Source organism: Calonectris borealis, chromosome 5 (assembly GCF_964195595.1).
Source record: "Calonectris borealis chromosome 5, bCalBor7.hap1.2, whole genome shotgun sequence".
Taxonomy (NCBI): Eukaryota; Metazoa; Chordata; class Aves; order Procellariiformes; family Procellariidae; genus Calonectris; species Calonectris borealis.
In genome coordinates, this window is record NC_134316.1 from 46666003 (window position 1) to 46735645 (window position 69643).

At 56.4% G+C, this 69643-nt stretch overlaps 6 long non-coding RNA genes across 6 annotated transcripts; all 6 read right to left on the reverse strand.

Moving 5' to 3' along the window:
* Positions 1-379: 379 nt before the first annotated feature.
* Positions 380-3071, reverse strand: LOC142083130 (uncharacterized). The gene is made up of 4 exons (XR_012673972.1): positions 1687-3071; positions 1128-1301; positions 783-1022; positions 380-429 (listed from the first exon to the last, which is right to left on the reverse strand). It is a non-coding gene; the product is annotated as an uncharacterized LOC142083130 (long non-coding RNA).
* A 6760-nt stretch (positions 3072-9831) lies between these two features.
* Positions 9832-12680, reverse strand: LOC142083131 (uncharacterized). The gene is made up of 4 exons (XR_012673973.1): positions 11296-12680; positions 10737-10910; positions 10392-10631; positions 9832-10038 (listed from the first exon to the last, which is right to left on the reverse strand). It is a non-coding gene; the product is annotated as an uncharacterized LOC142083131 (long non-coding RNA).
* Positions 12681-19838: 7158 nt separating this feature from the next.
* LOC142083132 (uncharacterized) lies at positions 19839-22687 on the reverse strand. The gene is made up of 4 exons (XR_012673974.1): positions 21303-22687; positions 20744-20917; positions 20399-20638; positions 19839-20045 (listed from the first exon to the last, which is right to left on the reverse strand). It is a non-coding gene; the product is annotated as an uncharacterized LOC142083132 (long non-coding RNA).
* A 7132-nt stretch (positions 22688-29819) lies between these two features.
* LOC142083133 (uncharacterized) lies at positions 29820-32668 on the reverse strand. Its single transcript, XR_012673975.1, has 4 exons — positions 31284-32668; positions 30725-30898; positions 30380-30619; positions 29820-30026 (listed from the first exon to the last, which is right to left on the reverse strand). It is a non-coding gene; the product is annotated as an uncharacterized LOC142083133 (long non-coding RNA).
* Positions 32669-49942: 17274 nt separating this feature from the next.
* LOC142083134 (uncharacterized) lies at positions 49943-52791 on the reverse strand. The gene is made up of 4 exons (XR_012673976.1): positions 51407-52791; positions 50848-51021; positions 50503-50742; positions 49943-50149 (listed from the first exon to the last, which is right to left on the reverse strand). It is a non-coding gene; the product is annotated as an uncharacterized LOC142083134 (long non-coding RNA).
* A 7288-nt stretch (positions 52792-60079) lies between these two features.
* LOC142083298 (uncharacterized) lies at positions 60080-62908 on the reverse strand. The gene is made up of 3 exons (XR_012674010.1): positions 60985-62908; positions 60640-60879; positions 60080-60286 (listed from the first exon to the last, which is right to left on the reverse strand). It is a non-coding gene; the product is annotated as an uncharacterized LOC142083298 (long non-coding RNA).
* Positions 62909-69643: the final 6735 nt, after the last annotated feature.

Below are 69643 nucleotides of genomic sequence, written 5' to 3' on the forward strand. Positions count from 1 at the left end.
TACGCTCACGGATCCGCCGCCACAGCTCCAGCCCTGGCGCTGCTGCTGCTGCTGCTGCTGCTGCTGCGCATCTCGCTCGCTTGGCCGATAAAGCTGAAAGTGAAGCGTAAAACTTTGAAGAGTAAAATGAAAAAGAAAGAACGAATCTCAGCAATTCATTTTACGTAAACATACGCGCACCTTTTTAGCATACGTACAACGAGAAGGCTTATACCATAAAAAAATTTGATTTTCCTTTTGCGTTAATTGAAATTGCGTAGCTGTGAATTCATGCCGTTAAATTATCTACCTCCAAACTACACAGCTATCGTTTGACCAGGGGTTTTGCGTGCGTTACGTGACTAGGAGCGGCGCCGAGACCGATGCTACCGAACGGCCAGGGAAAGGCGCCGTCGAAAGCGAGACAGAAATAAAGGACTTCAGAGCACTCTGCCAAAAGATCGGGAAAAAAACCCGTAACGTTCAGTTGCCTCTCTTTTGAAACGTTTAGAGCAACTACCCAACTGCTTAAGCACGCCTAATAAATTATACGCTACGGCTATTTGGCAGTTGCAGTTTAAACAACGCAAGTCAGTTTGGAAATCAGACAATTTTAACTTTCTTTTTAAAATCTCATTTACGATAGAAAAATCAGTGAGATAAGAGATCTCCCGTACGGTTTTACTTTTTTTTGAGGGGGGAGGGAGGGGAGGGCAGGCGGTGGGGAATATCAAATCCCCGGTGCTGCAATACATCAGGCTACCAAAAAGGACTGGCAGGTTTGCTAACGCTGTCGGCCGTACCCGAGCGTGCGGAGGAACGCGTCTTTACGATCTCTCGACCGTTACACCCGAGAACCAAAGATCAGCCGTACGTCGACTATCGGAAGACGTGCTGCGCTTGGGTCTGTGCAAGGAAATCGGCTTACCCCCCTTTTTTTTTTTTCCCAGAGAGAGTGAAAAGTCTCCTTGCGGATGACTTCTACTGCCGAGCACGTCATCTCCGAAGATCCATTCTGATGGGAAGTTCGTAAAAGGCGACTCCTTTGAACGAGAAACATTTCCATTCTGGAAAATCTCTTTCCAACCAAAGTCAAAATTACGCGCTGCAGGTTAAGGAAAAAGGACGCGATAGAAGCAGTAACTCACCAAAACCACGTCAGGACTCTCTGTCGCTAGTTACGAGGCTGCTACCGCTTCTCGGGAAAGCCTGGAAAACGCACCGAAGCGACGCCGATTTGTCCCGTGTTGTCCACGCCGCTTCTTTGACCTTGATTGCTTTTAGCACAGGTGCTAGCATCGCAGTAAGCTGTTCGAGTGCTCCTGTAAGGCATTTTAAACACTGACTGACTGACAAAGCATAAAGCTTTTATCGTGAAAACAAAGCCTGTTTCTCCCGAACGTCCCAACTCTTACAAACGGTTCCTTTCCTCTCCTAGTCCAACGTTATTTTCACAGCACCCTTTCCTAGCAAGCGCACAGAAACAGAAGACCGTGCTTGCAGGAAGAGAAAACAGACGGAGGGAAGCAAGCTTTGCATAGGCGTACCACGCTCCAGAACAGACCTCCTTTATTTTTAGTATTTGCGTTAAAATATTTCACGTTAAAAAAATCACATAGAAGGAGAGTTGCCACGTTCTTCGTGTTAACTGTAAAGTCCGTGCTACGAGCACCTTAGGAAAAACGCAGACACATATCACAGGCCTACCTTGTACTTGCAGACCACTACGGATCCTTTCCATCTGTCTCGTACTTTCACGGCAGTTGACGTTCTGCTGAGAGGAAAGGAAAAAAAAAAAACAAACAACGTTTAGCACGAAGCTTCCTTTGCTGCGAAGAGAACAACCGAGTGGAGGAGAAAGTCTTTTGCACCACCTTTGGTGCAGTTGTTGAGACAGGCCACTAGAGCTTCTGCACGTTTGAGACAACCGTGCCTTTTTTTTGGCTCATCGGCAGCTTTAGTTTCGCTAGAACTCACTTTCCTAGAGACGCGCAGGTGACGGGCACAGGTACCTACGTACGTTTTCTCGAGCCTAAGCAGAGCCGCGATTTCCTCACCCGATCCGTCCCAAGGGGAGTATTTTTGTTAAAGAGCACGGCAACCCGTCCGTCCTCGCAAACTCGCTGCGAAAGAGGAATCCTTTTTTCCAGGCCGTTTCTCCAAACAGTCGAGGTCTTTGAAAACCGCAGTTGCTTTCAAACGAGCCACTTGGAGCACGTTGCCAAACAACGCTCGGCAGTAAGACTTTGACGTGCTTGACGCACACAAATCTGGGGTAACTCGCTACTTGCTTCCTGTCGTCGTTGTTCTTCCTTCAGAAATTCTACTCGTAGCCAAGTTATTCGCTACCGGTTCAAGCGTTTACCTTCCAGCTATTACCAGCGCGTTTACACAGGCGAGGAACTAAATCGCTCTTCTAAAACTACCCGAGTGAAAATTACAGCCGCGAAAGAGGAGTGACAGAGAAGGAAAGGAGGGGCCAGGCAGCAAGAGAGCTCTGCAGGCTGCCACCAGTCAACGTCGCGCTCAAAAAAAAAAAAAAACAACCAAAAAAACCCCCCAAAAACCCCCAAAACACACAAACACAAAAAAACCCCACAAAAACCAACAACAAAACAGAACCTTGACGTTGTAGCTTTTTTTTCTTTTGGAGCTCGTCCCTGTCTCAGCTGATCGTCTCGTCAGAGCACGAAGTGCAGATGATCCGTATCCCGATGACATCTGCACGCGATGAACACGTGTTCAGAAATAGTCCAGATCTGTAAGACTGGTGTCATTTGCGTGGTTTTAATAATCGTAACTCCGCTTTATCGACCGATGCATTTGTGAGGAAACTAAGTAGCTTTTAAACGTAGCCTCTCCTTGGGGAGAAAAACGCGTTAGGGAGTGGAAAAAAGGATGATTCAGAGCTCCCAACCGTGACGGAGCAGCGGGGAAATTCACGAAAGCGAAGACCAACAGCAGCAACGTGAAGCGACATTTGGCTTTAATTCTGATCACGTACTTAAGCGGCTCTCCAAGTCTATGCCTCGAGCCTATGAACAACTAGCCCTTTTTTGGAAGGACCAACTTTTGTTGGAAGACTCCACTGAACAGAGCGTGGATTGAGCCACAGGACAACGTGCCGTCAACACTCTCAGGAAAAAAAAATCAAGTAAAAATCAAGTTGAAATATCAGCTTCCGTCGTGTCTCATTCATTACGTTTCTAGTGGTACCTGGGTGCTCCAAAATTCACTCTCCTGACACCACGTAGTACTACAAATTGAGTTACGCCTATAAAAATAAAAGGCTATTTCCAACCTGCCCATAAAATCAGTATGAACAAAGAAACACTTGACCCTAAAGAAGGTCACAGGCAGCTCTTAATTTTTCGTAGATGAAAGCTCATTCTTTTCCCTGAAAGGAAAACGCTCGTAACTACCCAGGGACCGATTCGGGAACGAGGCACGCACGCTCTGTTCACGGCAACTGTTCGTCAGCTTTTCTGCACCGGCAGCAAATTTGCCTTTTCCCTGGGTTTGACGCGGAGCACCTGCAGCGTCCTTGAACGCGCCAATGTTTCTCCCCGCTCCCCCGGCCCCCCACGTGCCATTACCTGAGCAGCAAGCGGCGTCAACCGCGCAGGATTTTCTTCACGTGACGCAGAAGGCGACGCTGGGAAAAGAGGACGCACAAAATGAACCTGTTTGTCACACCCAGCCAACGGTGAAAACCCAGGGAAGGATTCTGCCGTGCGGGGCCGGGCCGTGCACCCCGGGAGCTCCAGCCGGCCGGTTTCGCTCCCCTTTGCCGGGTACCGGGGAGACACCGCCGCCTCGTGCTGCCGCCTGCCCCCCGGGGAGAGCCGGGGGACCCCCACCTCACTTCAGCCCTCGGGAACGGGTCCGGGAGAGACCCTCCACGCAGAGAGAGCGGATCCACGCGTGGCGTGGATTTAATCCCCGAGGGAAGAGGCCGGGCTCCCCGCTGGCAGAAGGACAACTCGCCTCCCTGCCGCTCGGAGCGCCTCGCCGGGGACAGCCCTGCCTGCGCCTGGCTGCTCTTCAGCCGTGCTGGGAGTGCAGTCTGGCCGACGGATGCTCCGGCAAACAGACACTGCAGCGAATCGCAGCTCCCGCTCGTTACAGCTGCCGGTAATTTTGCCTCTGGCTAAGGCATGCCCCAGACAGCGGACACCCCGTCTCGTTCCAGCTCCTGCTTGCTACGGTTCTGGCTAATCGAAGCTCCAGCTCCGCACCGTTGATTTCAGCTCCTTCTCCTCACGAGCTCCAGCTATTTGCAACAGCCTGGGTTTTTGACAAGGTCGTAAACCAATCGCCGTCAAAACTCGACTGTTAGGATTAAATATCATAGTTGGACATTGTACAAACATTAATGAGTTTGTACGACTAACCAGTTAATAACTATTCGAAGCAGTCGACAAGCAAGAGCTGGACTCAAAGAGGGCGTGCGGGGTCTGAAAAGCAGAGACCACCTCTTCCCCCCAGAGACCACCGCAGACGTTGAGTTGGGCCTGATGCGTGCCGGCCTCCCGCACTTCGGGGTCCAGCAGGACCAGACCCCCACCCCCGGGGAGGGTCCACGCACCCTGCCCACCCCCTGCTTTCCCCTGCAGCCCCCAATGCCCGCCCACCCTCCGCACAAACGGCCAAACCGGCTTCTGCTTTGGGCCCCCAAACCAGCTCACTTAGCGCCCATTTCTGAGCCCAAAACCCCAGCTGCTGCGCCTCTTCTCAAGTCCCAAAGGTGCCCCCGGGGAGGGCAAGCGCTTGCGTGATGCTTCGGGCAGAAACGGGGCTGAAAGGTCCGATCCCGGTGCCGGGGGAGCAGAGGCGAGCTGGCTGGGACCAGCTTTTGCTCCTGGAACAACCCCAAGTCCCTGCTCCGAGGTCTTCCCCTTGGGGCCCTGGGGTGGACCTGTCCCTCCCCTTCAAATGCCGCAGGAGTTTCGGGGGCAGAAGGCCGTTTCTAAGCCCTCTCTCCAGCAGCTCCTCCCTCGACTCGGCCCGCGAGGCCCCCAGTCTGCCTGCAAGGAGGGCTGGGGGGTCCCCAGCCCCACGGGGCGACAGCAGGGACTCGCAGGGAGGGTCTGTTTGCACACAGCGCCCCTTCCTTCCTTCCTTCCTTCCTTCCGCCCGCCCGCCCGCCCGCGCCCCCTCCCCGGCCCCACTGCGCGGCCCCCCTAGGGCACGCAGCCGCCCCCCCCCCCCCAACTCCCCACTCCCCAGATGCTCACAGCCCCTCCCCCGCCTAGAGCCCCCCCAGCCCCCGTCCCCGGAGCCTGCCGAACCGCCCCCCCCCCCCCCCGCCACAGCCCCACTCCTCGGCTCCCCGGGCCCGCGGCTCCTCACACTCACGCTGCGCCGCCGCCTCGGTGCAGAGCCCGCCGCGCGCCCCGTTGAAATACGGTCCGCAGCCAATCAGCGCGCGGCTCCGCCGGACCGCCCGCGCGAGGCACGCCGGGAGTTGTAGTCCCCGCCCCGGGACCGCGCATGCGCACCGCGCCCCGGGACCGCGCATGCGCACCGCGCCCCGGGACCGCGCATGCGCACCGCGCCCCGGGACCGCGCATGCGCACCGCGCCCCGGGACCGCGCATGCGCACCGCGCCCCGGGACCGCGCATGCGCACGGCTCGCAGCCCCGTCCGCAGCGTTTGCAAGCACTTCCCAGCCCCAGGACCCCCGGAGCTCACAGCACTCGACCACACCATTTTCCAGCCCCCTGGGAGCCCCACTCTCACGTCCCGCCAGGACCCACAGCCCCACTTCCCAGCTCCTTGGGGGACCTTGATCTCGATGGTCCGGGAGTCCTCCAGGGGTACTCTCTAGGCCGGACTTTGCGCTCTATGGTCCGGCAGTCCTCCAGCGGTACTCTCTAGGCCGGATTTTGCTCTCTATGGTCCGGGAGTCCTCCAGGGGTACTCTCTAGGCCGGACTTTGCTCTCTATGGTCCGGCAGTCCTCCAGGGGTACTCTCTAGGCCGGACTTTGCGCTCTATGGTCCGGCAGTCCTCCAGCGGTACTCTCTAGGCCGGATTTTGCGCTCTATGGTCCGGCAGTCCTCCGGGGTACTCTCTAGGCCAGACTTTGCGCTCTATGGTCCGGGAGTCCTCCAGGGGTACTCTCTAGGCCGGACTTTGCTCTCTATGGTCCAGCAGTCCTCCAGGGGTACTCTCTAGGCCGGACTTTGCGCTCTATGGTCCGGCAGTCCTCCAGCGGTACTCTCTAGGCCGGATTTTGCGCTCTATGGTCCGGCAGTCCTCCGGGGTACTCTCTAGGCCAGACTTTGCGCTCTATGGTCCGGCAGTCCTCCGGGGTACTCTCTAGGCCGGACTTTGCTCTCTATGGTCCGGAAGTTCCCCAGGTGCACTCTCCGGTCCCCACGACCGTCTCGATGGTCCAGAAGTCCTCCAGGGGTACTCTCGAGGCCGGACATTTTCCTCTATGGTGCGGAAGTCTCCCCGGTACATTCTACGCGCCTGGGCCTCCGTCTCTATGGTCCGGAAGTCCTCCAGGTGTACTCTCTGGCCCGGAAGACCGCCATCTCTATGGTCCGGGAGTCCTCCAGCTGTACTCTCTGGCCTGGGCTGCTCTCGTCTCTATGGTCCGGAAGTCCTCCAGCCCCTCTCCCCGCCCCCCTAGGGCTCACAGCCCCCCCCCAGCCCCGCTCCCCGGCCCCCCCGGGATGCACAGCCCCACTCCTCGGCCCCCTCGGGGGTCCGCAGCCCCCCCACTCCCCCTCCCCAGATGCTCACAGGGGGAAAGGAACGGCTCGGCCTCAAGCTCTGCGGGCTGCCTGTGGCCCCTGCAGAGCCCACGATCCTCGGCAGCCCACACGCGGGGCGAAGCTCACAGCCCGAGAAGGAGTCACGGGGGGCCGCCGCTCCTGCCACAACCCTCCTTCCCAGCCTGCTGCTGGAGCACAAGGCACTTGAAAGCAGCAGGAAAGAACAAGGAGGGCCTCGCAAGATGGCAGGAATAACGCGGGGAGCCTAAAGCGTTTAGCCAGGCAGGGCTTGCCACTCACCTTGTGCCGGGGTTGAATCCCAGCCGGCAACTCAGCACCACACAACCGCTCCCTCGCTGCCCCCTCAGCGGGAGGGGGGAGAGAATTGGAAGGGCAAAAGTGAAAAAACTCCACTTGTGAGGGAAAGGGGGGGGGAAAAAACCCCAAACAACAGAGAGAAAAACCCCAGACAGACAAGCGGTACAAACGAAAACAAGGGCTCGCCGCCAACCGCCCGATGCCCAGCCAGCCGCAGCCCAGCAGCGGCCCCCCCGCCAACCGCCCCCCGAGTTTTATTTCCTGACGTCACAGGGCCTGGAACACCCCCTGGGTCCGCCGGGGGCAGCTCTCCCAGCGGTGCCCCCTCCCAGGCCCTCGCGCACCCCCAGCCCGCTCGCCGGCAGGGCGGGGCGAGGAGCAGCACAGCCCCCAGCGCCGCGCAAGCGCTGCGCAGCGGGAACTCACGCAGCCCCGCGTCACCCACGCCGTTCTCAGCACAAACCCAAAACGCAGGAGGAGGGCGAGCGGGGTGGGAGTGGGGGGCGGGGGAGGGGGAGGGGGGTGCCAGAGTTTGGGCGGGGGGCAACGGGCAGGTTGGCGGGGCAGGCAGCACCCCAGGGGTCCGGGCCCCTCAAATGGCCGGTGTTTCACCCCAAAGCTTCCCCAAATCGGGGGGTGTTTTGTTTTTCCATAATATCAAAACCGGGGTTTTTTCCTTTTCCAAAATATTCCGCTTGGAGGTTTTCCAACGCTTTTTCACAACAAAAATTGGCGATTTTTGCTTTTTCGTTTTGTGCATGAAAACGGGGGTTGTTTTGCTTTCCGGCTGCCCAAATCCTGGTGGATTTGGCTTTCCCGGGAGCTCCAAGTTGGGTATTTTTCCCCCCAAATTGCGGGTTTTCTCTTTCCCCACCCCTTGCAGGCCCCGAATCAGGGGGTTTGTGGTGTTTTTAGGCCACGGCGGCAGGTCCCGCTCTGCGTGCGCAGCCCTGCAGGGGAAAGTCCCTGTTGGGGGAACTGGCCCCCAATCAGGATGGGAAAAGGCGGAAAAGGAGAACAGGGAAGAGGCAGCTTTTGAAAGCGCTTTTGGATCTTCAATAGAGAGGGGTTTCGGGGGGGGCGTGGGGGGGTGAAGAGTTTTTAAATCCTTTCTGTAAACAGGGTTTCTTTGCATTTTAAAAACCTTCTCTATCATAGACGTTTACGCTTAACGTATTTACACATACCTCTACACATATATTTAGTGAATATATTTGTTTCACTTATACCCCCCCATTTCCCCCTTATTCTATATCATACCTGCTCAGGCTATACATCTGTCGACTTACCTATTTTGACACTTAAACGTCTTTATAGACTTCTCTATTTACACTTACATCTATTTACACCCATCTCTTTATAGACTTAGATTTTAGACTTAGACATCTATTTACACTTACAGATCATCTCTTAGATTACGTATAATGCCTATTTAGGCTCTCTGCGTAACACGTAGTAAGTGTAGACAGCGGTATCTATTCAGACTTTTTTCTATTTTCAATTCCTTCATACATAAAATATATCATCCTTTTTGCATTTGGAAGTGCTTTCTTTTTTAATTTATATAGACGTGAGTTATTTTTGTATTTTAAAACCCTATATACGTCTTTCGAATTTTTTTCTACTCTAAAATCCTTTATATAATAGGGCAGATATAGGTTCTTATGTTGCAATCCTTTTATACGTATAAAGGAATATTATTTTCCAATATATAGAACGAGGAGAGATTTTTCTCTATTTCGAGGCCTCACAGATAGATTTACAGTTTTTAAAAATTTTTGAACCCCCCCAAGGAATTATCAGGCACTTTTGGGCTGTGACCCCCTTTTTGGGGGGGACCCCCCCCATGACCCCCCATTCCCCACTCACCTGCTCCTCCACGGCATCATCAGCCCGCCGGTGATGTTGCGGTGCCCCAAATGACATCATCACCCCTCCAGGCCCCCAACCCCCCCTTTTTATTCAGCCCCCAAAAAGGCACAACAGGAGGGAAACGGCCCCAACCGGCGGCTCGTTACGTTAATAATGCCATTGACGTACGTACGCACGCGCCCCCGCCAAAAAGGGGGGCTCTGCTAGAAAGATAAAGGAGGGGCGGCCCCCCCAAACGCTTGCAGCCCCCCCCAGGCCCCGTCCCGCAGGCTGGCAGCCGGCCCCTTACCCTCAGCACGCCCAACGACCGGCAGGCAAACCCGGGCCGGGGGTCTCTCCTGAGCACCACGGGACGCTCACAGCGAGGCACCTGAAAAACAAAAATCCCAACGGATATTTCAGCACGTTAAAAAAAACAGCACCGAAGGCAGCAGAGGAATTCGGTCAGGGCAAGGGAGAGGGCAGCAGTCGAGCTAAAGGAGGGTGCCGGGCAAACGGCTCAGCTCGAAATACAACGCGGCCTTTAAAAGCTCGAGCGATCCGAACGCTTAAAATCCGCGTGAGGACTAACTGACGCGATTCTGAACGCGTCCTTCGCAGAGGAGTAAAGGCTCTCGCTGGTGTCGGAAAACGCCTCGTCCCTTCCTTACAGCACCGCTGCCGGGAGATAACCCCGTGAGGCTGCGGGACAAGGGCGCGCCGTAATCGGCATCTACGCTCACGGATCCGCCGCCACAGCTCCAGCCCTGGCGCTGCTGCTGCTGCTGCTGCTGCTGCTGCGCATCTCGCTCGCTTGGCCGATAAAGCTGAAAGTGAAGCGTAAAACTTTGAAGAGTAAAATGAAAAAGAAAGAACGAATCTCAGCAATTCATTTTACGTAAACATACGCGCACCTTTTTAGCATACGTACAACGAGAAGGCTTATACCATAAAAAAATTTGATTTTCCTTTTGCGTTAATTGAAATTGCGTAGCTGTGAATTCATGCCGTTAAATTATCTACCTCCAAACTACACAGCTATCGTTTGACCAGGGGTTTTGCGTGCGTTACGTGACTAGGAGCGGCGCCGAGACCGATGCTACCGAACGGCCGGGGAAAGGCGCCGTCGAAAGCGAGACAGAAATAAAGGACTTCAGAGCACTCTGCCAAAAGATCGGGAAAAAAACCCGTAACGTTCAGTTGCCTCTCTTTTGAAACGTTTAGAGCAACTACCCAACTGCTTAAGCACGCCTAATAAATTATACGCTACGGCTATTTGGCAGTTGCAGTTTAAACAACGCAAGTCAGTTTGGAAATCAGACAATTTTAACTTTCTTTTTAAAATCTCATTTACGATAGAAAAATCAGTGAGATAAGAGATCTCCCGTACGGTTTTACTTTTTTTTGAGGGGGGAGGGAGGGGAGGGCAGGCGGTGGGGAATATCAAATCCCCGGTGCTGCAATACATCAGGCTACCAAAAAGGACTGGCAGGTTTGCTAACGCTGTCGGCCGTACCCGAGCGTGCGGAGGAACGCGTCTTTACGATCTCTCGACCGTTACACCCGAGAACCAAAGATCAGCCGTACGTCGACTATCGGAAGACGTGCTGCGCTTGGGTCTGTGCAAGGAAATCGGCTTACCCCCCTTTTTTTTTTTTCCCAGAGAGAGTGAAAAGTCTCCTTGCGGATGACTTCTACTGCCGAGCACGTCATCTCCGAAGATCCATTCTGATGGGAAGTTCGTAAAAGGCGACTCCTTTGAACGAGAAACATTTCCATTCTGGAAAATCTCTTTCCAACCAAAGTCAAAATTACGCGCTGCAGGTTAAGGAAAAAGGACGCGATAGAAGCAGTAACTCACCAAAACCACGTCAGGACTCTCTGTCGCTAGTTACGAGGCTGCTACCGCTTCTCGGGAAAGCCTGGAAAACGCACCGAAGCGACGCCGATTTGTCCCGTGTTGTCCACGCCGCTTCTTTGACCTTGATTGCTTTTAGCACAGGTGCTAGCATCGCAGTAAGCTGTTCGAGTGCTCCTGTAAGGCATTTTAAACACTGACTGACTGACAAAGCATAAAGCTTTTATCGTGAAAACAAAGCCTGTTTCTCCCGAACGTCCCAACTCTTACAAACGGTTCCTTTCCTCTCCTAGTCCAACGTTATTTTCACAGCACCCTTTCCTAGCAAGCGCACAGAAACAGAAGACCGTGCTTGCAGGAAGAGAAAACAGACGGAGGGAAGCAAGCTTTGCATAGGCGTACCACGCTCCAGAACAGACCTCCTTTATTTTTAGTATTTGCGTTAAAATATTTCACGTTAAAAAAATCACATAGAAGGAGAGTTGCCACGTTCTTCGTGTTAACTGTAAAGTCCGTGCTACGAGCACCTTAGGAAAAACGCAGACACATATCACAGGCCTACCTTGTACTTGCAGACCACTACGGATCCTTTCCATCTGTCTCGTACTTTCACGGCAGTTGACGTTCTGCTGAGAGGAAAGGAAAAAAAAAAAACAAACAACGTTTAGCACGAAGCTTCCTTTGCTGCGAAGAGAACAACCGAGTGGAGGAGAAAGTCTTTTGCACCACCTTTGGTGCAGTTGTTGAGACAGGCCACTAGAGCTTCTGCACGTTTGAGACAACCGTGCCTTTTTTTTGGCTCATCGGCAGCTTTAGTTTCGCTAGAACTCACTTTCCTAGAGACGCGCAGGTGACGGGCACAGGTACCTACGTACGTTTTCTCGAGCCTAAGCAGAGCCGCGATTTCCTCACCCGATCCGTCCCAAGGGGAGTATTTTTGTTAAAGAGCACGGCAACCCGTCCGTCCTCGCAAACTCGCTGCGAAAGAGGAATCCTTTTTTCCAGGCCGTTTCTCCAAACAGTCGAGGTCTTTGAAAACCGCAGTTGCTTTCAAACGAGCCACTTGGAGCACGTTGCCAAACAACGCTCGGCAGTAAGACTTTGACGTGCTTGACGCACACAAATCTGGGGTAACTCGCTACTTGCTTCCTGTCGTCGTTGTTCTTCCTTCAGAAATTCTACTCGTAGCCAAGTTATTCGCTACCGGTTCAAGCGTTTACCTTCCAGCTATTACCAGCGCGTTTACACAGGCGAGGAACTAAATCGCTCTTCTAAAACTACCCGAGTGAAAATTACAGCCGCGAAAGAGGAGTGACAGAGAAGGAAAGGAGGGGCCAGGCAGCAAGAGAGCTCTGCAGGCTGCCACCAGTCAACGTCGCGCTCAAAAAAAAAAAAAAACAACCAAAAAAACCCCCCAAAAACCCCCAAAACACACAAACACAAAAAAACCCCACAAAAACCAACAACAAAACAGAACCTTGACGTTGTAGCTTTTTTTTCTTTTGGAGCTCGTCCCTGTCTCAGCTGATCGTCTCGTCAGAGCACGAAGTGCAGATGATCCGTATCCCGATGACATCTGCACGCGATGAACACGTGTTCAGAAATAGTCCAGATCTGTAAGACTGGTGTCATTTGCGTGGTTTTAATAATCGTAACTCCGCTTTATCGACCGATGCATTTGTGAGGAAACTAAGTAGCTTTTAAACGTAGCCTCTCCTTGGGGAGAAAAACGCGTTAGGGAGTGGAAAAAAGGATGATTCAGAGCTCCCAACCGTGACGGAGCAGCGGGGAAATTCACGAAAGCGAAGACCAACAGCAGCAACGTGAAGCGACATTTGGCTTTAATTCTGATCACGTACTTAAGCGGCTCTCCAAGTCTATGCCTCGAGCCTATGAACAACTAGCCCTTTTTTGGAAGGACCAACTTTTGTTGGAAGACTCCACTGAACAGAGCGTGGATTGAGCCACAGGACAACGTGCCGTCAACACTCTCAGGAAAAAAAAATCAAGTAAAAATCAAGTTGAAATATCAGCTTCCGTCGTGTCTCATTCATTACGTTTCTAGTGGTACCTGGGTGCTCCAAAATTCACTCTCCTGACACCACGTAGTACTACAAATTGAGTTACGCCTATAAAAATAAAAGGCTATTTCCAACCTGCCCATAAAATCAGTATGAACAAAGAAACACTTGACCCTAAAGAAGGTCACAGGCAGCTCTTAATTTTTCGTAGATGAAAGCTCATTCTTTTCCCTGAAAGGAAAACGCTCGTAACTACCCAGGGACCGATTCGGGAACGAGGCACGCACGCTCTGTTCACGGCAACTGTTCGTCAGCTTTTCTGCACCGGCAGCAAATTTGCCTTTTCCCTGGGTTTGACGCGGAGCACCTGCAGCGTCCTTGAACGCGCCAATGTTTCTCCCCGCTCCCCCGGCCCCCCACGTGCCATTACCTGAGCAGCAAGCGGCGTCAACCGCGCAGGATTTTCTTCACGTGACGCAGAAGGCGACGCTGGGAAAAGAGGACGCACAAAATGAACCTGTTTGTCACACCCAGCCAACGGTGAAAACCCAGGGAAGGATTCTGCCGTGCGGGGCCGGGCCGTGCACCCCGGGAGCTCCAGCCGGCCGGTTTCGCTCCCCTTTGCCGGGTACCGGGGAGACACCGCCGCCTCGTGCTGCCGCCTGCCCCCCGGGGAGAGCCGGGGGACCCCCACCTCACTTCAGCCCTCGGGAACGGGTCCGGGAGAGACCCTCCACGCAGAGAGAGCGGATCCACGCGTGGCGTGGATTTAATCCCCGAGGGAAGAGGCCGGGCTCCCCGCTGGCAGAAGGACAACTCGCCTCCCTGCCGCTCGGAGCGCCTCGCCGGGGACAGCCCTGCCTGCGCCTGGCTGCTCTTCAGCCGTGCTGGGAGTGCAGTCTGGCCGACGGATGCTCCGGCAAACAGACACTGCAGCGAATCGCAGCTCCCGCTCGTTACAGCTGCCGGTAATTTTGCCTCTGGCTAAGGCATGCCCCAGACAGCGGACACCCCGTCTCGTTCCAGCTCCTGCTTGCTACGGTTCTGGCTAATCGAAGCTCCAGCTCCGCACCGTTGATTTCAGCTCCTTCTCCTCACGAGCTCCAGCTATTTGCAACAGCCTGGGTTTTTGACAAGGTCGTAAACCAATCGCCGTCAAAACTCGACTGTTAGGATTAAATATCATAGTTGGACATTGTACAAACATTAATGAGTTTGTACGACTAACCAGTTAATAACTATTCGAAGCAGTCGACAAGCAAGAGCTGGACTCAAAGAGGGCGTGCGGGGTCTGAAAAGCAGAGACCACCTCTTCCCCCCAGAGACCACCGCAGACGTTGAGTTGGGCCTGATGCGTGCCGGCCTCCCGCACTTCGGGGTCCAGCAGGACCAGACCCCCACCCCCGGGGAGGGTCCACGCACCCTGCCCACCCCCTGCTTTCCCCTGCAGCCCCCAATGCCCGCCCACCCTCCGCACAAACGGCCAAACCGGCTTCTGCTTTGGGCCCCCAAACCAGCTCACTTAGCGCCCATTTCTGAGCCCAAAAACCCAGCTGCTGCGCCTCTTCTCAAGTCCCAAAGGTGCCCCCGGGGAGGGCAAGCGCTTGCGTGATGCTTCGGGCAGAAACGGGGCTGAAAGGTCCGATCCCGGTGCCGGGGGAGCAGAGGCGAGCTGGCTGGGACCAGCTTTTGCTCCTGGAACAACCCCAAGTCCCTGCTCCGAGGTCTTCCCCTTGGGGCCCTGGGGTGGACCTGTCCCTCCCCTTCAAATGCCGCAGGAGTTTCGGGGGCAGAAGGCCGTTTCTAAGCCCTCTCTCCAGCAGCTCCTCCCTCGACTCGGCCCGCGAGGCCCCCAGTCTGCCTGCAAGGAGGGCTGGGGGGTCCCCAGCCCCACGGGGCGACAGCAGGGACTCGCAGGGAGGGTCTGTTTGCACACAGCGCCCCTTCCTTCCTTCCTTCCTTCCTTCCGCCCGCCCGCCCGCCCGCGCCCCCTCCCCGGCCCCACTGCGCGGCCCCCCTAGGGCACGCAGCCGCCCCCCCCCCCCCAACTCCCCACTCCCCAGATGCTCACAGCCCCTCCCCCGCCTAGAGCCCCCCCAGCCCCCGTCCCCGGAGCCTGCCGAACCGCCCCCCCCCCCCCCGCCACAGCCCCACTCCTCGGCTCCCCGGGCCCGCGGCTCCTCACACTCACGCTGCGCCGCCGCCTCGGTGCAGAGCCCGCCGCGCGCCCCGTTGAAATACGGTCCGCAGCCAATCAGCGCGCGGCTCCGCCGGACCGCCCGCGCGAGGCACGCCGGGAGTTGTAGTCCCCGCCCCGGGACCGCGCATGCGCACCGCGCCCCGGGACCGCGCATGCGCACCGCGCCCCGGGACCGCGCATGCGCACCGCGCCCCGGGACCGCGCATGCGCACCGCGCCCCGGGACCGCGCATGCGCACCGCGCCCCGGGACCGCGCATGCGCACCGCGCCCCGGGACCGCGCATGCGCACCGCGCCCCGGGACCGCGCATGCGCACCGCGCCCCGGGACCGCGCATGCGCACCGCGCCCCGGGACCGCGCATGCGCACCGCGCCCCGGGACCGCGCATGCGCACCGCGCCCCGGGACCGCGCATGCGCACCGCGCCCCGGGACCGCGCATGCGCACCGCGCCCCGGGACCGCGCATGCGCACGGCTCGCAGCCCCGTCCGCAGCGTTTGCAAGCACTTCCCAGCCCCAGGACCCCCGGAGCTCACAGCACTCGACCACACCATTTTCCAGCCCCCTGGGAGCCCCACTCTCACGTCCCGCCAGGACCCACAGCCCCACTTCCCAGCTCCTTGGGGGACCTTGATCTCGATGGTCCGGGAGTCCTCCAGGGGTACTCTCTAGGCCGGACTTTGCGCTCTATGGTCCGGCAGTCCTCCAGGGGTACTCTCTAGGCCGGACTCTGCGCTCTATGGTCCGGGAGTCCTCCAGGGGTACTCTCTAGGCCGGACTTTGCGCTCTATGGTCCGGGAGTCCTCCAGCGGTACTCTCTAGGCCGGATTCTGCGCTCTATGGTCCGGCAGTCCTCCAGGGGTAGTCTCTAGGCCGGACTTTGCGCTCTATGGTCCGGCAGTCCTCCAGCGGTACTCTCTAGGCCGGATTTTGCTCTCTATGGTCCGGGAGTCCTCCAGGGGTACTCTCTAGGCCGGACTTTGCTCTCTATGGTCCGGCAGTCCTCCAGGGGTACTCTCTAGGCCGGACTTTGCGCTCTATGGTCCGGCAGTCCTCCAGCGGTACTCTCTAGGCCGGATTTTGCGCTCTATGGTCCGGCAGTCCTCCGGGGTACTCTCTAGGCCAGACTTTGCGCTCTATGGTCCGGGAGTCCTCCAGGGGTACTCTCTAGGCCGGACTTTGCTCTCTATGGTCCAGCAGTCCTCCAGGGGTACTCTCTAGGCCGGACTTTGCGCTCTATGGTCCGGCAGTCCTCCAGCGGTACTCTCTAGGCCGGATTCTGCGCTCTATGGTCCGGCAGTCCTCCGGGGTACTCTCTAGGCCGGATTTTGCGCTCTATGGTCCGGCAGTCCTCCGGGGTACTCTCTAGGCCGGACTTTGCTCTCTATGGTCCGGAAGTTCCCCAGGTGCACTCTCCGGTCCCCACGACCGTCTCGATGGTCCAGAAGTCCTCCAGGGGTACTCTCGAGGCCGGACATTTTCCTCTATGGTGCGGAAGTCTCCCCGGTACATTCTACGCGCCTGGGCCTCCGTCTCTATGGTCCGGAAGTCCTCCAGGTGTACTCTCTGGCCCGGAAGACCGCCATCTCTATGGTCCGGGAGTCCTCCAGCTGTACTCTCTGGCCTGGGCTGCTCTCGTCTCTATGGTCCGGAAGTCCTCCAGCCCCTCTCCCCGCCCCCCTAGGGCTCACAGCCCCCCCCCAGCCCCGCTCCCCGGCCCCCCCGGGATGCACAGCCCCACTCCTCGGCCCCCTCGGGGGTCCGCAGCCCCCCCACTCCCCCTCCCCAGATGCTCACAGGGGGAAAGGAACGGCTCGGCCTCAAGCTCTGCGGGCTGCCTGTGGCCCCTGCAGAGCCCACGATCCTCGGCAGCCCACACGCGGGGCGAAGCTCACAGCCCGAGAAGGAGTCACGGGGGGCCGCCGCTCCTGCCACAACCCTCCTTCCCAGCCTGCTGCTGGAGCACAAGGCACTTGAAAGCAGCAGGAAAGAACAAGGAGGGCCTCGCAAGATGGCAGGAATAACGCGGGGAGCCTAAAGCGTTTAGCCAGGCAGGGCTTGCCACTCACCTTGTGCCGGGGTTGAATCCCAGCCGGCAACTCAGCACCACACAACCGCTCCCTCGCTGCCCCCTCAGCGGGAGGGGGGAGAGAATTGGAAGGGCAAAAGTGAAAAAACTCCACTTGTGAGGGAAAGGGGGGGGGAAAAAACCCCAAACAACAGAGAGAAAAACCCCAGACAGACAAGCGGTACAAACGAAAACAAGGGCTCGCCGCCAACCGCCCGATGCCCAGCCAGCCGCAGCCCAGCAGCGGCCCCCCCGCCAACCGCCCCCCGAGTTTTATTTCCTGACGTCACAGGGCCTGGAACACCCCCTGGGTCCGCCGGGGGCAGCTCTCCCAGCGGTGCCCCCTCCCAGGCCCTCGCGCACCCCCAGCCCGCTCGCCGGCAGGGCGGGGCGAGGAGCAGCACAGCCCCCAGCGCCGCGCAAGCGCTGCGCAGCGGGAACTCACGCAGCCCCGCGTCACCCACGCCGTTCTCAGCACAAACCCAAAACGCAGGAGGAGGGCGAGCGGGGTGGGAGTGGGGGGCGGGGGAGGGGGAGGGGGGTGCCAGAGTTTGGGCGGGGGGCAACGGGCAGGTTGGCGGGGCAGGCAGCACCCCAGGGGTCCGGGCCCCTCAAATGGCCGGTGTTTCACCCCAAAGCTTCCCCAAATCGGGGGGTGTTTTGTTTTTCCATAATATCAAAACCGGGGTTTTTTCCTTTTCCAAAATATTCCGCTTGGAGGTTTTCCAACGCTTTTTCACAACAAAAATTGGCGATTTTTGCTTTTTCGTTTTGTGCATGAAAACGGGGGTTGTTTTGCTTTCCGGCTGCCCAAATCCTGGTGGATTTGGCTTTCCCGGGAGCTCCAAGTTGGGTATTTTTCCCCCCAAATTGCGGGTTTTCTCTTTCCCCACCCCTTGCAGGCCCCGAATCAGGGGGTTTGTGGTGTTTTTAGGCCACGGCGGCAGGTCCCGCTCTGCGTGCGCAGCCCTGCAGGGGAAAGTCCCTGTTGGGGGAACTGGCCCCCAATCAGGATGGGAAAAGGCGGAAAAGGAGAACAGGGAAGAGGCAGCTTTTGAAAGCGCTTTTGGATCTTCAATAGAGAGGGGTTTCGGGGGGGGCGTGGGGGGGTGAAGAGTTTTTAAATCCTTTCTGTAAACAGGGTTTCTTTGCATTTTAAAAACCTTCTCTATCATAGACGTTTACGCTTAACGTATTTACACATACCTCTACACATATATTTAGTGAATATATTTGTTTCACTTATACCCCCCCATTTCCCCCTTATTCTATATCATACCTGCTCAGGCTATACATCTGTCGACTTACCTATTTTGACACTTAAATGTCTTTATAGACTTCTCTATTTACACTTACATCTATTTACACCCATCTCTTTATAGACTTAGATTTTAGACTTAGACATCTATTTACACTTACAGATCATCTCTTAGATTACGTATAATGCCTATTTAGGCTCTCTGCGTAACACGTAGTAAGTGTAGACAGCGGTATCTATTCAGACTTTTTTCTATTTTCAATTCCTTCATACATAAAATATATCATCCTTTTTGCATTTGGAAGTGCTTTCTTTTTTAATTTATATAGACGTGAGTTATTTTTGTATTTTAAAACCCTATATACGTCTTTCGAATTTTTTTCTACTCTAAAATCCTTTATATAATAGGGCAGATATAGGTTCTTATGTTGCAATCCTTTTATACGTATAAAGGAATATTATTTTCCAATATATAGAACGAGGAGAGATTTTTCTCTATTTCGAGGCCTCACAGATAGATTTACAGTTTTTAAAAATTTTTGAACCCCCCCAAGGAATTATCAGGCACTTTTGGGCTGTGACCCCCTTTTTGGGGGGGACCCCCCCCATGACCCCCCATTCCCCACTCACCTGCTCCTCCACGGCATCATCAGCCCGCCGGTGATGTTGCGGTGCCCCAAATGACATCATCACCCCTCCAGGCCCCCAACCCCCCCTTTTTATTCAGCCCCCAAAAAGGCACAACAGGAGGGAAACGGCCCCAACCGGCGGCTCGTTACGTTAATAATGCCATTGACGTACGTACGCACGCGCCCCCGCCAAAAAGGGGGGCTCTGCTAGAAAGATAAAGGAGGGGCGGCCCCCCCAAACGCTTGCAGCCCCCCCCAGGCCCCGTCCCGCAGGCTGGCAGCCGGCCCCTTACCCTCAGCACGCCCAACGACCGGCAGGCAAACCCGGGCCGGGGGTCTCTCCTGAGCACCACGGGACGCTCACAGCGAGGCACCTGAAAAACAAAAATCCCAACGGATATTTCAGCACGTTAAAAAAAACAGCACCGAAGGCAGCAGAGGAATTCGGTCAGGGCAAGGGAGAGGGCAGCAGTCGAGCTAAAGGAGGGTGCCGGGCAAACGGCTCAGCTCGAAATACAACGCGGCCTTTAAAAGCTCGAGCGATCCGAACGCTTAAAATCCGCGTGAGGACTAACTGACGCGATTCTGAACGCGTCCTTCGCAGAGGAGTAAAGGCTCTCGCTGGTGTCGGAAAACGCCTCGTCCCTTCCTTACAGCACCGCTGCCGGGAGATAACCCCGTGAGGCTGCGGGACAAGGGCGCGCCGTAATCGGCATCTACGCTCACGGATCCGCCGCCACAGCTCCAGCCCTGGCGCTGCTGCTGCTGCTGCTGCGCATCTCGCTCGCTTGGCCGATAAAGCTGAAAGTGAAGCGTAAAACTTTGAAGAGTAAAATGAAAAAGAAAGAACGAATCTCAGCAATTCATTTTACGTAAACATACGCGCACCTTTTTAGCATACGTACAACGAGAAGGCTTATACCATAAAAAAATTTGATTTTCCTTTTGCGTTAATTGAAATTGCGTAGCTGTGAATTCATGCCGTTAAATTATCTACCTCCAAACTACACAGCTATCGTTTGACCAGGGGTTTTGCGTGCGTTACGTGACTAGGAGCGGCGCCGAGACCGATGCTACCGAACGGCCGGGGAAAGGCGCCGTCGAAAGCGAGACAGAAATAAAGGACTTCAGAGCACTCTGCCAAAAGATCGGGAAAAAAACCCGTAACGTTCAGTTGCCTCTCTTTTGAAACGTTTAGAGCAACTACCCAACTGCTTAAGCACGCCTAATAAATTATACGCTACGGCTATTTGGCAGTTGCAGTTTAAACAACGCAAGTCAGTTTGGAAATCAGACAATTTTAACTTTCTTTTTAAAATCTCATTTACGATAGAAAAATCAGTGAGATAAGAGATCTCCCGTACGGTTTTACTTTTTTTTGAGGGGGGAGGGAGGGGAGGGCAGGCGGTGGGGAATATCAAATCCCCGGTGCTGCAATACATCAGGCTACCAAAAAGGACTGGCAGGTTTGCTAACGCTGTCGGCCGTACCCGAGCGTGCGGAGGAACGCGTCTTTACGATCTCTCGACCGTTACACCCGAGAACCAAAGATCAGCCGTACGTCGACTATCGGAAGACGTGCTGCGCTTGGGTCTGTGCAAGGAAATCGGCTTACCCCCCTTTTTTTTTTTTCCCAGAGAGAGTGAAAAGTCTCCTTGCGGATGACTTCTACTGCCGAGCACGTCATCTCCGAAGATCCATTCTGATGGGAAGTTCGTAAAAGGCGACTCCTTTGAACGAGAAACATTTCCATTCTGGAAAATCTCTTTCCAACCAAAGTCAAAATTACGCGCTGCAGGTTAAGGAAAAAGGACGCGATAGAAGCAGTAACTCACCAAAACCACGTCAGGACTCTCTGTCGCTAGTTACGAGGCTGCTACCGCTTCTCGGGAAAGCCTGGAAAACGCACCGAAGCGACGCCGATTTGTCCCGTGTTGTCCACGCCGCTTCTTTGACCTTGATTGCTTTTAGCACAGGTGCTAGCATCGCAGTAAGCTGTTCGAGTGCTCCTGTAAGGCATTTTAAACACTGACTGACTGACAAAGCATAAAGCTTTTATCGTGAAAACAAAGCCTGTTTCTCCCGAACGTCCCAACTCTTACAAACGGTTCCTTTCCTCTCCTAGTCCAACGTTATTTTCACAGCACCCTTTCCTAGCAAGCGCACAGAAACAGAAGACCGTGCTTGCAGGAAGAGAAAACAGACGGAGGGAAGCAAGCTTTGCATAGGCGTACCACGCTCCAGAACAGACCTCCTTTATTTTTAGTATTTGCGTTAAAATATTTCACGTTAAAAAAATCACATAGAAGGAGAGTTGCCACGTTCTTCGTGTTAACTGTAAAGTCCGTGCTACGAGCACCTTAGGAAAAACGCAGACACATATCACAGGCCTACCTTGTACTTGCAGACCACTACGGATCCTTTCCATCTGTCTCGTACTTTCACGGCAGTTGACGTTCTGCTGAGAGGAAAGGAAAAAAAAAAAACAAACAACGTTTAGCACGAAGCTTCCTTTGCTGCGAAGAGAACAACCGAGTGGAGGAGAAAGTCTTTTGCACCACCTTTGGTGCAGTTGTTGAGACAGGCCACTAGAGCTTCTGCACGTTTGAGACAACCGTGCCTTTTTTTTGGCTCATCGGCAGCTTTAGTTTCGCTAGAACTCACTTTCCTAGAGACGCGCAGGTGACGGGCACAGGTACCTACGTACGTTTTCTCGAGCCTAAGCAGAGCCGCGATTTCCTCACCCGATCCGTCCCAAGGGGAGTATTTTTGTTAAAGAGCACGGCAACCCGTCCGTCCTCGCAAACTCGCTGCGAAAGAGGAATCCTTTTTTCCAGGCCGTTTCTCCAAACAGTCGAGGTCTTTGAAAACCGCAGTTGCTTTCAAACGAGCCACTTGGAGCACGTTGCCAAACAACGCTCGGCAGTAAGACTTTGACGTGCTTGACGCACACAAATCTGGGGTAACTCGCTACTTGCTTCCTGTCGTCGTTGTTCTTCCTTCAGAAATTCTACTCGTAGCCAAGTTATTCGCTACCGGTTCAAGCGTTTACCTTCCAGCTATTACCAGCGCGTTTACACAGGCGAGGAACTAAATCGCTCTTCTAAAACTACCCGAGTGAAAATTACAGCCGCGAAAGAGGAGTGACAGAGAAGGAAAGGAGGGGCCAGGCAGCAAGAGAGCTCTGCAGGCTGCCACCAGTCAACGTCGCGCTCAAAAAAAAAAAAAAACAACCAAAAAAACCCCCCAAAAACCCCCAAAACACACAAACACAAAAAAACCCCACAAAAACCAACAACAAAACAGAACCTTGACGTTGTAGCTTTTTTTTCTTTTGGAGCTCGTCCCTGTCTCAGCTGATCGTCTCGTCAGAGCACGAAGTGCAGATGATCCGTATCCCGATGACATCTGCACGCGATGAACACGTGTTCAGAAATAGTCCAGATCTGTAAGACTGGTGTCATTTGCGTGGTTTTAATAATCGTAACTCCGCTTTATCGACCGATGCATTTGTGAGGAAACTAAGTAGCTTTTAAACGTAGCCTCTCCTTGGGGAGAAAAACGCGTTAGGGAGTGGAAAAAAGGATGATTCAGAGCTCCCAACCGTGACGGAGCAGCGGGGAAATTCACGAAAGCGAAGACCAACAGCAGCAACGTGAAGCGACATTTGGCTTTAATTCTGATCACGTACTTAAGCGGCTCTCCAAGTCTATGCCTCGAGCCTATGAACAACTAGCCCTTTTTTGGAAGGACCAACTTTTGTTGGAAGACTCCACTGAACAGAGCGTGGATTGAGCCACAGGACAACGTGCCGTCAACACTCTCAGGAAAAAAAAATCAAGTAAAAATCAAGTTGAAATATCAGCTTCCGTCGTGTCTCATTCATTACGTTTCTAGTGGTACCTGGGTGCTCCAAAATTCACTCTCCTGACACCACGTAGTACTACAAATTGAGTTACGCCTATAAAAATAAAAGGCTATTTCCAACCTGCCCATAAAATCAGTATGAACAAAGAAACACTTGACCCTAAAGAAGGTCACAGGCAGCTCTTAATTTTTCGTAGATGAAAGCTCATTCTTTTCCCTGAAAGGAAAACGCTCGTAACTACCCAGGGACCGATTCGGGAACGAGGCACGCACGCTCTGTTCACGGCAACTGTTCGTCAGCTTTTCTGCACCGGCAGCAAATTTGCCTTTTCCCTGGGTTTGACGCGGAGCACCTGCAGCGTCCTTGAACGCGCCAATGTTTCTCCCCGCTCCCCCGGCCCCCCACGTGCCATTACCTGAGCAGCAAGCGGCGTCAACCGCGCAGGATTTTCTTCACGTGACGCAGAAGGCGACGCTGGGAAAAGAGGACGCACAAAATGAACCTGTTTGTCACACCCAGCCAACGGTGAAAACCCAGGGAAGGATTCTGCCGTGCGGGGCCGGGCCGTGCACCCCGGGAGCTCCAGCCGGCCGGTTTCGCTCCCCTTTGCCGGGTACCGGGGAGACACCGCCGCCTCGTGCTGCCGCCTGCCCCCCGGGGAGAGCCGGGGGACCCCCACCTCACTTCAGCCCTCGGGAACGGGTCCGGGAGAGACCCTCCACGCAGAGAGAGCGGATCCACGCGTGGCGTGGATTTAATCCCCGAGGGAAGAGGCCGGGCTCCCCGCTGGCAGAAGGACAACTCGCCTCCCTGCCGCTCGGAGCGCCTCGCCGGGGACAGCCCTGCCTGCGCCTGGCTGCTCTTCAGCCGTGCTGGGAGTGCAGTCTGGCCGACGGATGCTCCGGCAAACAGACACTGCAGCGAATCGCAGCTCCCGCTCGTTACAGCTGCCGGTAATTTTGCCTCTGGCTAAGGCATGCCCCAGACAGCGGACACCCCGTCTCGTTCCAGCTCCTGCTTGCTACGGTTCTGGCTAATCGAAGCTCCAGCTCCGCACCGTTGATTTCAGCTCCTTCTCCTCACGAGCTCCAGCTATTTGCAACAGCCTGGGTTTTTGACAAGGTCGTAAACCAATCGCCGTCAAAACTCGACTGTTAGGATTAAATATCATAGTTGGACATTGTACAAACATTAATGAGTTTGTACGACTAACCAGTTAATAACTATTCGAAGCAGTCGACAAGCAAGAGCTGGACTCAAAGAGGGCGTGCGGGGTCTGAAAAGCAGAGACCACCTCTTCCCCCCAGAGACCACCGCAGACGTTGAGTTGGGCCTGATGCGTGCCGGCCTCCCGCACTTCGGGGTCCAGCAGGACCAGACCCCCACCCCCGGGGAGGGTCCACGCACCCTGCCCACCCCCTGCTTTCCCCTGCAGCCCCCAATGCCCGCCCACCCTCCGCACAAACGGCCAAACCGGCTTCTGCTTTGGGCCCCCAAACCAGCTCACTTAGCGCCCATTTCTGAGCCCAAAAACCCAGCTGCTGCGCCTCTTCTCAAGTCCCAAAGGTGCCCCCGGGGAGGGCAAGCGCTTGCGTGATGCTTCGGGCAGAAACGGGGCTGAAAGGTCCGATCCCGGTGCCGGGGGAGCAGAGGCGAGCTGGCTGGGACCAGCTTTTGCTCCTGGAACAACCCCAAGTCCCTGCTCCGAGGTCTTCCCCTTGGGGCCCTGGGGTGGACCTGTCCCTCCCCTTCAAATGCCGCAGGAGTTTCGGGGGCAGAAGGCCGTTTCTAAGCCCTCTCTCCAGCAGCTCCTCCCTCGACTCGGCCCGCGAGGCCCCCAGTCTGCCTGCAAGGAGGGCTGGGGGGTCCCCAGCCCCACGGGGCGACAGCAGGGACTCGCAGGGAGGGTCTGTTTGCACACAGCGCCCCTTCCTTCCTTCCTTCCTTCCTTCCGCCCGCCCGCCCGCCCGCGCCCCCTCCCCGGCCCCACTGCGCGGCCCCCCTAGGGCACGCAGCCGCCCCCCCCCCCCCAACTCCCCACTCCCCAGATGCTCACAGCCCCTCCCCCGCCTAGAGCCCCCCCAGCCCCCGTCCCCGGAGCCTGCCGAACCGCCCCCCCCCCCCCCGCCACAGCCCCACTCCTCGGCTCCCCGGGCCCGCGGCTCCTCACACTCACGCTGCGCCGCCGCCTCGGTGCAGAGCCCGCCGCGCGCCCCGTTGAAATACGGTCCGCAGCCAATCAGCGCGCGGCTCCGCCGGACCGCCCGCGCGAGGCACGCCGGGAGTTGTAGTCCCCGCCCCGGGACCGCGCATGCGCACCGCGCCCCGGGACCGCGCATGCGCACCGCGCCCCGGGACCGCGCATGCGCACCGCGCCCCGGGACCGCGCATGCGCACCGCGCCCCGGGACCGCGCATGCGCACCGCGCCCCGGGACCGCGCATGCGCACCGCGCCCCGGGACCGCGCATGCGCACCGCGCCCCGGGACCGCGCATGCGCACCGCGCCCCGGGACCGCGCATGCGCACCGCGCCCCGGGACCGCGCATGCGCACCGCGCCCCGGGACCGCGCATGCGCACCGCGCCCCGGGACCGCGCATGCGCACCGCGCCCCGGGACCGCGCATGCGCACGGCTCGCAGCCCCGTCCGCAGCGTTTGCAAGCACTTCCCAGCCCCAGGACCCCCGGAGCTCACAGCACTCGACCACACCATTTTCCAGCCCCCTGGGAGCCCCACTCTCACGTCCCGCCAGGACCCACAGCCCCACTTCCCAGCTCCTTGGGGGACCTTGATCTCGATGGTCCGGGAGTCCTCCAGGGGTACTCTCTAGGCCGGACTTTGCGCTCTATGGTCCGGCAGTCCTCCAGGGGTACTCTCTAGGCCGGACTCTGCGCTCTATGGTCCGGGAGTCCTCCAGGGGTACTCTCTAGGCCGGACTTTGCGCTCTATGGTCCGGGAGTCCTCCAGCGGTACTCTCTAGGCCGGATTCTGCGCTCTATGGTCCGGCAGTCCTCCAGGGGTAGTCTCTAGGCCGGACTTTGCGCTCTATGGTCCGGCAGTCCTCCAGCGGTACTCTCTAGGCCGGATTTTGCTCTCTATGGTCCGGGAGTCCTCCAGGGGTACTCTCTAGGCCGGACTTTGCTCTCTATGGTCCGGCAGTCCTCCAGGGGTACTCTCTAGGCCGGACTTTGCGCTCTATGGTCCGGCAGTCCTCCAGCGGTACTCTCTAGGCCGGATTTTGCGCTCTATGGTCCGGCAGTCCTCCGGGGTACTCTCTAGGCCAGACTTTGCGCTCTATGGTCCGGGAGTCCTCCAGGGGTACTCTCTAGGCCGGACTTTGCTCTCTATGGTCCAGCAGTCCTCCAGGGGTACTCTCTAGGCCGGACTTTGCGCTCTATGGTCCGGCAGTCCTCCAGCGGTACTCTCTAGGCCGGATTCTGCGCTCTATGGTCCGGCAGTCCTCCGGGGTACTCTCTAGGCCGGATTTTGCGCTCTATGGTCCGGCAGTCCTCCGGGGTACTCTCTAGGCCGGACTTTGCTCTCTATGGTCCGGAAGTTCCCCAGGTGCACTCTCCGGTCCCCACGACCGTCTCGATGGTCCAGAAGTCCTCCAGGGGTACTCTCGAGGCCGGACATTTTCCTCTATGGTGCGGAAGTCTCCCCGGTACATTCTACGCGCCTGGGCCTCCGTCTCTATGGTCCGGAAGTCCTCCAGGTGTACTCTCTGGCCCGGAAGACCGCCATCTCTATGGTCCGGGAGTCCTCCAGCTGTACTCTCTGGCCTGGGCTGCTCTCGTCTCTATGGTCCGGAAGTCCTCCAGCCCCTCTCCCCGCCCCCCTAGGGCTCACAGCCCCCCCCCAGCCCCGCTCCCCGGCCCCCCCGGGATGCACAGCCCCACTCCTCGGCCCCCTCGGGGGTCCGCAGCCCCCCCACTCCCCCTCCCCAGATGCTCACAGGGGGAAAGGAACGGCTCGGCCTCAAGCTCTGCGGGCTGCCTGTGGCCCCTGCAGAGCCCACGATCCTCGGCAGCCCACACGCGGGGCGAAGCTCACAGCCCGAGAAGGAGTCACGGGGGGCCGCCGCTCCTGCCACAACCCTCCTTCCCAGCCTGCTGCTGGAGCACAAGGCACTTGAAAGCAGCAGGAAAGAACAAGGAGGGCCTCGCAAGATGGCAGGAATAACGCGGGGAGCCTAAAGCGTTTAGCCAGGCAGGGCTTGCCACTCACCTTGTGCCGGGGTTGAATCCCAGCCGGCAACTCAGCACCACACAACCGCTCCCTCGCTGCCCCCTCAGCGGGAGGGGGGAGAGAATTGGAAGGGCAAAAGTGAAAAAACTCCACTTGTGAGGGAAAGGGGGGGGGAAAAAACCCCAAACAACAGAGAGAAAAACCCCAGACAGACAAGCGGTACAAACGAAAACAAGGGCTCGCCGCCAACCGCCCGATGCCCAGCCAGCCGCAGCCCAGCAGCGGCCCCCCCGCCAACCGCCCCCCGAGTTTTATTTCCTGACGTCACAGGGCCTGGAACACCCCCTGGGTCCGCCGGGGGCAGCTCTCCCAGCGGTGCCCCCTCCCAGGCCCTCGCGCACCCCCAGCCCGCTCGCCGGCAGGGCGGGGCGAGGAGCAGCACAGCCCCCAGCGCCGCGCAAGCGCTGCGCAGCGGGAACTCACGCAGCCCCGCGTCACCCACGCCGTTCTCAGCACAAACCCAAAACGCAGGAGGAGGGCGAGCGGGGTGGGAGTGGGGGGCGGGGGAGGGGGAGGGGGGTGCCAGAGTTTGGGCGGGGGGCAACGGGCAGGTTGGCGGGGCAGGCAGCACCCCAGGGGTCCGGGCCCCTCAAATGGCCGGTGTTTCACCCCAAAGCTTCCCCAAATCGGGGGGTGTTTTGTTTTTCCATAATATCAAAACCGGGGTTTTTTCCTTTTCCAAAATATTCCGCTTGGAGGTTTTCCAACGCTTTTTCACAACAAAAATTGGCGATTTTTGCTTTTTCGTTTTGTGCATGAAAACGGGGGTTGTTTTGCTTTCCGGCTGCCCAAATCCTGGTGGATTTGGCTTTCCCGGGAGCTCCAAGTTGGGTATTTTTCCCCCCAAATTGCGGGTTTTCTCTTTCCCCACCCCTTGCAGGCCCCGAATCAGGGGGTTTGTGGTGTTTTTAGGCCACGGCGGCAGGTCCCGCTCTGCGTGCGCAGCCCTGCAGGGGAAAGTCCCTGTTGGGGGAACTGGCCCCCAATCAGGATGGGAAAAGGCGGAAAAGGAGAACAGGGAAGAGGCAGCTTTTGAAAGCGCTTTTGGATCTTCAATAGAGAGGGGTTTCGGGGGGGGCGTGGGGGGGTGAAGAGTTTTTAAATCCTTTCTGTAAACAGGGTTTCTTTGCATTTTAAAAACCTTCTCTATCATAGACGTTTACGCTTAACGTATTTACACATACCTCTACACATATATTTAGTGAATATATTTGTTTCACTTATACCCCCCCATTTCCCCCTTATTCTATATCATACCTGCTCAGGCTATACATCTGTCGACTTACCTATTTTGACACTTAAATGTCTTTATAGACTTCTCTATTTACACTTACATCTATTTACACCCATCTCTTTATAGACTTAGATTTTAGACTTAGACATCTATTTACACTTACAGATCATCTCTTAGATTACGTATAATGCCTATTTAGGCTCTCTGCGTAACACGTAGTAAGTGTAGACAGCGGTATCTATTCAGACTTTTTTCTATTTTCAATTCCTTCATACATAAAATATATCATCCTTTTTGCATTTGGAAGTGCTTTCTTTTTTAATTTATATAGACGTGAGTTATTTTTGTATTTTAAAACCCTATATACGTCTTTCGAATTTTTTTCTACTCTAAAATCCTTTATATAATAGGGCAGATATAGGTTCTTATGTTGCAATCCTTTTATACGTATAAAGGAATATTATTTTCCAATATATAGAACGAGGAGAGATTTTTCTCTATTTCGAGGCCTCACAGATAGATTTACAGTTTTTAAAAATTTTTGAACCCCCCCAAGGAATTATCAGGCACTTTTGGGCTGTGACCCCCTTTTTGGGGGGGACCCCCCCCATGACCCCCCATTCCCCACTCACCTGCTCCTCCACGGCATCATCAGCCCGCCGGTGATGTTGCGGTGCCCCAAATGACATCATCACCCCTCCAGGCCCCCAACCCCCCCTTTTTATTCAGCCCCCAAAAAGGCACAACAGGAGGGAAACGGCCCCAACCGGCGGCTCGTTACGTTAATAATGCCATTGACGTACGTACGCACGCGCCCCCGCCAAAAAGGGGGGCTCTGCTAGAAAGATAAAGGAGGGGCGGCCCCCCCAAACGCTTGCAGCCCCCCCCAGGCCCCGTCCCGCAGGCTGGCAGCCGGCCCCTTACCCTCAGCACGCCCAACGACCGGCAGGCAAACCCGGGCCGGGGGTCTCTCCTGAGCACCACGGGACGCTCACAGCGAGGCACCTGAAAAACAAAAATCCCAACGGATATTTCAGCACGTTAAAAAAAACAGCACCGAAGGCAGCAGAGGAATTCGGTCAGGGCAAGGGAGAGGGCAGCAGTCGAGCTAAAGGAGGGTGCCGGGCAAACGGCTCAGCTCGAAATACAACGCGGCCTTTAAAAGCTCGAGCGATCCGAACGCTTAAAATCCGCGTGAGGACTAACTGACGCGATTCTGAACGCGTCCTTCGCAGAGGAGTAAAGGCTCTCGCTGGTGTCGGAAAACGCCTCGTCCCTTCCTTACAGCACCGCTGCCGGGAGATAACCCCGTGAGGCTGCGGGACAAGGGCGCGCCGTAATCGGCATCTACGCTCACGGATCCGCCGCCACAGCTCCAGCCCTGGCGCTGCTGCTGCTGCTGCTGCGCATCTCGCTCGCTTGGCCGATAAAGCTGAAAGTGAAGCGTAAAACTTTGAAGAGTAAAATGAAAAAGAAAGAACGAATCTCAGCAATTCATTTTACGTAAACATACGCGCACCTTTTTAGCATACGTACAACGAGAAGGCTTATACCATAAAAAAATTTGATTTTCCTTTTGCGTTAATTGAAATTGCGTAGCTGTGAATTCATGCCGTTAAATTATCTACCTCCAAACTACACAGCTATCGTTTGACCAGGGGTTTTGCGTGCGTTACGTGACTAGGAGCGGCGCCGAGACCGATGCTACCGAACGGCCGGGGAAAGGCGCCGTCGAAAGCGAGACAGAAATAAAGGACTTCAGAGCACTCTGCCAAAAGATCGGGAAAAAAACCCGTAACGTTCAGTTGCCTCTCTTTTGAAACGTTTAGAGCAACTACCCAACTGCTTAAGCACGCCTAATAAATTATACGCTACGGCTATTTGGCAGTTGCAGTTTAAACAACGCAAGTCAGTTTGGAAATCAGACAATTTTAACTTTCTTTTTAAAATCTCATTTACGATAGAAAAATCAGTGAGATAAGAGATCTCCCGTACGGTTTTACTTTTTTTTGAGGGGGGAGGGAGGGGAGGGCAGGCGGTGGGGAATATCAAATCCCCGGTGCTGCAATACATCAGGCTACCAAAAAGGACTGGCAGGTTTGCTAACGCTGTCGGCCGTACCCGAGCGTGCGGAGGAACGCGTCTTTACGATCTCTCGACCGTTACACCCGAGAACCAAAGATCAGCCGTACGTCGACTATCGGAAGACGTGCTGCGCTTGGGTCTGTGCAAGGAAATCGGCTTACCCCCCTTTTTTTTTTTTCCCAGAGAGAGTGAAAAGTCTCCTTGCGGATGACTTCTACTGCCGAGCACGTCATCTCCGAAGATCCATTCTGATGGGAAGTTCGTAAAAGGCGACTCCTTTGAACGAGAAACATTTCCATTCTGGAAAATCTCTTTCCAACCAAAGTCAAAATTACGCGCTGCAGGTTAAGGAAAAAGGACGCGATAGAAGCAGTAACTCACCAAAACCACGTCAGGACTCTCTGTCGCTAGTTACGAGGCTGCTACCGCTTCTCGGGAAAGCCTGGAAAACGCACCGAAGCGACGCCGATTTGTCCCGTGTTGTCCACGCCGCTTCTTTGACCTTGATTGCTTTTAGCACAGGTGCTAGCATCGCAGTAAGCTGTTCGAGTGCTCCTGTAAGGCATTTTAAACACTGACTGACTGACAAAGCATAAAGCTTTTATCGTGAAAACAAAGCCTGTTTCTCCCGAACGTCCCAACTCTTACAAACGGTTCCTTTCCTCTCCTAGTCCAACGTTATTTTCACAGCACCCTTTCCTAGCAAGCGCACAGAAACAGAAGACCGTGCTTGCAGGAAGAGAAAACAGACGGAGGGAAGCAAGCTTTGCATAGGCGTACCACGCTCCAGAACAGACCTCCTTTATTTTTAGTATTTGCGTTAAAATATTTCACGTTAAAAAAATCACATAGAAGGAGAGTTGCCACGTTCTTCGTGTTAACTGTAAAGTCCGTGCTACGAGCACCTTAGGAAAAACGCAGACACATATCACAGGCCTACCTTGTACTTGCAGACCACTAGGGATCCTTTCCATCTGTCTCGTACTTTCACGGCAGTTGACGTTCTGCTGAGAGGAAAGGAAAAAAAAAAAACAAACAACGTTTAGCACGAAGCTTCCTTTGCTGCGAAGAGAACAACCGAGTGGAGGAGAAAGTCTTTTGCACCACCTTTGGTGCAGTTGTTGAGACAGGCCACTAGAGCTTCTGCACGTTTGAGACAACCGTGCCTTTTTTTTGGCTCATCGGCAGCTTTAGTTTCGCTAGAACTCACTTTCCTAGAGACGCGCAGGTGACGGGCACAGGTACCTACGTACGTTTTCTCGAGCCTAAGCAGAGCCGCGATTTCCTCACCCGATCCGTCCCAAGGGGAGTATTTTTGTTAAAGAGCACGGCAACCCGTCCGTCCTCGCAAACTCGCTGCGAAAGAGGAATCCTTTTTTCCAGGCCGTTTCTCCAAACAGTCGAGGTCTTTGAAAACCGCAGTTGCTTTCAAACGAGCCACTTGGAGCACGTTGCCAAACAACGCTCGGCAGTAAGACTTTGACGTGCTTGACGCACACAAATCTGGGGTAACTCGCTACTTGCTTCCTGTCGTCGTTGTTCTTCCTTCAGAAATTCTACTCGTAGCCAAGTTATTCGCTACCGGTTCAAGCGTTTACCTTCCAGCTATTACCAGCGCGTTTACACAGGCGAGGAACTAAATCGCTCTTCTAAAACTACCCGAGTGAAAATTACAGCCGCGAAAGAGGAGTGACAGAGAAGGAAAGGAGGGGCCAGGCAGCAAGAGAGCTCTGCAGGCTGCCACCAGTCAACGTCGCGCTCAAAAAAAAAAAAAAACAACCAAAAAAACCCCCCAAAAACCCCCAAAACACACAAACACAAAAAAACCCCACAAAAACCAACAACAAAACAGAACCTTGACGTTGTAGCTTTTTTTTCTTTTGGAGCTCGTCCCTGTCTCAGCTGATCGTCTCGTCAGAGCACGAAGTGCAGATGATCCGTATCCCGATGACATCTGCACGCGATGAACACGTGTTCAGAAATAGTCCAGATCTGTAAGACTGGTGTCATTTGCGTGGTTTTAATAATCGTAACTCCGCTTTATCGACCGATGCATTTGTGAGGAAACTAAGTAGCTTTTAAACGTAGCCTCTCCTTGGGGAGAAAAACGCGTTAGGGAGTGGAAAAAAGGATGATTCAGAGCTCCCAACCGTGACGGAGCAGCGGGGAAATTCACGAAAGCGAAGACCAACAGCAGCAACGTGAAGCGACATTTGGCTTTAATTCTGATCACGTACTTAAGCGGCTCTCCAAGTCTATGCCTCGAGCCTATGAACAACTAGCCCTTTTTTGGAAGGACCAACTTTTGTTGGAAGACTCCACTGAACAGAGCGTGGATTGAGCCACAGGACAACGTGCCGTCAACACTCTCAGGAAAAAAAAATCAAGTAAAAATCAAGTTGAAATATCAGCTTCCGTCGTGTCTCATTCATTACGTTTCTAGTGGTACCTGGGTGCTCCAAAATTCACTCTCCTGACACCACGTAGTACTACAAATTGAGTTACGCCTATAAAAATAAAAGGCTATTTCCAACCTGCCCATAAAATCAGTATGAACAAAGAAACACTTGACCCTAAAGAAGGTCACAGGCAGCTCTTAATTTTTCGTAGATGAAAGCTCATTCTTTTCCCTGAAAGGAAAACGCTCGTAACTACCCAGGGACCGATTCGGGAACGAGGCACGCACGCTCTGTTCACGGCAACTGTTCGTCAGCTTTTCTGCACCGGCAGCAAATTTGCCTTTTCCCTGGGTTTGACGCGGAGCACCTGCAGCGTCCTTGAACGCGCCAATGTTTCTCCCCGCTCCCCCGGCCCCCCACGTGCCATTACCTGAGCAGCAAGCGGCGTCAACCGCGCAGGATTTTCTTCACGTGACGCAGAAGGCGACGCTGGGAAAAGAGGACGCACAAAATGAACCTGTTTGTCACACCCAGCCAACGGTGAAAACCCAGGGAAGGATTCTGCCGTGCGGGGCCGGGCCGTGCACCCCGGGAGCTCCAGCCGGCCGGTTTCGCTCCCCTTTGCCGGGTACCGGGGAGACACCGCCGCCTCGTGCTGCCGCCTGCCCCCCGGGGAGAGCCGGGGGACCCCCACCTCACTTCAGCCCTCGGGAACGGGTCCGGGAGAGACCCTCCACGCAGAGAGAGCGGATCCACGCGTGGCGTGGATTTAATCCCCGAGGGAAGAGGCCGGGCTCCCCGCTGGCAGAAGGACAACTCGCCTCCCTGCCGCTCGGAGCGCCTCGCCGGGGACAGCCCTGCCTGCGCCTGGCTGCTCTTCAGCCGTGCTGGGAGTGCAGTCTGGCCGACGGATGCTCCGGCAAACAGACACTGCAGCGAATCGCAGCTCCCGCTCGTTACAGCTGCCGGTAATTTTGCCTCTGGCTAAGGCATGCCCCAGACAGCGGACACCCCGTCTCGTTCCAGCTCCTGCTTGCTACGGTTCTGGCTAATCGAAGCTCCAGCTCCGCACCGTTGATTTCAGCTCCTTCTCCTCACGAGCTCCAGCTATTTGCAACAGCCTGGGTTTTTGACAAGGTCGTAAACCAATCGCCGTCAAAACTCGACTGTTAGGATTAAATATCATAGTTGGACATTGTACAAACATTAATGAGTTTGTACGACTAACCAGTTAATAACTATTCGAAGCAGTCGACAAGCAAGAGCTGGACTCAAAGAGGGCGTGCGGGGTCTGAAAAGCAGAGACCACCTCTTCCCCCCAGAGACCACCGCAGACGTTGAGTTGGGCCTGATGCGTGCCGGCCTCCCGCACTTCGGGGTCCAGCAGGACCAGACCCCCACCCCCGGGGAGGGTCCACGCACCCTGCCCACCCCCTGCTTTCCCCTGCAGCCCCCAATGCCCGCCCACCCTCCGCACAAACGGCCAAACCGGCTTCTGCTTTGGGCCCCCAAACCAGCTCACTTAGCGCCCATTTCTGAGCCCAAAACCCCAGCTGCTGCGCCTCTTCTCAAGTCCCAAAGGTGCCCCCGGGGAGGGCAAGCGCTTGCGTGATGCTTCGGGCAGAAACGGGGCTGAAAGGTCCGATCCCGGTGCCGGGGGAGCAGAGGCGAGCTGGCTGGGACCAGCTTTTGCTCCTGGAACAACCCCAAGTCCCTGCTCCGAGGTCTTCCCCTTGGGGCCCTGGGGTGGACCTGTCCCTCCCCTTCAAATGCCGCAGGAGTTTCGGGGGCAGAAGGCCGTTTCTAAGCCCTCTCTCCAGCAGCTCCTCCCTCGACTCGGCCCGCGAGGCCCCCAGTCTGCCTGCAAGGAGGGCTGGGGGGTCCCCAGCCCCACGGGGCGACAGCAGGGACTCGCAGGGAGGGTCTGTTTGCACACAGCGCCCCTTCCTTCCTTCCTTCCTTCCTTCCGCCCGCCCGCCCGCCCGCGCCCCCTCCCCGGCCCCACTGCGCGGCCCCCCTAGGGCACGCAGCCGCCCCCCCCCCCCCAACTCCCCACTCCCCAGATGCTCACAGCCCCTCCCCCGCCTAGAGCCCCCCCAGCCCCCGTCCCCGGAGCCTGCCGAACCGCCCCCCCCCCCCCCCGCCACAGCCCCACTCCTCGGCTCCCCGGGCCCGCGGCTCCTCACACTCACGCTGCGCCGCCGCCTCGGTGCAGAGCCCGCCGCGCGCCCCGTTGAAATACGGTCCGCAGCCAATCAGCGCGCGGCTCCGCCGGACCGCCCGCGCGAGGCACGCCGGGAGTTGTAGTCCCCGCCCCGGGACCGCGCATGCGCACCGCGCCCCGGGACCGCGCATGCGCACCGCGCCCCGGGACCGCGCATGCGCACCGCGCCCCGGGACCGCGCATGCGCACCGCGCCCCGGGACCGCGCATGCGCACCGCGCCCCGGGACCGCGCATGCGCACCGCGCCCCGGGACCGCGCATGCGCACCGCGCCCCGGGACCGCGCATGCGCACCGCGCCCCGGGACCGCGCATGCGCACCGCGCCCCGGGACCGCGCATGCGCACCGCGCCCCGGGACCGCGCATGCGCACCGCGCCCCGGGACCGCGCATGCGCACCGCGCCCCGGGACCGCGCATGCGCACCGCGCCCCGGGACCGCGCATGCGCACCGCGCCCCGGGACCGCGCATGCGCACCGCGCCCCGGGACCGCGCATGCGCACCGCGCCCCGGGACCGCGCATGCGCACGGCTCGCAGCCCCGTCCGCAGCGTTTGCAAGCACTTCCCAGCCCCAGGACCCCCGGAGCTCACAGCACTCGACCACACCATTTTCCAGCCCCCTGGGAGCCCCACTCTCACGTCCCGCCAGGACCCACAGCCCCACTTCCCAGCTCCTTGGGGGACCTTGATCTCGATGGTCCGGGAGTCCTCCAGGGGTACTCTCTAGGCCGGACTTTGCGCTCTATGGTCCGGCAGTCCTCCAGGGGTACTCTCTAGGCCGGACTCTGCGCTCTATGGTCCGGGAGTCCTCCAGGGGTACTCTCTAGGCCGGACTTTGCGCTCTATGGTCCGGGAGTCCTCCAGCGGTACTCTCTAGGCCGGATTCTGCGCTCTATGGTCCGGCAGTCCTCCAGGGGTAGTCTCTAGGCCGGACTTTGCGCTCTATGGTCCGGCAGTCCTCCAGCGGTACTCTCTAGGCCGGATTTTGCTCTCTATGGTCCGGGAGTCCTCCAGGGGTACTCTCTAGGCCGGACTTTGCTCTCTATGGTCCGGCAGTCCTCCAGGGGTACTCTCTAGGCCGGACTTTGCGCTCTATGGTCCGGCAGTCCTCCAGCGGTACTCTCTAGGCCGGATTTTGCGCTCTATGGTCCGGCAGTCCTCCGGGGTACTCTCTAGGCCAGACTTTGCGCTCTATGGTCCGGGAGTCCTCCAGGGGTACTCTCTAGGCCGGACTTTGCTCTCTATGGTCCAGCAGTCCTCCAGGGGTACTCTCTAGGCCGGACTTTGCGCTCTATGGTCCGGCAGTCCTCCAGCGGTACTCTCTAGGCCGGATTTTGCGCTCTATGGTCCGGCAGTCCTCCGGGGTACTCTCTAGGCCAGACTTTGCGCTCTATGGTCCGGCAGTCCTCCGGGGTACTCTCTAGGCCGGACTTTGCTCTCTATGGTCCGGAAGTTCCCCAGGTGCACTCTCCGGTCCCCACGACCGTCTCGATGGTCCAGAAGTCCTCCAGGGGTACTCTCGAGGCCGGACATTTTCCTCTATGGTGCGGAAGTCTCCCCGGTACATTCTACGCGCCTGGGCCTCCGTCTCTATGGTCCGGAAGTCCTCCAGGTGTACTCTCTGGCCCGGAAGACCGCCATCTCTATGGTCCGGGAGTCCTCCAGCTGTACTCTCTGGCCTGGGCTGCTCTCGTCTCTATGGTCCGGAAGTCCTCCAGCCCCTCTCCCCGCCCCCCTAGGGCTCACAGCCCCCCCCCAGCCCCGCTCCCCGGCCCCCCCGGGATGCACAGCCCCACTCCTCGGCCCCCTCGGGGGTCCGCAGCCCCCCCACTCCCCCTCCCCAGATGCTCACAGGGGGAAAGGAACGGCTCGGCCTCAAGCTCTGCGGGCTGCCTGTGGCCCCTGCAGAGCCCACGATCCTCGGCAGCCCACACGCGGGGCGAAGCTCACAGCCCGAGAAGGAGTCACGGGGGGCCGCCGCTCCTGCCACAACCCTCCTTCCCAGCCTGCTGCTGGAGCACAAGGCACTTGAAAGCAGCAGGAAAGAACAAGGAGGGCCTCGCAAGATGGCAGGAATAACGCGGGGAGCCTAAAGCGTTTAGCCAGGCAGGGCTTGCCACTCACCTTGTGCCGGGGTTGAATCCCAGCCGGCAACTCAGCACCACACAACCGCTCCCTCGCTGCCCCCTCAGCGGGAGGGGGGAGAGAATTGGAAGGGCAAAAGTGAAAAAACTCCACTTGTGAGGGAAAGGGGGGGGGAAAAAACCCCAAACAACAGAGAGAAAAACCCCAGACAGACAAGCGGTACAAACGAAAGCAAGGGCTCGCCGCCAACCGCCCGATGCCCAGCCAGCCGCAGCCCAGCAGCGGCCCCCCCGCCAACCGCCCCCCGAGTTTTATTTCCTGACGTCACAGGGCCTGGAACACCCCCTGGGTCCGCCGGGGGCAGCTCTCCCAGCGGTGCCCCCTCCCAGGCCCTCGCGCACCCCCAGCCCGCTCGCCGGCAGGGCGGGGCGAGGAGCAGCACAGCCCCCAGCGCCGCGCAAGCGCTGCGCAGCGGGAACTCACGCAGCCCCGCGTCACCCACGCCGTTCTCAGCACAAACCCAAAACGCAGGAGGAGGGCGAGCGGGGTGGGAGTGGGGGGCGGGGGAGGGGGAGGGGGGTGCCAGAGTTTGGGCGGGGGGCAACGGGCAGGTTGGCGGGGCAGGCAGCACCCCAGGGGTCCGGGCCCCTCAAATGGCCGGTGTTTCACCCCAAAGCTTCCCCAAATCGGGGGGTGTTTTGTTTTTCCATAATATCAAAACCGGGGTTTTTTCCTTTTCCAAAATATTCCGCTTGGAGGTTTTCCAACGCTTTTTCACAACAAAAATTGGCGATTTTTGCTTTTTCGTTTTGTGCATGAAAACGGGGGTTGTTTTGCTTTCCGGCTGCCCAAATCCTGGTGGATTTGGCTTTCCCGGGAGCTCCAAGTTGGGTATTTTTCCCCCCCAAATTGCGGGTTTTCTTTTTCCCCACCCCTTGCAGGCCCCGAATTAGGGGTTTTGTGGTGTTTTTAGGCCACGGCGGCAGGTCCCGCTCTGTGTGCACGGCCCTGCAGGGGAAAGTCCCTGTTGGGGGGACCGGCCCCCAATCAGGATGGGAAAAGACGGAAAAAGAGAACAGGGAAGAGGCAGCTTTTGAAAGCGCTTTCGGATCTTCAACAGAGAGGTGTTTCGGGGGGGTGAAGAGTTTTTAAATCCTTTCTAGAAACAGGGTTTCTTTGCATTTTAAAAACCTTATCTATCATAGACGTTTACGCTTAACGTATTTACACATACCTCTCTCTCTATATATTTAGTGAATGTATTTATGTTTCACTTATACCCCCCTATTTCCCACTCATTATATATAATACCTGCTCAGACTAGATATCTGTCGACTTACGTATTTTGACACTTAAATGTCTTTATAGACTTCTCTATTTACACTTACGTATATTTACACTTATCTCTTTATAGACTTAGATTTCTATTTGCACTTATAGATCATCTCTTAGATTACATATAATGCCTATTTAGGCTCTCTATGTAACACGTAGTAAGTGTAGACAGCGGTATCTATTCAGACTTTTTTCTATTTTCAATTCCTTCATACATAAAATATATCATCCCTTTTGCATTTGGAAGTGCTTTCTTTTTTAATTTATATAGACGGGAGTTCTTTTTGTATTTTAAAACCCTATATACGTCTTCCGAATTTTTTTATGCTCTAAAATCCTTTAGATAATAGGGCAGATATAGGTTCCTATTTTGAAATCCTTGTATACATATAAAGGAATATTATTTTTCAATGTATAGAACAAGGAGAGATTTTTCTCTATTTCGAGGCGTCACAGATAGATTTACAGTTTTTAAAAATTTTTGAACCCCCCCAGGAATTATCAGGCACTTTTGGGCTGTGACCCCCTTTTTGGGGGGGGGGGGGGACACGACACCCCCATGACCCCCCATTCCCCACTCACCTGCTCCTCCACGGCATCATCAGCCCGCCGGTGATGTTGGGGTGCCCCAAATGACATCATCGCCCCTCCAGGCCCCCAACCCCCCCCTTTTTATTCAGCCCCCAAAAAGGCACAACATGAGGGAAACGGCCCCAACCGGCAGCTCGTTACTTTAATAATGCCGTTGGCGTATGTACGCACGCACCCCTGCCAAAAAGGGGGGCTCTGCTAGAAAGATAAAGGAGGGGCGGCCCCCCCAAACGCTTGCAGCACCCCCTCAGCCCCCGTCCCGCAGGCTGGCAGCCGGCCCCTTACCCTCAGCACGCCCAACGACCGGCAGGCAAACCCGGGCCGGGGGTCTCTCCTGAGCACCACGGGACGCTTACAGCGCGGCATCTGAAAAACAAAAATCCCAACGGATATATTTCAGCACGTTAAAAAAAACAGCACCGAAGGCAGCAGAGGAATTCGGTCAGGACAAGGGAGAGGGCAGCAGTCGAGCTAAAGGAGGGTGCCAGGCAAACGGGTCAGCTCGAAATACAACGCGGCCTTTAAAAGCTCGAGCGATCCGAACGCTTAAAATCCGCGTGAGGACTAATTGACGCGATTCTGAACGCGTCCTTCGCAGAGAAGTAAACGCTCTCGCTGGTGTCGGAAAACGCCTCGTCCCTTCCTTACAGCACCGCTGCCGGGAGATAACCCCGTGAGGCTGCGGGACAAGGGCGCGCCGTAATCGGCATCTACGCTCACGGATCCGCCGCCACAGCTCCAGCCCTGGCGCTGCTGCTGCTGCTGCTGCTGCTGCTGCGCATCTCGCTCGCTTGGCCGATAAAGCTGAAAGTGAAGCGTAAAACTTTGAAGAGTAAAATGAAAAAGAAAGAACGAATCTCAGCAATTCATTTTACGTAAACATACGCGCACCTTTTTAGCATACGTACAACGAGAAGGCTTATACCATAAAAAAATTTGATTTTCCTTTTGCGTTAATTGAAATTGCGTAGCTGTGAATTCATGCCGTTAAATTATCTACCTCCAAACTACACAGCTATCGTTTGACCAGGGGTTTTGCGTGCGTTACGTGACTAGGAGCGGCGCCGAGACCGATGCTACCGAACGGCCGGGGAAAGGCGCCGTCGAAAGCGAGACAGAAATAAAGGACTTCAGAGCACTCTGCCAAAAGATCGGGAAAAAAACCCGTAACGTTCAGTTGCCTCTCTTTTGAAACGTTTAGAGCAACTACCCAACTGCTTAAGCACGCCTAATAAATTATACGCTACAGCTATTTGGCAGTTGCAGTTTAAACAACGCAAGTCAGTTTGGAAATCAGACAATTTTAACTTTCTTTTTAAAATCTCATTTACGATAGAAAAATCAGTGAGATAAGAGATCTCCCGTACGGTTTTACTTTTTTTTGAGGGGGGAGGGAGGGGAGGGCAGGCGGTGGGGAATATCAAATCCCCGGTGCTGCAATACATCAGGCTACCAAAAAGGACTGGCAGGTTTGCTAACGCTGTCGGCCGTACCCGAGCGTGCGGAGGAACGCGTCTTTACGATCTCTCGACCGTTACACCCGAGAACCAAAGATCAGCCGTACGTCGACTATCGGAAGACGTGCTGCGCTTGGGTCTGTGCAAGGAAATCGGCTTACCCCCCTTTTTTTTTTTTCCCAGAGAGAGTGAAAAGTCTCCTTGCGGATGACTTCTACTGCCGAGCACGTCATCTCCGAAGATCCATTCTGATGGGAAGTTCGTAAAAGGCGACTCCTTTGAACGAGAAACATTTCCATTCTGGAAAATCTCTTTCCAACCAAAGTCAAAATTACGCGCTGCAGGTTAAGGAAAAAGGACGCGATAGAAGCAGTAACTCACCAAAACCACGTCAGGACTCTCTGTCGCTAGTTACGAGGCTGCTACCGCTTCTCGGGAAAGCCTGGAAAACGCACCGAAGCGACGCCGATTTGTCCCGTGTTGTCCACGCCGCTTCTTTGACCTTGATTGCTTTTAGCACAGGTGCTAGCATCGCAGTAAGCTGTTCGAGTGCTCCTGTAAGGCATTTTAAACACTGACTGACTGACAAAGCATAAAGCTTTTATCGTGAAAACAAAGCCTGTTTCTCCCGAACGTCCCAACTCTTACAAACGGTTCCTTTCCTCTCCTAGTCCAACGTTATTTTCACAGCACCCTTTCCTAGCAAGCGCACAGAAACAGAAGACCGTGCTTGCAGGAAGAGAAAACAGACGGAGGGAAGCAAGCTTTGCATAGGCGTACCACGCTCCAGAACAGACCTCCTTTATTTTTAGTATTTGCGTTAAAATATTTCACGTTAAAAAAATCACATAGAAGGAGAGTTGCCACGTTCTTCGTGTTAACTGTAAAGTCCGTGCTACGAGCACCTTAGGAAAAACGCAGACACATATCACAGGCCTACCTTGTACTTGCAGACCACTACGGATCCTTTCCATCTGTCTCGTACTTTCACGGCAGTTGACGTTCTGCTGAGAGGAAAGGAAAAAAAAAAAACAAACAACGTTTAGCACGAAGCTTCCTTTGCTGCGAAGAGAACAACCGAGTGGAGGAGAAAGTCTTTTGCACCACCTTTGGTGCAGTTGTTGAGACAGGCCACTAGAGCTTCTGCACGTTTGAGACAACCGTGCCTTTTTTTTGGCTCATCGGCAGCTTTAGTTTCGCTAGAACTCACTTTCCTAGAGACGCGCAGGTGACGGGCACAGGTACCTACGTACGTTTTCTCGAGCCTAAGCAGAGCCGCGATTTCCTCACCCGATCCGTCCCAAGGGGAGTATTTTTGTTAAAGAGCACGGCAACCCGTCCGTCCTCGCAAACTCGCTGCGAAAGAGGAATCCTTTTTTCCAGGCCGTTTCTCCAAACAGTCGAGGTCTTTGAAAACCGCAGTTGCTTTCAAACGAGCCACTTGGAGCACGTTGCCAAACAACGCTCGGCAGTAAGACTTTGACGTGCTTGACGCACACAAATCTGGGGTAACTCGCTACTTGCTTCCTGTCGTCGTTGTTCTTCCTTCAGAAATTCTACTCGTAGCCAAGTTATTCGCTACCGGTTCAAGCGTTTACCTTCCAGCTATTACCAGCGCGTTTACACAGGCGAGGAACTAAATCGCTCTTCTAAAACTACCCGAGTGAAAATTACAGCCGCGAAAGAGGAGTGACAGAGAAGGAAAGGAGGGGCCAGGCAGCAAGAGAGCTCTGCAGGCTGCCACCAGTCAACGTCGCGCTCAAAAAAAAAAAAAAACAACCAAAAAAACCCCCCAAAAACCCCCAAAACACACAAACACAAAAAAACCCCACAAAAACCAACAACAAAACAGAACCTTGACGTTGTAGCTTTTTTTTCTTTTGGAGCTCGTCCCTGTCTCAGCTGATCGTCTCGTCAGAGCACGAAGTGCAGATGATCCGTATCCCGATGACATCTGCACGCGATGAACACGTGTTCAGAAATAGTCCAGATCTGTAAGACTGGTGTCATTTGCGTGGTTTTAATAATCGTAACTCCGCTTTATCGACCGATGCATTTGTGAGGAAACTAAGTAGCTTTTAAACGTAGCCTCTCCTTGGGGAGAAAAACGCGTTAGGGAGTGGAAAAAAGGATGATTCAGAGCTCCCAACCGTGACGGAGCAGCGGGGAAATTCACGAAAGCGAAGACCAACAGCAGCAACGTGAAGCGACATTTGGCTTTAATTCTGATCACGTACTTAAGCGGCTCTCCAAGTCTATGCCTCGAGCCTATGAACAACTAGCCCTTTTTTGGAAGGACCAACTTTTGTTGGAAGACTCCACTGAACAGAGCGTGGATTGAGCCACAGGACAACGTGCCGTCAACACTCTCAGGAAAAAAAAATCAAGTAAAAATCAAGTTGAAATATCAGCTTCCGTCGTGTCTCATTCATTACGTTTCTAGTGGTACCTGGGTGCTCCAAAATTCACTCTCCTGACACCACGTAGTACTACAAATTGAGTTACGCCTATAAAAATAAAAGGCTATTTCCAACCTGCCCATAAAATCAGTATGAACAAAGAAACACTTGACCCTAAAGAAGGTCACAGGCAGCTCTTAATTTTTCGTAGATGAAAGCTCATTCTTTTCCCTGAAAGGAAAACGCTCGTAACTACCCAGGGACCGATTCGGGAACGAGGCACGCACGCTCTGTTCACGGCAACTGTTCGTCAGCTTTTCTGCACCGGCAGCAAATTTGCCTTTTCCCTGGGTTTGACGCGGAGCACCTGCAGCGTCCTTGAACGCGCCAATGTTTCTCCCCGCTCCCCCGGCCCCCCACGTGCCATTACCTGAGCAGCAAGCGGCGTCAACCGCGCAGGATTTTCTTCACGTGACGCAGAAGGCGACGCTGGGAAAAGAGGACGCACAAAATGAACCTGTTTGTCACACCCAGCCAACGGTGAAAACCCAGGGAAGGATTCTGCCGTGCGGGGCCGGGCCGTGCACCCCGGGAGCTCCAGCCGGCCGGTTTCGCTCCCCTTTGCCGGGTACCGGGGAGACACCGCCGCCTCGTGCTGCCGCCTGCCCCCCGGGGAGAGCCGGGGGACCCCCACCTCACTTCAGCCCTCGGGAACGGGTCCGGGAGAGACCCTCCACGCAGAGAGAGCGGATCCACGCGTGGCGTGGATTTAATCCCCGAGGGAAGAGGCCGGGCTCCCCGCTGGCAGAAGGACAACTCGCCTCCCTGCCGCTCGGAGCGCCTCGCCGGGGACAGCCCTGCCTGCGCCTGGCTGCTCTTCAGCCGTGCTGGGAGTGCAGTCTGGCCGACGGATGCTCCGGCAAACAGACACTGCAGCGAATCGCAGCTCCCGCTCGTTACAGCTGCCGGTAATTTTGCCTCTGGCTAAGGCATGCCCCAGACAGCGGACACCCCGTCTCGTTCCAGCTCCTGCTTGCTACGGTTCTGGCTAATCGAAGCTCCAGCTCCGCACCGTTGATTTCAGCTCCTTCTCCTCACGAGCTCCAGCTATTTGCAACAGCCTGGGTTTTTGACAAGGTCGTAAACCAATCGCCGTCAAAACTCGACTGTTAGGATTAAATATCATAGTTGGACATTGTACAAACATTAATGAGTTTGTACGACTAACCAGTTAATAACTATTCGAAGCAGTCGACAAGCAAGAGCTGGACTCAAAGAGGGCGTGCGGGGTCTGAAAAGCAGAGACCACCTCTTCCCCCCAGAGACCACCGCAGACGTTGAGTTGGGCCTGATGCGTGCCGGCCTCCCGCACTTCGGGGTCCAGCAGGACCAGACCCCCACCCCCGGGGAGGGTCCACGCACCCTGCCCACCCCCTGCTTTCCCCTGCAGCCCCCAATGCCCGCCCACCCTCCGCACAAACGGCCAAACCGGCTTCTGCTTTGGGCCCCCAAACCAGCTCACTTAGCGCCCATTTCTGAGCCCAAAAACCCAGCTGCTGCGCCTCTTCTCAAGTCCCAAAGGTGCCCCCGGGGAGGGCAAGCGCTTGCGTGATGCTTCGGGCAGAAACGGGGCTGAAAGGTCCGATCCCGGTGCCGGGGGAGCAGAGGCGAGCTGGCTGGGACCAGCTTTTGCTCCTGGAACAACCCCAAGTCCCTGCTCCGAGGTCTTCCCCTTGGGGCCCTGGGGTGGACCTGTCCCTCCCCTTCAAATGCCGCAGGAGTTTCGGGGGCAGAAGGCCGTTTCTAAGCCCTCTCTCCAGCAGCTCCTCCCTCGACTCGGCCCGCGAGGCCCCCAGTCTGCCTGCAAGGAGGGCTGGGGGGTCCCCAGCCCCACGGGGCGACAGCAGGGACTCGCAGGGAGGGTCTGTTTGCACACAGCGCCCCTTCCTTCCTTCCTTCCTTCCTTCCGCCCGCCCGCCCGCCCGCGCCCCCTCCCCGGCCCCACTGCGCGGCCCCCCTAGGGCACGCAGCCGCCCCCCCCCCCCCAACTCCCCACTCCCCAGATGCTCACAGCCCCTCCCCCGCCTAGAGCCCCCCCAGCCCCCGTCCCCGGAGCCTGCCGAACCGCCCCCCCCCCCCCCGCCACAGCCCCACTCCTCGGCTCCCCGGGCCCGCGGCTCCTCACACTCACGCTGCGCCGCCGCCTCGGTGCAGAGCCCGCCGCGCGCCCCGTTGAAATACGGTCCGCAGCCAATCAGCGCGCGGCTCCGCCGGACCGCCCGCGCGAGGCACGCCGGGAGTTGTAGTCCCCGCCCCGGGACCGCGCATGCGCACCGCGCCCCGGGACCGCGCATGCGCACCGCGCGCCCGGGACCGCGCATGCGCACCGCGCCCCGGGACCGCGCATGCGCACCGCGCCCCGGGACCGCGCATGCGCACCGCGCCCCGGGACCGCGCATGCGCACCGCGCCCCGGGACCGCGCATGCGCACCGCGCCCCGGGACCGCGCATGCGCACCGCGCCCCGGGACCGCGCATGCGCACCGCGCCCCGGGACCGCGCATGCGCACCGCGCCCCGGGACCGCGCATGCGCACCGCGCCCCGGGACCGCGCATGCGCACCGCGCCCCGGGACCGCGCATGCGCACCGCGCCCCGGGACCGCGCATGCGCACCGCGCCCCGGGACCGCGCATGCGCACGGCTCGCAGCCCCGTCCGCAGCGTTTGCAAGCACTTCCCAGCCCCAGGACCCCCGGAGCTCACAGCACTCGACCACACCATTTTCCAGCCCCCTGGGAGCCCCACTCTCACGTCCCGCCAGGACCCACAGCCCCACTTCCCAGCTCCTTGGGGGACCTTGATCTCGATGGTCCGGGAGTCCTCCAGGGGTACTCTCTAGGCCGGACTTTGCGCTCTATGGTCCGGCAGTCCTCCAGGGGTACTCTCTAGGCCGGACTCTGCGCTCTATGGTCCGGGAGTCCTCCAGGGGTACTCTCTAGGCCGGACTTTGCGCTCTATGGTCCGGGAGTCCTCCAGCGGTACTCTCTAGGCCGGATTCTGCGCTCTATGGTCCGGCAGTCCTCCAGGGGTAGTCTCTAGGCCGGACTTTGCGCTCTATGGTCCGGCAGTCCTCCAGCGGTACTCTCTAGGCCGGATTTTGCTCTCTATGGTCCGGGAGTCCTCCAGGGGTACTCTCTAGGCCGGACTTTGCTCTCTATGGTCCGGCAGTCCTCCAGGGGTACTCTCTAGGCCGGACTTTGCGCTCTATGGTCCGGCAGTCCTCCAGCGGTACTCTCTAGGCCGGATTTTGCGCTCTATGGTCCGGCAGTCCTCCGGGGTACTCTCTAGGCCAGACTTTGCGCTCTATGGTCCGGGAGTCCTCCAGGGGTACTCTCTAGGCCGGACTTTGCTCTCTATGGTCCAGCAGTCCTCCAGGGGTACTCTCTAGGCCGGACTTTGCGCTCTATGGTCCGGCAGTCCTCCAGCGGTACTCTCTAGGCCGGATTTTGCGCTCTATGGTCCGGCAGTCCTCCGGGGTACTCTCTAGGCCAGACTTTGCGCTCTATGGTCCGGCAGTCCTCCGGGGTACTCTCTAGGCCGGACTTTGCTCTCTATGGTCCGGAAGTTCCCCAGGTGCACTCTCCGGTCCCCACGACCGTCTCGATGGTCCAGAAGTCCTCCAGGGGTACTCTCGAGGCCGGACATTTTCCTCTATGGTGCGGAAGTCTCCCCGGTACATTCTACGCGCCTGGGCCTCCGTCTCTATGGTCCGGAAGTCCTCCAGGTGTACTCTCTGGCCCGGAAGACCGCCATCTCTATGGTCCGGGAGTCCTCCAGCTGTACTCTCTGGCCTGCTCTCGTCTCTATGGTCCGGAAGTCCTCCAGCCCCTCTCCCCGCCCCCCTAGGGCTCACAGCCCCCCCCCAGCCCCGCTCCCCGGCCCCCCCGGGATGCACAGCCCCACTCCTCGGCCCCCTCGGGGGTCCGCAGCCCCCCCACTCCCCCTCCCCAGATGCTCACAGGGGGAAAGGAACGGCTCGGCCTCAAGCTCTGCGGGCTGCCTGTGGCCCCTGCAGAGCCCACGATCCTCGGCAGCCCACACGCGGGGCGAAGCTCACAGCCCGAGAAGGAGTCACGGGGGGCCGCCGCTCCTGCCACAACCCTCCTTCCCAGCCTGCTGCTGGAGCACAAGGCACTTGAAAGCAGCAGGAAAGAACAAGGAGGGCCTCGCAAGATGGCAGGAATAACGCGGGGAGCCTAAAGCGTTTAGCCAGGCAGGGCTTGCCACTCACCTTGTGCCGGGGTTGAATCCCAGCCGGCAACTCAGCACCACACAACCGCTCCCTCGCTGCCCCCTCAGCGGGAGGGGGGAGAGAATTGGAAGGGCAAAAGTGAAAAAACTCCACTTGTGAGGGAAAGGGGGGGGGAAAAAACCCCAAACAACAGAGAGAAAAACCCCAGACAGACAAGCGGTACAAACGAAAGCAAGGGCTCGCCGCCAACCGCCCGATGCCCAGCCAGCCGCAGCCCAGCAGCGGCCCCCCCGCCAACCGCCCCCCGAGTTTTATTTCCTGACGTCACAGGGCCTGGAACACCCCCTGGGTCCGCCGGGGGCAGCTCTCCCAGCGGTGCCCCCTCCCAGGCCCTCGCGCACCCCCAGCCCGCTCGCCGGCAGGGCGGGGCGAGGAGCAGCACAGCCCCCAGCGCCGCGCAAGCGCTGCGCAGCGGGAACTCACGCAGCCCCGCGTCACCCACGCCGTTCTCAGCACAAACCCAAAACGCAGGAGGAGGGCGAGCGGGGTGGGAGTGGGGGGCGGGGGAGGGGGAGGGGGGTGCCAGAGTTTGGGCGGGGGGCAACGGGCAGGTTGGCGGGGCAGGCAGCACCCCAGGGGTCCGGGCCCCTCAAATGGCCGGTGTTTCACCCCAAAGCTTCCCCAAATCGGGGGGTGTTTTGTTTTTCCATAATATCAAAACCGGGGTTTTTTCCTTTTCCAAAATATTCCGCTTGGAGGTTTTCCAACGCTTTTTCACAACAAAAATTGGCGATTTTTGCTTTTTCGTTTTGTGCATGAAAACGGGGGTTGTTTTGCTTTCCGGCTGCCCAAATCCTGGTGGATTTGGCTTTCCCGGGAGCTCCAAGTTGGGTATTTTTCCCCCCCAAATTGCGGGTTTTCTTTTTCCCCACCCCTTGCAGGCCCCGAATTAGGGGTTTTGTGGTGTTTTTAGGCCACGGCGGCAGGTCCCGCTCTGTGTGCACGGCCCTGCAGGGGAAAGTCCCTGTTGGGGGGACCGGCCCCCAATCAGGATGGGAAAAGACGGAAAAAGAGAACAGGGAAGAGGCAGCTTTTGAAAGCGCTTTCGGATCTTCAACAGAGAGGTGTTTCGGGGGGGTGAAGAGTTTTTAAATCCTTTCTAGAAACAGGGTTTCTTTGCATTTTAAAAACCTTATCTATCATAGACGTTTACGCTTAACGTATTTACACATACCTCTCTCTCTATATATTTAGTGAATGTATTTATGTTTCACTTATACCCCCCTATTTCCCACTCATTATATATAATACCTGCTCAGACTAGATATCTGTCGACTTACGTATTTTGACACTTAAATGTCTTTATAGACTTCTCTATTTACACTTACGTATATTTACACTTATCTCTTTATAGACTTAGATTTCTATTTGCACTTATAGATCATCTCTTAGATTACATATAATGCCTATTTAGGCTCTCTATGTAACACGTAGTAAGTGTAGACAGCGGTATCTATTCAGACTTTTTTCTATTTTCAATTCCTTCATACATAAAATATATCATCCCTTTTGCATTTGGAAGTGCTTTCTTTTTTAATTTATATAGACGGGAGTTCTTTTTGTATTTTAAAACCCTATATACGTCTTCCGAATTTTTTTATGCTCTAAAATCCTTTAGATAATAGGGCAGATATAGGTTCCTATTTTGAAATCCTTGTATACATATAAAGGAATATTATTTTTCAATGTATAGAACAAGGAGAGATTTTTCTCTATTTCGAGGCGTCACAGATAGATTTACAGTTTTTAAAAATTTTTGAACCCCCCCAGGAATTATCAGGCACTTTTGGGCTGTGACCCCCTTTTTGGGGGGGGGGGGGGACACGACACCCCCATGACCCCCCATTCCCCACTCACCTGCTCCTCCACGGCATCATCAGCCCGCCGGTGATGTTGGGGTGCCCCAAATGACATCATCGCCCCTCCAGGCCCCCAACCCCCCCCTTTTTATTCAGCCCCCAAAAAGGCACAACATGAGGGAAACGGCCCCAACCGGCAGCTCGTTACTTTAATAATGCCGTTGGCGTATGTACGCACGCACCCCTGCCAAAAAGGGGGGCTCTGCTAGAAAGATAAAGGAGGGGCGGCCCCCCCAAACGCTTGCAGCACCCCCTCAGCCCCCGTCCCGCAGGCTGGCAGCCGGCCCCTTACCCTCAGCACGCCCAACGACCGGCAGGCAAACCCGGGCCGGGGGTCTCTCCTGAGCACCACGGGACGCTTACAGCGCGGCATCTGAAAAACAAAAATCCCAACGGATATATTTCAGCACGTTAAAAAAAACAGCACCGAAGGCAGCAGAGGAATTCGGTCAGGACAAGGGAGAGGGCAGCAGTCGAGCTAAAGGAGGGTGCCAGGCAAACGGGTCAGCTCGAAATACAACGCGGCCTTTAAAAGCTCGAGCGATCCGAACGCTTAAAATCCGCGTGAGGACTAATTGACGCGATTCTGAACGCGTCCTTCGCAGAGAAGTAAACGCTCTCGCTGGTGTCGGAAAACGCCTCGTCCCTTCCTTACAGCACCGCTGCCGGGAGATAACCCCGTGAGGCTGCGGGACAAGGGCGCGCCGTAATCGGCATCTACGCTCACGGATCCGCCGCCACAGCTCCAGCCCTGGCGCTGCTGCTGCTGCTGCTGCTGCTGCTGCGCATCTCGCTCGCTTGGCCGATAAAGCTGAAAGTGAAGCGTAAAACTTTGAAGAGTAAAATGAAAAAGAAAGAACGAATCTCAGCAATTCATTTTACGTAAACATACGCGCACCTTTTTAGCATACGTACAACGAGAAGGCTTATACCATAAAAAAATTTGATTTTCCTTTTGCGTTAATTGAAATTGCGTAGCTGTGAATTCATGCCGTTAAATTATCTACCTCCAAACTACACAGCTATCGTTTGACCAGGGGTTTTGCGTGCGTTACGTGACTAGGAGCGGCGCCGAGACCGATGCTACCGAACGGCCGGGGAAAGGCGCCGTCGAAAGCGAGACAGAAATAAAGGACTTCAGAGCACTCTGCCAAAAGATCGGGAAAAAAACCCGTAACGTTCAGTTGCCTCTCTTTTGAAACGTTTAGAGCAACTACCCAACTGCTTAAGCACACCTAATAAATTATACGCTACAGCTATTTGGCAGTTGCAGTTTAAACAACGCAAGTCAGTTTGGAAATCAGACAATTTTAACTTTCTTTTTAAAATCTCATTTACGATAGAAAAATCAGTGAGATAAGAGATCTCCCGTACGGTTTTACTTTTTTTTGAGGGGGGAGGGAGGGGAGGGCAGGCGGTGGGGAATATCAAATCCCCGGTGCTGCAATACATCAGGCTACCAAAAAGGACTGGCAGGTTTGCTAACGCTGTCGGCCGTACCCGAGCGTGCGGAGGAACGCGTCTTTACGATCTCTCGACCGTTACACCCGAGAACCAAAGATCAGCCGTACGTCGACTATCGGAAGACGTGCTGCGCTTGGGTCTGTGCAAGGAAATCGGCTTACCCCCCTTTTTTTTTTTTCCCAGAGAGAGTGAAAAGTCTCCTTGCGGATGACTTCTACTGCCGAGCACGTCATCTCCGAAGATCCATTCTGATGGGAAGTTCGTAAAAGGCGACTCCTTTGAACGAGAAACATTTCCATTCTGGAAAATCTCTTTCCAACCAAAGTCAAAATTACGCGCTGCAGGTTAAGGAAAAAGGACGCGATAGAAGCAGTAACTCACCAAAACCACGTCAGGACTCTCTGTCGCTAGTTACGAGGCTGCTACCGCTTCTCGGGAAAGCCTGGAAAACGCACCGAAGCGACGCCGATTTGTCCCGTGTTGTCCACGCCGCTTCTTTGACCTTGATTGCTTTTAGCACAGGTGCTAGCATCGCAGTAAGCTGTTCGAGTGCTCCTGTAAGGCATTTTAAACACTGACTGACTGACAAAGCATAAAGCTTTTATCGTGAAAACAAAGCCTGTTTCTCCCGAACGTCCCAACTCTTACAAACGGTTCCTTTCCTCTCCTAGTCCAACGTTATTTTCACAGCACCCTTTCCTAGCAAGCGCACAGAAACAGAAGACCGTGCTTGCAGGAAGAGAAAACAGACGGAGGGAAGCAAGCTTTGCATAGGCGTACCACGCTCCAGAACAGACCTCCTTTATTTTTAGTATTTGCGTTAAAATATTTCACGTTAAAAAAATCACATAGAAGGAGAGTTGCCACGTTCTTCGTGTTAACTGTAAAGTCCGTGCTACGAGCACCTTAGGAAAAACGCAGACACATATCACAGGCCTACCTTGTACTTGCAGACCACTACGGATCCTTTCCATCTGTCTCGTACTTTCACGGCAGTTGACGTTCTGCTGAGAGGAAAGGAAAAAAAAAAAACAAACAACGTTTAGCACGAAGCTTCCTTTGCTGCGAAGAGAACAACCGAGTGGAGGAGAAAGTCTTTTGCACCACCTTTGGTGCAGTTGTTGAGACAGGCCACTAGAGCTTCTGCACGTTTGAGACAACCGTGCCTTTTTTTTGGCTCATCGGCAGCTTTAGTTTCGCTAGAACTCACTTTCCTAGAGACGCGCAGGTGACGGGCACAGGTACCTACGTACGTTTTCTCGAGCCTAAGCAGAGCCGCGATTTCCTCACCCGATCCGTCCCAAGGGGAGTATTTTTGTTAAAGAGCACGGCAACCCGTCCGTCCTCGCAAACTCGCTGCGAAAGAGGAATCCTTTTTTCCAGGCCGTTTCTCCAAACAGTCGAGGTCTTTGAAAACCGCAGTTGCTTTCAAACGAGCCACTTGGAGCACGTTGCCAAACAACGCTCGGCAGTAAGACTTTGACGTGCTTGACGCACACAAATCTGGGGTAACTCGCTACTTGCTTCCTGTCGTCGTTGTTCTTCCTTCAGAAATTCTACTCGTAGCCAAGTTATTCGCTACCGGTTCAAGCGTTTACCTTCCAGCTATTACCAGCGCGTTTACACAGGCGAGGAACTAAATCGCTCTTCTAAAACTACCCGAGTGAAAATTACAGCCGCGAAAGAGGAGTGACAGAGAAGGAAAGGAGGGGCCAGGCAGCAAGAGAGCTCTGCAGGCTGCCACCAGTCAACGTCGCGCTCAAAAAAAAAAAAAAACAACCAAAAAAACCCCCCAAAAACCCCCAAAACACACAAACACAAAAAAACCCCACAAAAACCAACAACAAAACAGAACCTTGACGTTGTAGCTTTTTTTTCTTTTGGAGCTCGTCCCTGTCTCAGCTGATCGTCTCGTCAGAGCACGAAGTGCAGATGATCCGTATCCCGATGACATCTGCACGCGATGAACACGTGTTCAGAAATAGTCCAGATCTGTAAGACTGGTGTCATTTGCGTGGTTTTAATAATCGTAACTCCGCTTTATCGACCGATGCATTTGTGAGGAAACTAAGTAGCTTTTAAACGTAGCCTCTCCTTGGGGAGAAAAACGCGTTAGGGAGTGGAAAAAAGGATGATTCAGAGCTCCCAACCGTGACGGAGCAGCGGGGAAATTCACGAAAGCGAAGACCAACAGCAGCAACGTGAAGCGACATTTGGCTTTAATTCTGATCACGTACTTAAGCGGCTCTCCAAGTCTATGCCTCGAGCCTATGAACAACTAGCCCTTTTTTGGAAGGACCAACTTTTGTTGGAAGACTCCACTGAACAGAGCGTGGATTGAGCCACAGGACAACGTGCCGTCAACACTCTCAGGAAAAAAAAATCAAGTAAAAATCAAGTTGAAATATCAGCTTCCGTCGTGTCTCATTCATTACGTTTCTAGTGGTACCTGGGTGCTCCAAAATTCACTCTCCTGACACCACGTAGTACTACAAATTGAGTTACGCCTATAAAAATAAAAGGCTATTTCCAACCTGCCCATAAAATCAGTATGAACAAAGAAACACTTGACCCTAAAGAAGGTCACAGGCAGCTCTTAATTTTTCGTAGATGAAAGCTCATTCTTTTCCCTGAAAGGAAAACGCTCGTAACTACCCAGGGACCGATTCGGGAACGAGGCACGCACGCTCTGTTCACGGCAACTGTTCGTCAGCTTTTCTGCACCGGCAGCAAATTTGCCTTTTCCCTGGGTTTGACGCGGAGCACCTGCAGCGTCCTTGAACGCGCCAATGTTTCTCCCCGCTCCCCCGGCCCCCCACGTGCCATTACCTGAGCAGCAAGCGGCGTCAACCGCGCAGGATTTTCTTCACGTGACGCAGAAGGCGACGCTGGGAAAAGAGGACGCACAAAATGAACCTGTTTGTCACACCCAGCCAACGGTGAAAACCCAGGGAAGGATTCTGCCGTGCGGGGCCGGGCCGTGCACCCCGGGAGCTCCAGCCGGCCGGTTTCGCTCCCCTTTGCCGGGTACCGGGGAGACACCGCCGCCTCGTGCTGCCGCCTGCCCCCCGGGGAGAGCCGGGGGACCCCCACCTCACTTCAGCCCTCGGGAACGGGTCCGGGAGAGACCCTCCACGCAGAGAGAGCGGATCCACGCGTGGCGTGGATTTAATCCCCGAGGGAAGAGGCCGGGCTCCCCGCTGGCAGAAGGACAACTCGCCTCCCTGCCGCTCGGAGCGCCTCGCCGGGGACAGCCCTGCCTGCGCCTGGCTGCTCTTCAGCCGTGCTGGGAGTGCAGTCTGGCCGACGGATGCTCCGGCAAACAGACACTGCAGCGAATCGCAGCTCCCGCTCGTTACAGCTGCCGGTAATTTTGCCTCTGGCTAAGGCATGCCCCAGACAGCGGACACCCCGTCTCGTTCCAGCTCCTGCTTGCTACGGTTCTGGCTAATCGAAGCTCCAGCTCCGCACCGTTGATTTCAGCTCCTTCTCCTCACGAGCTCCAGCTATTTGCAACAGCCTGGGTTTTTGACAAGGTCGTAAACCAATCGCCGTCAAAACTCGACTGTTAGGATTAAATATCATAGTTGGACATTGTACAAACATTAATGAGTTTGTACGACTAACCAGTTAATAACTATTCGAAGCAGTCGACAAGCAAGAGCTGGACTCAAAGAGGGCGTGCGGGGTCTGAAAAGCAGAGACCACCTCTTCCCCCCAGAGACCACCGCAGACGTTGAGTTGGGCCTGATGCGTGCCGGCCTCCCGCACTTCGGGGTCCAGCAGGACCAGACCCCCACCCCCGGGGAGGGTCCACGCACCCTGCCCACCCCCTGCTTTCCCCTGCAGCCCCCAATGCCCGCCCACCCTCCGCACAAACGGCCAAACCGGCTTCTGCTTTGGGCCCCCAAACCAGCTCACTTAGCGCCCATTTCTGAGCCCAAAACCCCAGCTGCTGCGCCTCTTCTCAAGTCCCAAAGGTGCCCCCGGGGAGGGCAAGCGCTTGCGTGATGCTTCGGGCAGAAACGGGGCTGAAAGGTCCGATCCCGGTGCCGGGGGAGCAGAGGCGAGCTGGCTGGGACCAGCTTTTGCTCCTGGAACAACCCCAAGTCCCTGCTCCGAGGTCTTCCCCTTGGGGCCCTGGGGTGGACCTGTCCCTCCCCTTCAAATGCCGCAGGAGTTTCGGGGGCAGAAGGCCGTTTCTAAGCCCTCTCTCCAGCAGCTCCTCCCTCGACTCGGCCCGCGAGGCCCCCAGTCTGCCTGCAAGGAGGGCTGGGGGGGTCCCCAGCCCCACGGGGCGACAGCAGGGACTCGCAGGGAGGGTCTGTTTGCACACAGCGCCCCTTCCTTCCTTCCTTCCTTCCTTCCGCCCGCCCGCCCGCCCGCGCCCCCTCCCCGGCCCCACTGCGCGGCCCCCCTAGGGCACGCAGCCGCCCCCCCCCCCCCCAACCCCCACTCCCCAGATGCTCACAGCCCCTCCCCCGCCTAGAGCCCCCCCAGCCCCCGTCCCCGGAGCCTGCCGAACCGCCCCCCCCCCCCCCGCCACAGCCCCACTCCTCGGCTCCCCGGGCCCGCGGCTCCTCACACTCACGCTGCGCCGCCGCCTCGGTGCAGAGCCCGCCGCGCGCCCCGTTGAAATACGGTCCGCAGCCAATCAGCGCGCGGCTCCGCCGGACCGCCCGCGCGAGGCACGCCGGGAGTTGTAGTCCCCGCCCCGGGACCGCGCATGCGCACCGCGCCCCGGGACCGCGCATGCGCACCGCGCCCCGGGACCGCGCATGCGCACCGCGCCCCGGGACCGCGCATGCGCACCGCGCCCCGGGACCGCGCATGCGCACCGCGCCCCGGGACCGCGCATGCGCACCGCGCCCCGGGACCGCGCATGCGCACCGCGCCCCGGGACCGCGCATGCGCACCGCGCCCCGGGACCGCGCATGCGCACCGCGCCCCGGGACCGCGCATGCGCACCGCGCCCCGGGACCGCGCATGCGCACCGCGCCCCGGGACCGCGCATGCGCACCGCGCCCCGGGACCGCGCATGCGCACCGCGCCCCGGGACCGCGCATGCGCACCGCGCCCCGGGACCGCGCATGCGCACCGCGCCCCGGGACCGCGCATGCGCACCGCGCCCCGGGACCGCGCATGCGCACCGCGCCCCGGGACCGCGCATGCGCACCGCGCCCCGGGACCGCGCATGCGCACGGCTCGCAGCCCCGTCCGCAGCGTTTGCAAGCACTTCCCAGCCCCAGGACCCCCGGAGCTCACAGCACTCGACCACACCATTTTCCAGCCCCCTGGGAGCCCCACTCTCACGTCCCGCCAGGACCCACAGCCCCACTTCCCAGCTCCTTGGGGGACCTTGATCTCGATGGTCCGGGAGTCCTCCAGGGGTACTCTCTAGGCCGGACTTTGCGCTCTATGGTCCGGCAGTCCTCCAGGGGTACTCTCTAGGCCGGACTCTGCGCTCTATGGTCCGGGAGTCCTCCAGGGGTACTCTCTAGGCCGGACTTTGCGCTCTATGGTCCGGGAGTCCTCCAGCGGTACTCTCTAGGCCGGATTCTGCGCTCTATGGTCCGGCAGTCCTCCAGGGGTAGTCTCTAGGCCGGACTTTGCGCTCTATGGTCCGGCAGTCCTCCAGCGGTACTCTCTAGGCCGGATTTTGCTCTCTATGGTCCGGGAGTCCTCCAGGGGTACTCTCTAGGCCGGACTTTGCTCTCTATGGTCCGGCAGTCCTCCAGGGGTACTCTCTAGGCCGGACTTTGCGCTCTATGGTCCGGCAGTCCTCCAGCGGTACTCTCTAGGCCGGATTTTGCGCTCTATGGTCCGGCAGTCCTCCGGGGTACTCTCTAGGCCAGACTTTGCGCTCTATGGTCCGGGAGTCCTCCAGGGGTACTCTCTAGGCCGGACTTTGCTCTCTATGGTCCAGCAGTCCTCCAGGGGTACTCTCTAGGCCGGACTTTGCGCTCTATGGTCCGGCAGTCCTCCAGCGGTACTCTCTAGGCCGGATTTTGCGCTCTATGGTCCGGCAGTCCTCCGGGGTACTCTCTAGGCCAGACTTTGCGCTCTATGGTCCGGCAGTCCTCCGGGGTACTCTCTAGGCCGGACTTTGCTCTCTATGGTCCGGAAGTTCCCCAGGTGCACTCTCCGGTCCCCACGACCGTCTCGATGGTCCAGAAGTCCTCCAGGGGTACTCTCGAGGCCGGACATTTTCCTCTATGGTGCGGAAGTCTCCCCGGTACATTCTACGCGCCTGGGCCTCCGTCTCTATGGTCCGGAAGTCCTCCAGGTGTACTCTCTGGCCCGGAAGACCGCCATCTCTATGGTCCGGGAGTCCTCCAGCTGTACTCTCTGGCCTGCTCTCGTCTCTATGGTCCGGAAGTCCTCCAGCCCCTCTCCCCGCCCCCCTAGGGCTCACAGCCCCCCCCCAGCCCCGCTCCCCGGCCCCCCCGGGATGCACAGCCCCACTCCTCGGCCCCCTCGGGGGTCCGCAGCCCCCCCACTCCCCCTCCCCAGATGCTCACAGGGGGAAAGGAACGGCTCGGCCTCAAGCTCTGCGGGCTGCCTGTGGCCCCTGCAGAGCCCACGATCCTCGGCAGCCCACACGCGGGGCGAAGCTCACAGCCCGAGAAGGAGTCACGGGGGGCCGCCGCTCCTGCCACAACCCTCCTTCCCAGCCTGCTGCTGGAGCACAAGGCACTTGAAAGCAGCAGGAAAGAACAAGGAGGGCCTCGCAAGATGGCAGGAATAACGCGGGGAGCCTAAAGCGTTTAGCCAGGCAGGGCTTGCCACTCACCTTGTGCCGGGGTTGAATCCCAGCCGGCAACTCAGCACCACACAACCGCTCCCTCGCTGCCCCCTCAGCGGGAGGGGGGAGAGAATTGGAAGGGCAAAAGTGAAAAAACTCCACTTGTGAGGGAAAGGGGGGGGGAAAAAACCCCAAACAACAGAGAGAAAAACCCCAGACAGACAAGCGGTACAAACGAAAGCAAGGGCTCGCCGCCAACCGCCCGATGCCCAGCCAGCCGCAGCCCAGCAGCGGCCCCCCCGCCAACCGCCCCCCGAGTTTTATTTCCTGACGTCACAGGGCCTGGAACACCCCCTGGGTCCGCCGGGGGCAGCTCTCCCAGCGGTGCCCCCTCCCAGGCCCTCGCGCACCCCCAGCCCGCTCGCCGGCAGGGCGGGGCGAGGAGCAGCACAGCCCCCAGCGCCGCGCAAGCGCTGCGCAGCGGGAACTCACGCAGCCCCGCGTCACCCACGCCGTTCTCAGCACAAACCCAAAACGCAGGAGGAGGGCGAGCGGGGTGGGAGTGGGGGGCGGGGGAGGGGGAGGGGGGTGCCAGAGTTTGGGCGGGGGGCAACGGGCAGGTTGGCGGGGCAGGCAGCACCCCAGGGGTCCGGGCCCCTCAAATGGCCGGTGTTTCACCCCAAAGCTTCCCCAAATCGGGGGGTGTTTTGTTTTTCCATAATATCAAAACCGGGGTTTTTTCCTTTTCCAAAATATTCCGCTTGGAGGTTTTCCAACGCTTTTTCACAACAAAAATTGGCGATTTTTGCTTTTTCGTTTTGTGCATGAAAACGGGGGTTGTTTTGCTTTCCGGCTGCCCAAATCCTGGTGGATTTGGCTTTCCCGGGAGCTCCAAGTTGGGTATTTTTCCCCCCCAAATTGCGGGTTTTCTTTTTCCCCACCCCTTGCAGGCCCCGAATTAGGGGTTTTGTGGTGTTTTTAGGCCACGGCGGCAGGTCCCGCTCTGTGTGCACGGCCCTGCAGGGGAAAGTCCCTGTTGGGGGGACCGGCCCCCAATCAGGATGGGAAAAGACGGAAAAAGAGAACAGGGAAGAGGCAGCTTTTGAAAGCGCTTTCGGATCTTCAACAGAGAGGTGTTTCGGGGGGGTGAAGAGTTTTTAAATCCTTTCTAGAAACAGGGTTTCTTTGCATTTTAAAAACCTTATCTATCATAGACGTTTACGCTTAACGTATTTACACATACCTCTCTCTCTATATATTTAGTGAATGTATTTATGTTTCACTTATACCCCCCTATTTCCCACTCATTATATATAATACCTGCTCAGACTAGATATCTGTCGACTTACGTATTTTGACACTTAAATGTCTTTATAGACTTCTCTATTTACACTTACGTATATTTACACTTATCTCTTTATAGACTTAGATTTCTATTTGCACTTATAGATCATCTCTTAGATTACATATAATGCCTATTTAGGCTCTCTATGTAACACGTAGTAAGTGTAGACAGCGGTATCTATTCAGACTTTTTTCTATTTTCAATTCCTTCATACATAAAATATATCATCCCTTTTGCATTTGGAAGTGCTTTCTTTTTTAATTTATATAGACGGGAGTTCTTTTTGTATTTTAAAACCCTATATACGTCTTCCGAATTTTTTTATGCTCTAAAATCCTTTAGATAATAGGGCAGATATAGGTTCCTATTTTGAAATCCTTGTATACATATAAAGGAATATTATTTTTCAATGTATAGAACAAGGAGAGATTTTTCTCTATTTCGAGGCGTCACAGATAGATTTACAGTTTTTAAAAATTTTTGAACCCCCCCAGGAATTATCAGGCACTTTTGGGCTGTGACCCCCTTTTTGGGGGGGGGGGGGGACACGACACCCCCATGACCCCCCATTCCCCACTCACCTGCTCCTCCACGGCATCATCAGCCCGCCGGTGATGTTGGGGTGCCCCAAATGACATCATCGCCCCTCCAGGCCCCCAACCCCCCCCTTTTTATTCAGCCCCCAAAAAGGCACAACATGAGGGAAACGGCCCCAACCGGCAGCTCGTTACTTTAATAATGCCGTTGGCGTATGTACGCACGCACCCCTGCCAAAAAGGGGGGCTCTGCTAGAAAGATAAAGGAGGGGCGGCCCCCCCAAACGCTTGCAGCACCCCCTCAGCCCCCGTCCCGCAGGCTGGCAGCCGGCCCCTTACCCTCAGCACGCCCAACGACCGGCAGGCAAACCCGGGCCGGGGGTCTCTCCTGAGCACCACGGGACGCTTACAGCGCGGCATCTGAAAAACAAAAATCCCAACGGATATATTTCAGCACGTTAAAAAAAACAGCACCGAAGGCAGCAGAGGAATTCGGTCAGGACAAGGGAGAGGGCAGCAGTCGAGCTAAAGGAGGGTGCCAGGCAAACGGGTCAGCTCGAAATACAACGCGGCCTTTAAAAGCTCGAGCGATCCGAACGCTTAAAATCCGCGTGAGGACTAATTGACGCGATTCTGAACGCGTCCTTCGCAGAGAAGTAAACGCTCTCGCTGGTGTCGGAAAACGCCTCGTCCCTTCCTTACAGCACCGCTGCCGGGAGATAACCCCGTGAGGCTGCGGGACAAGGGCGCGCCGTAATCGGCATCTACGCTCACGGATCCGCCGCCACAGCTCCAGCCCTGGCGCTGCTGCTGCTGCTGCTGCTGCTGCTGCGCATCTCGCTCGCTTGGCCGATAAAGCTGAAAGTGAAGCGTAAAACTTTGAAGAGTAAAATGAAAAAGAAAGAACGAATCTCAGCAATTCATTTTACGTAAACATACGCGCACCTTTTTAGCATACGTACAACGAGAAGGCTTATACCATAAAAAAATTTGATTTTCCTTTTGCGTTAATTGAAATTGCGTAGCTGTGAATTCATGCCGTTAAATTATCTACCTCCAAACTACACAGCTATCGTTTGACCAGGGGTTTTGCGTGCGTTACGTGACTAGGAGCGGCGCCGAGACCGATGCTACCGAACGGCCGGGGAAAGGCGCCGTCGAAAGCGAGACAGAAATAAAGGACTTCAGAGCACTCTGCCAAAAGATCGGGAAAAAAACCCGTAACGTTCAGTTGCCTCTCTTTTGAAACGTTTAGAGCAACTACCCAACTGCTTAAGCACACCTAATAAATTATACGCTACAGCTATTTGGCAGTTGCAGTTTAAACAACGCAAGTCAGTTTGGAAATCAGACAATTTTAACTTTCTTTTTAAAATCTCATTTACGATAGAAAAATCAGTGAGATAAGAGATCTCCCGTACGGTTTTACTTTTTTTTGAGGGGGGAGGGAGGGGAGGGCAGGCGGTGGGGAATATCAAATCCCCGGTGCTGCAATACATCAGGCTACCAAAAAGGACTGGCAGGTTTGCTAACGCTGTCGGCCGTACCCGAGCGTGCGGAGGAACGCGTCTTTACGATCTCTCGACCGTTACACCCGAGAACCAAAGATCAGCCGTACGTCGACTATCGGAAGACGTGCTGCGCTTGGGTCTGTGCAAGGAAATCGGCTTACCCCCCTTTTTTTTTTTTCCCAGAGAGAGCGAAAAGTCTCCTTGCGGATGACTTCTACTGCCGAGCACGTCATCTCCGAAGATCCATTCTGATGGGAAGTTCGTAAAAGGCGACTCCTTTGAACGAGAAACATTTCCATTCTGGAAAATCTCTTTCCAGCCAAAGTCAAAATTACGCGCTGCAGGTTAAGGAAAAAGGACGCGATAGAAGCAGTAACTCACCAAAACCACGTCAGGACTCTCTGTCGCTAGTTACGAGGCTGCTACCGCTTCTCGGGAAAGCCTGGAAAACGCACCGAAGCGACGCCGATTTGTCCCGTGTTGTCCACGCCGCTTCTTTGACCTTGATTGCTTTTAGCACAGGTGCTAGCATCGCAGTAAGCTGTTCGAGTGCTCCTGTAAGGCATTTTAAACACTGACTGACTGACAAAGCATAAAGCTTTTATCGTGAAAACAAAGCCTGTTTCTCCCGAACGTCCCAACTCTTACAAACGGTTCCTTTCCTCTCCTAGTCCAACGTTATTTTCACAGCACCCTTTCCTAGCAAGCGCACAGAAACAGAAGACCGTGCTTGCAGGAAGAGAAAACAGACGGAGGGAAGCAAGCTTTGCATAGGCGTACCACGCTCCAGAACAGACCTCCTTTATTTTTAGTATTTGCGTTAAAATATTTCACGTTAAAAAAATCACATAGAAGGAGAGTTGCCACGTTCTTCGTGTTAACTGTAAAGTCCGTGCTACGAGCACCTTAGGAAAAACGCAGACACATATCACAGGCCTACCTTGTACTTGCAGACCACTACGGATCCTTTCCATCTGTCTCGTACTTTCACGGCAGTTGACGTTCTGCTGAGAGGAAAGGAAAAAAAAAAAACAAACAACGTTTAGCACGAAGCTTCCTTTGCTGCGAAGAGAACAACCGAGTGGAGGAGAAAGTCTTTTGCACCACCTTTGGTGCAGTTGTTGAGACAGGCCACTAGAGCTTCTGCACGTTTGAGACAACCGTGCCTTTTTTTTGGCTCATCGGCAGCTTTAGTTTCGCTAGAACTCACTTTCCTAGAGACGCGCAGGTGACGGGCACAGGTACCTACGTACGTTTTCTCGAGCCTAAGCAGAGCCGCGATTTCCTCACCCGATCCGTCCCAAGGGGAGTATTTTTGTTAAAGAGCACGGCAACCCGTCCGTCCTCGCAAACTCGCTGCGAAAGAGGAATCCTTTTTTCCAGGCCGTTTCTCCAAACAGTCGAGGTCTTTGAAAACCGCAGTTGCTTTCAAACGAGCCACTTGGAGCACGTTGCCAAACAACGCTCGGCAGTAAGACTTTGACGTGCTTGACGCACACAAATCTGGGGTAACTCGCTACTTGCTTCCTGTCGTCGTTGTTCTTCCTTCAGAAATTCTACTCGTAGCCAAGTTATTCGCTACCGGTTCAAGCGTTTACCTTCCAGCTATTACCAGCGCGTTTACACAGGCGAGGAACTAAATCGCTCTTCTAAAACTACCCGAGTGAAAATTACAGCCGCGAAAGAGGAGTGACAGAGAAGGAAAGGAGGGGCCAGGCAGCAAGAGAGCTCTGCAGGCTGCCACCAGTCAACGTCGCGCTCAAAAAAAAAAAAAAACAACCAAAAAAACCCCCCAAAAACCCCCAAAACACACAAACACAAAAAAACCCCACAAAAACCAACAACAAAACAGAACCTTGACGTTGTAGCTTTTTTTTCTTTTGGAGCTCGTCCCTGTCTCAGCTGATCGTCTCGTCAGAGCACGAAGTGCAGATGATCCGTATCCCGATGACATCTGCACGCGATGAACACGTGTTCAGAAATAGTCCAGATCTGTAAGACTGGTGTCATTTGCGTGGTTTTAATAATCGTAACTCCGCTTTATCGACCGATGCATTTGTGAGGAAACTAAGTAGCTTTTAAACGTAGCCTCTCCTTGGGGAGAAAAACGCGTTAGGGAGTGGAAAAAAGGATGATTCAGAGCTCCCAACCGTGACGGAGCAGCGGGGAAATTCACGAAAGCGAAGACCAACAGCAGCAACGTGAAGCGACATTTGGCTTTAATTCTGATCACGTACTTAAGCGGCTCTCCAAGTCTATGCCTCGAGCCTATGAACAACTAGCCCTTTTTTGGAAGGACCAACTTTTGTTGGAAGACTCCACTGAACAGAGCGTGGATTGAGCCACAGGACAACGTGCCGTCAACACTCTCAGGAAAAAAAAATCAAGTAAAAATCAAGTTGAAATATCAGCTTCCGTCGTGTCTCATTCATTACGTTTCTAGTGGTACCTGGGTGCTCCAAAATTCACTCTCCTGACACCACGTAGTACTACAAATTGAGTTACGCCTATAAAAATAAAAGGCTATTTCCAACCTGCCCATAAAATCAGTATGAACAAAGAAACACTTGACCCTAAAGAAGGTCACAGGCAGCTCTTAATTTTTCGTAGATGAAAGCTCATTCTTTTCCCTGAAAGGAAAACGCTCGTAACTACCCAGGGACCGATTCGGGAACGAGGCACGCACGCTCTGTTCACGGCAACTGTTCGTCAGCTTTTCTGCACCGGCAGCAAATTTGCCTTTTCCCTGGGTTTGACGCGGAGCACCTGCAGCGTCCTTGAACGCGCCAATGTTTCTCCCCGCTCCCCCGGCCCCCCACGTGCCATTACCTGAGCAGCAAGCGGCGTCAACCGCGCAGGATTTTCTTCACGTGACGCAGAAGGCGACGCTGGGAAAAGAGGACGCACAAAATGAACCTGTTTGTCACACCCAGCCAACGGTGAAAACCCAGGGAAGGATTCTGCCGTGCGGGGCCGGGCCGTGCACCCCGGGAGCTCCAGCCGGCCGGTTTCGCTCCCCTTTGCCGGGTACCGGGGAGACACCGCCGCCTCGTGCTGCCGCCTGCCCCCCGGGGAGAGCCGGGGGACCCCCACCTCACTTCAGCCCTCGGGAACGGGTCCGGGAGAGACCCTCCACGCAGAGAGAGCGGATCCACGCGTGGCGTGGATTTAATCCCCGAGGGAAGAGGCCGGGCTCCCCGCTGGCAGAAGGACAACTCGCCTCCCTGCCGCTCGGAGCGCCTCGCCGGGGACAGCCCTGCCTGCGCCTGGCTGCTCTTCAGCCGTGCTGGGAGTGCAGTCTGGCCGACGGATGCTCCGGCAAACAGACACTGCAGCGAATCGCAGCTCCCGCTCGTTACAGCTGCCGGTAATTTTGCCTCTGGCTAAGGCATGCCCCAGACAGCGGACACCCCGTCTCGTTCCAGCTCCTGCTTGCTACGGTTCTGGCTAATCGAAGCTCCAGCTCCGCACCGTTGATTTCAGCTCCTTCTCCTTACGAGCTCCAGCTATTTGCAACAGCCTGGGCTTTTGACAAGGTCGTAAACCAATCGCCGTCAAAACTCGGCTGTTAGGATTAAATATCATAGTTGGACATTGTATAAGCATTAATGAGTTTGTACGACTAATTAGTTAATAACTATTCTAAGCAGTCGACAAGCAAGAGCTGGACTCGAAGAGGGCGTGCGGGGTCTGAAAAGCAGAGACCACCTCTTCCCCCCAGAGACCACCGCAGACGTTGAGTTGGGCCTGGTGCGTGCCGGCCTCCCGCACTTCGGGGTCCAGCAGGACCAGACCCCCACCCCCGGGGAGGGTCCACGCACCCTGCCCACCCCCTGCTTTCCCCCGCAGCCCCCAACGCCCTCCCACCCCCCCGCACAAACGGCCAAACCGGCTTCTGCTTTGGGCCCCCAAACCAGCTCACTTAGCGCCCATTTCTGAGCCCAAAACCCCAGCTGCTGCGCCTCTTCTCAAGTCCCAAAGGTGCCCCCGGGGAGGGCAAGCGCTTGCGTGATGCTTCGGGCAGAAACGGGGCTGAAAGGTCCGATCCCGGTGCCGGGGGAGCAGAGGCGAGCTGGCTGGGACCAGCTTTTGCTCCTGGAACAACCCCAAGTCCCTGCTCCGAGGTCTTCCCCTTGGGGCCCTGGGGTGGACCTGTCCCTCCCCTTCAAATGCCGCAGGAGTTTCGGGGGCAGAAGGCCGTTTCTAAGCCCTCTCTCCAGCAGCTCCTCCCTCGACTCGGCCCGCGAGGCCCCCAGTCTGCCTGCAAGGAGGGCTGGGGGGTCCCCAGCCCCACGGGGCGACAGCAGGGACTCGCAGGGAGGGTCTGTTTGCACACAGCGCCCCTTCCTTCCTTCCTTCCTTCCTTCCTTCCGCCCGCCCGCCCGCGCCCCCTCCCCGGCCCCACTGCGCGGCCCCCCTAGGGCACGCAGCCGCCCCCCCCCCCCCCCCAACTCCCCACTCCCCAGATGCTCACAGCCCCTCCCCCGCCTAGAGCCCCCCCAGCCCCCGTCCCCGGAGCCTGCCGAACCGCCCCCCCCCCGCCACAGCCCCACTCCTCGGCTCCCCGGGCCCGCGGCTCCTCACACTCACGCTGCGCCGCCGCCTCGGTGCAGAGCCCGCCGCGCGCCCCGTTGAAATACGGTCCGCAGCCAATCAGCGCGCGGCTCCGCCGGACCGCCCGCGCGAGGCACGCCGGGAGTTGTAGTCCCCGCCCCGGGACCGCGCATGCGCACCGCGCCCCGGGACCGCGCATGCGCACCGCGCCCCGGGACCGCGCATGCGCACCGCGCCCCGGGACCGCGCATGCGCACCGCGCCCCGGGACCGCGCATGCGCACCGCGCCCCGGGACCGCGCATGCGCACCGCGCCCCGGGACCGCGCATGCGCACCGCGCCCCGGGACCGCGCATGCGCACCGCGCCCCGGGACCGCGCATGCGCACCGCGCCCCGGGACCGCGCATGCGCACCGCGCCCCGGGACCGCGCATGCGCACCGCGCCCCGGGACCGCGCATGCGCACCGCGCCCCGGGACCGCGCATGCGCACCGCGCCCCGGGACCGCGCATGCGCACCGCGCCCCGGGACCGCGCATGCGCACCGCGCCCCGGGACCGCGCATGCGCACGGCTCGCAGCCCCGTCCGCAGCGTTTGCAAGCACTTCCCAGCCCCAGGACCCCCGGAGCTCACAGCACTCGACCACACCATTTTCCAGCCCCCTGGGAGCCCCACTCTCACGTCCCGCCAGGACCCACAGCCCCACTTCCCAGCTCCTTGGGGGACCTTGATCTCGATGGTCCGGGAGTCCTCCAGGGGTACTCTCTAGGCCGGACTTTGCGCTCTATGGTCCGGCAGTCCTCCAGGGGTACTCTCTAGGCCGGACTCTGCGCTCTATGGTCCGGGAGTCCTCCAGGGGTACTCTCTAGGCCGGACTTTGCGCTCTATGGTCCGGGAGTCCTCCAGCGGTACTCTCTAGGCCGGATTCTGCGCTCTATGGTCCGGCAGTCCTCCAGGGGTAGTCTCTAGGCCGGACTTTGCGCTCTATGGTCCGGCAGTCCTCCAGCGGTACTCTCTAGGCCGGATTTTGCTCTCTATGGTCCGGGAGTCCTCCAGGGGTACTCTCTAGGCCGGACTTTGCTCTCTATGGTCCGGCAGTCCTCCAGGGGTACTCTCTAGGCCGGACTTTGCGCTCTATGGTCCGGCAGTCCTCCAGCGGTACTCTCTAGGCCGGATTTTGCGCTCTATGGTCCGGCAGTCCTCCGGGGTACTCTCTAGGCCAGACTTTGCGCTCTATGGTCCGGGAGTCCTCCAGGGGTACTCTCTAGGCCGGACTTTGCTCTCTATGGTCCAGCAGTCCTCCAGGGGTACTCTCTAGGCCGGACTTTGCGCTCTATGGTCCGGCAGTCCTCCAGCGGTACTCTCTAGGCCGGATTCTGCGCTCTATGGTCCGGCAGTCCTCCGGGGTACTCTCTAGGCCGGATTTTGCGCTCTATGGTCCGGCAGTCCTCCGGGGTACTCTCTAGGCCGGACTTTGCTCTCTATGGTCCGGAAGTTCCCCAGGTGCACTCTCCGGTCCCCACGACCGTCTCGATGGTCCAGAAGTCCTCCAGGGGTACTCTCGAGGCCGGACATTTTCCTCTATGGTGCGGAAGTCTCCCCGGTACATTCTACGCGCCTGGGCCTCCGTCTCTATGGTCCGGAAGTCCTCCAGGTGTACTCTCTGGCCCGGAAGACCGCCATCTCTATGGTCCGGGAGTCCTCCAGCTGTACTCTCTGGCCTGGGCTGCTCTCGTCTCTATGGTCCGGAAGTCCTCCAGCCCCTCTCCCCGCCCCCCTAGGGCTCACAGCCCCCCCCCAGCCCCGCTCCCCGGCCCCCCCGGGATGCACAGCCCCACTCCTCGGCCCCCTCGGGGGTCCGCAGCCCCCCCACTCCCCCTCCCCAGATGCTCACAGGGGGAAAGGAACGGCTCGGCCTCAAGCTCTGCGGGCTGCCTGTGGCCCCTGCAGAGCCCACGATCCTCGGCAGCCCACACGCGGGGCGAAGCTCACAGCCCGAGAAGGAGTCACGGGGGGCCGCCGCTCCTGCCACAACCCTCCTTCCCAGCCTGCTGCTGGAGCACAAGGCACTTGAAAGCAGCAGGAAAGAACAAGGAGGGCCTCGCCAGATGGCAGGAATAACGCGGGGAGCCTAAAGCGTTTAGCCAGGCAGGGCTTGCCACTCACCTTGTGCCGGGGTTGAATCCCAGCCGGCAACTCAGCACCACACAACCGCTCCCTCGCTGCCCCCTCAGCGGGAGGGGGGAGAGAATTGGAAGGGCAAAAGTGAAAAAACTCCACTTGTGAGGGAAAGGGGGGGGGAAAAAACCCCAAACAACAGAGAGAAAAACCCCAGACAGACAAGCGGTACAAACGAAAACAAGGGCTCGCCGCCAACCGCCCGATGCCCAGCCAGCCGCAGCCCAGCAGCGGCCCCCCCGCCAACCGCCCCCCGAGTTTTATTTCCTGACGTCACAGGGCCTGGAACACCCCCTGGGTCCGCCGGGGGCAGCTCTCCCAGCGGTGCCCCCTCCCAGGCCCTCGCGCACCCCCAGCCCGCTCGCCGGCAGGGCGGGGCGAGGAGCAGCACAGCCCCCAGCGCCGCGCAAGCGCTGCGCAGCGGGAACTCACGCAGCCCCGCGTCACCCACGCCGTTCTCAGCACAAACCCAAAACGCAGGAGGAGGGCGAGCGGGGTGGGAGTGGGGGGCGGGGGAGGGGGAGGGGGGTGCCAGAGTTTGGGCGGGGGGCAACGGGCAGGTTGGCGGGGCAGGCAGCACCCCAGGGGTCCGGGCCCCTCAAATGGCCGGTGTTTCACCCCAAAGCTTCCCCAAATCGGGGGGTGTTTTGTTTTTCCATAATATCAAAACCGGGGTTTTTTCCTTTTCCAAAATATTCCGCTTGGAGGTTTTCCAACGCTTTTTCACAACAAAAATTGGCGATTTTTGCTTTTTCGTTTTGTGCATGAAAACGGGGGTTGTTTTGCTTTCCGGCTGCCCAAATCCTGGTGGATTTGGCTTTCCCGGGAGCTCCAAGTTGGGTATTTTTCCCCCCAAATTGCGGGTTTTCTCTTTCCCCACCCCTTGCAGGCCCCGAATCAGGGGGTTTGTGGTGTTTTTAGGCCACGGCGGCAGGTCCCGCTCTGCGTGCGCAGCCCTGCAGGGGAAAGTCCCTGTTGGGGGAACTGGCCCCCAATCAGGATGGGAAAAGGCGGAAAAGGAGAACAGGGAAGAGGCAGCTTTTGAAAGCGCTTTTGGATCTTCAATAGAGAGGGGTTTCGGGGGGGGCGTGGGGGGGTGAAGAGTTTTTAAATCCTTTCTGTAAACAGGGTTTCTTTGCATTTTAAAAACCTTCTCTATCATAGACGTTTACGCTTAACGTATTTACACATACCTCTACACATATATTTAGTGAATATATTTGTTTCACTTATACCCCCCCATTTCCCCCTTATTCTATATCATACCTGCTCAGGCTATACATCTGTCGACTTACCTATTTTGACACTTAAACGTCTTTATAGACTTCTCTATTTACACTTACATCTATTTACACCCATCTCTTTATAGACTTAGATTTTAGACTTAGATACCTATTTACACTTACAGATCATCTCTTAGATTACATACAATGCCTATTTAGGCTCTCTGCGTAACACGTAGTAAGTGTAGACAGCGGTATCTATTCAGACTTTTTTCTATTTTCAATTCCTTCATACATAAAATATATCATCCTTTTTGCATTTGGAAGTGCTTTCTTTTTTAATTTATATAGACGTGAGTTATTTTTGTATTTTAAAACCCTATATACGTCTTTCGAATTTTTTTCTACTCTAAAATCCTTTATATAATAGGGCAGATATAGGTTCTTATGTTGCAATCCTTTTATACGTATAAAGGAATATTATTTTCCAATATATAGAACGAGGAGAGATTTTTCTCTATTTCGAGGCCTCACAGATAGATTTACAGTTTTTAAAAATTTTTGAACCCCCCCAAGGAATTATCAGGCACTTTTGGGCTGTGACCCCCTTTTTGGGGGGGACCCCCCCCATGACCCCCCATTCCCCACTCACCTGCTCCTCCACGGCATCATCAGCCCGCCGGTGATGTTGCGGTGCCCCAAATGACATCATCACCCCTCCAGGCCCCCAACCCCCCCTTTTTATTCAGCCCCCAAAAAGGCACAACAGGAGGGAAACGGCCCCAACCGGCGGCTCGTTACGTTAATAATGCCATTGACGTACGTACGCACGCGCCCCCGCCAAAAAGGGGGGCTCTGCTAGAAAGATAAAGGAGGGGCGGCCCCCCCAAACGCTTGCAGCCCCCCCCAGGCCCCGTCCCGCAGGCTGGCAGCCGGCCCCTTACCCTCAGCACGCCCAACGACCGGCAGGCAAACCCGGGCCGGGGGTCTCTCCTGAGCACCACGGGACGCTCACAGCGAGGCATCTGAAAAACAAAAATCCCAACGGATATTTCAGCACGTTAAAAAAAACAGCACCGAAGGCAG